This window comes from Pleurodeles waltl, chromosome 2_2 (genome assembly GCF_031143425.1).
Source record: "Pleurodeles waltl isolate 20211129_DDA chromosome 2_2, aPleWal1.hap1.20221129, whole genome shotgun sequence".
Lineage (NCBI taxonomy): Eukaryota > Metazoa > Chordata > Amphibia > Caudata > Salamandridae > Pleurodeles > Pleurodeles waltl.
The window spans coordinates 1031002796-1031074884 of NC_090439.1; positions in this window are offsets into that span (position 1 = coordinate 1031002796).

Here is a 72089-nt window from a genome sequence, read left to right on the forward strand (position 1 = left end):
CCCACGTACAATGGCTGATACCCAATTTGGACAAGACAATTTACATATGTATATATAGTTATAGTTGTTTGTTATATTTTTTTACTTAGCCGTTCAATATACTTCACAATTCATGAACATTTTATTTTGTCTTTGCATTCTTCCGGGGGGTTTGGGGGGTGTCACTCTGAGTTGTTGCTCTGCATTGATGTGTATGTAGTTGTGGGTGAGGGTGAGGGTGGGTGTGTCGCGTATGTGTGTGCCCGTAATCTTTTCTCCTTCCCCCTCCCCTGTGTCGTAGGTGCAGTACTCACCGTTGTCTCCTGCGGCGACGTTCGTGCTCCTGGTAGAGGAGCAGGTAGACAATAGCTGGTAGGATGTGTAATTCGGGTTCCATGCTGTCCAGATTCCTCGTGGAGTGGGTAGAGGTGAGCGTTTTCCGTTCGTACTGTCTGTTTCCGCCGTGTTTTTATCGGCGGGGCTCCCGCCCCGGAAAAGGTGGCGGATTGGTGGGTTGTGATAGGGTGGGCGGTACATTGTCTCCCGCCTGCCTGTTGGCGGTGACCGCCGCGCTGTTTGTTTGTCCCGCCGTGGCGGTCGGAGTGTTAAAGTGGCGGTCTCTGTTGGCGGTTCCTGCCAGGGTCAGAATTCCATTTTTTTATCCGCCTGCCTGTTGGCGGGTTGGCCGCCGCTTTAACACCGACCGCTAGGGTTGGAATGACCCCCATAGTCTTGGGCATAGGTTGGGGTGATGCTTTTGATGCAGGAGTGCTGCTCCCACATTTCTCCCCGATGGCTGGTGTGGCAGGCACATGCCTCATGAAAATTGTTGCAGTTGTCGCGACACTGGTGGAAAGCTGCTTCTTCTCACGGACCATTTTCTTGGGAGCAACTTTCTTTGGGGTCATCTTAAAGCTCTCAGTTGGCAGTGGCAGTCAGCTGCAGAAGTGAAATGATTGGAGGAGAAACTGTACAGGCCTTCTCTTTGGCAGTACTGCAGTGATGTGATGAATTTTCTCTAATGCACCTAAAAATAACCAAGCAAGAAAAACATGTAGTTAGTGAAACTTGGCATTTTTGCAGGTTGAAACAGTACAGACAAATATAATATTAGTGTGGTTGGTTACCTATGTGATACATACCAATTTAATCAAACATTGTAAAGTTAAACCACCCCAACACACCATAAACATTAATTTCAAATCAGGCAACACAACATGCAGATATACCTCTTTGCTTTATTTCCATTTGTAAAGGAGACACCTGTGGTAGTCAGACAGAGGTGCATGGGTAAATGGAATAATCCATAAAAAACCTATGAATACAAGGTGGGCCAAAGAAAATGGAATAATCATTAAAAAATTATTTATGCTGCTGATGTGTCTGTGGTGCACTGCAGCCAGGGTGTCAAGGAGGAAATGGAATTACTATACACCTAAAGAAATCAAATGCTGTAGTGTGGCTCTGCGCCTTTGGTGGATGGATGGATGGAGGAATGGATGGAGAAATGGATGGACGGAGCAAGGCGAAATGCAGAATTAAATAAAATGAAATAAAAAAATTTAAAAAAACGAAAATAAAATTTTCAATAAAACAAGAAATTGGAAAATATTTGAATAAAAAATTAAAAACAGAATAAAATAAAATTAAAGTAGAAAATAAAATAAAAAATAAAAAAGTAAAATAAATACATAAAATAAAATTAAGTATATATTTAAAATAGAACATTAAAATAAAAATAAAAATATAATCTTAAAATACCAAATGTTCAATTATTGCCAATGTTTGTATACAAGCCTAAGGCAAAGGTACACTGGCCAATGGTGACTCCATAGAAATGATTCTAAGGTGGTACAGTGTGCCACTAGGGGTCGATAAAATGTGCATTGATGTGTGGGTCAGTACCATGTCACTAAGCCACCAGTAGCAAGTAAATGATGACTCATGTCAACTGCCATCACAGTCCAATATTGACCTTCCATTACCCCATTTCAGAGGATGAAGTCCTACCTCCAGTGGAGCTGCCTGTTCTGGATTTTTCTGATGATCTGGATGACCAGCTGCCGACCATCAATGCTGACATTCTCCAGGATGTCCTGGGTTCCTTCCAGACACCATCTCTACTCACTGGCAGGACACACAAGGTTGCAGGTTCTCCATATGAACCACCCAACAACCAACACACTGCACGGACCAGTCCAGGCACAGCCCTGGACTCTGAGGACCCAGACATTACCTTTCAGAAGACAGAGGTAGGAGTCCAGCAGGAGCTGGCATAGAAGGTGCGGGTGGGGATGGAGACCATGGCGGACAGCCTAGAGAGAGTGAAGAGGTGCCTCAGTCCAAATAAGGACAGCTCTGCTGCAATCACAGGCACCCACTCTCTGCTACTTGGACTCCAGTAGTCTCTGGCTGACATAGCTGCTGTCCTGAGGCAGAGGCTGTAACAATTGCCCTCCCAAAGTGGCAGCAGCATGATTGACAACAGGCTTGGGGCTATCCAAAATGTCCTGGAGTCCATACAGCGGGATCTGGCCTCCCTCGTTGAAAACATGGCTACCTAACACCGTGATATAGCTGATGTGTTGCGAAATACGATGTTCCTCCTTGCTGCAGTGATGCCTTTCACTTTTCCACAGATGGCAGCTGCTGGGACCTTTGCTTCTATATCACTGTCCCATGATGTGTGTGCTCCTCTCAGCTTCAACAACAACACCCATGGCACAGGAGTTAACACAATCATCGGAGAATAAAGATGTGGAAGGAACAAAATTCACTAGAAAAATCACCCAGTAGCTAAACTCTGTGCCACATGGACAGTATCTCTTTAGTTCTGTGCTTAAGATCATGCCAGTGTAGTGACAGCTACCATCGTGCCCTCTTCACTCTACCACAGTTGATTCATTATGCCTGGACTGACATAGTCTCAATTCCTACCTATTGTCAATTTGGACACCTCCTCACTGATGCTCACCACTCCTACACATGTCTCATGACATGTCCCTCATCCTTGGACTCTGACTGGACATTCTATGGTTTGGTATCTCTCATGGGGGTCAGTGAACTGTACATTGTACATCATCTGAGGAAAAACTTGCACATATAAATAAATTACCATAATCACATATGTACAGTTTTTTTCTGTGATCCATTCACGTTTTCAAATGTTTGCTAGGACAATGACAACAGAACAAAAGGACATGTGTGGCTTTCTGTCGGACACAAAGTCACACACATACACTCAAACATGATTAAGGTGACTGATAGCACTGTGGACTACAATAATATTTCTGAGTCTTCCCAGCATGTGATAAGCAGGTAGCATTCAAGTTTACATATGGCATGTATGGGCCAGAAAACAAGTGTCTGGAAGTATCCCTGATGATTGTACCAGTACAACATTGATGCGACCAATAAAATAGGCATATGTAAGACTGTGAGGGGCAACCGTTTGTTTGCCAATATCCATTCCCCAAATGAGGTGGAGTGCAATGTGCTAGACTTTTCAAGAATGAACGTCACAGAACGGAGCACAAACAAAAGATGTTGCATGATTATCTGCCTTAGAATTTGTATCCATACACATTCAGAGTGTCAGGAACTATGCTGAAAAGTGTATTGAGTAGCTGATGTCATACCTCTGCCAATCAAATAGGTCTTTGGTCATACGGATACACATAGTCACACATGTAAATCAATACTGAATGCACACCCAAAGGCATTTGTCTAACGTGGCAAGTGCAGACACTCAATCATCATGGATACCATATTGTAGAAAACTAACAATTTATTTATACTAAAAAGACACTACCTATCAAAAACCGAAACTACACACTAACCTCCACTAATCTAACCTATACTAACTTATCTTAACTTATCCGTACTGCTATTTATCCTAGTCTAAACTTATCTTATACATGTAATACCACACAATATACATTGTCCCCCATCCTCCTTAAGAGACAATAGACAAGAAGGACAACATGAACTAAAGCTAAACATAGACTAACTAAACCAATTGCCTAAACAAATATATGTGTTTTTGTATTTTTTTGCATTTTCTTTTAATGTATACCCCTATACATACCCCTCAAACACCTCCCAAAACTAAACAAAACAAATCCAAACTCCCACCCCCCAACTATACTATGTTCTAAAACTAACCTACTTTGTGCTACCTAACATATGCCTACCCACCTAAAACCCACTAAAACTATTAACAATTAAACCTAAGGGACGGGAAGGTAATTGGAAGAGTAAACTGTTCAAAGTTAGAGCTTCTTCAGCTTCTTCTTTATGAATTTCAACAGTTTGTAGTTGAGTTCATCCGCCTCTTCAAGTTTGGCCAACCTTGATTTTATCTCCACCATGTCCTTGCACATATTGCCCTCAAATTTTGAGCCAGTGGCATCTGGTGGTGGCTGTAGCTGGGATGCTGTTGTGGTAGGTGCTGTGGAAGTTGAGGGGGTGGAACCTGCAGACCTACCCCTGACCCTCTGCGTTGAGGTTACACTCTTGTTGATGCTTTTTGCAGGCTGTTTGGCTGCTCTTCCATGCAGAAATGCCTGCAACGACCCCAGTGTTTTCTCCCGTCTGTACCGTTTAGCCATGCTGCTGTACCATCTCTGGACCTCACAGATGTGCCTGTATCTCTCAGCCCTCTTTATAAAATGCACGCTTCTGTGCTGGAGTCATTGATGCTGCTAAAACATGAGGGGAACATGCCATCAAAAACTGGGTTGGCTAGAGGAAGAACAGCATGCAATTGAAACAGCATCTGCAGATGACACATGTTGTTCACCAGACATCCAACAATGCCAAGCCCCAAGTCTATACCAATCTGCCTTTCAAGCATCGACAATATATTGTTCATGTTGTAGGGGTAACGGCTATCTGTGTACAAGCGTGAAACATCTCCTAAGTACAAGGTAAACACTCAGCATGCACGTATCATACACACATGATGTGACCATGTTCGCTCACACTCATCATGATGGGTAGTTCGTGTAGGTTCATCTGCACACATCTTGTTCGCTACAATCTGTAGACATGTCCCACATCCATCTGGAGAAGAGCTGAAATCTCTATGTGTACTCAACTGACTGCTAAGTAAAATTAGGCACATTTAAAACAATGGGAGTGTCATGTAACCAACTTGCCTTAGGCACGCATTCAAGTCAATTCCAAAAATGACACAGTGGAACCTAGTAGATTTAACTGCTCAGGTGTTGTGTGCCTCTTGCCGCATGAATAGACCCCTTGCATTCATCATGCCTGGTGCAGGCACTATGTTGCACCAGGGTAGAAAAGTGTCACAATGCTTGCATTGCACAACTTTTGACATATGGAGTGGCAATACTTTCCACCATCAGCCACATTATCTTAAAAAACTATAACATTAATGTTGCAGTCGGAGCCACTAAGTCCTTCTTACACTTGAGTCCTTGCTGTGTCGCTCTACACATACATGACTCAAGGAACACACACATCTATGACTACCAATACTCCAGCGTCATGTTTTTCATCACTTAAACATTACTTTGCAAATTTCCACAGTTGCCAAGCCCATGATGGACATGAACATTTGTGCCTGGGAAACATGAACCCTAGCACCATTGAACATGTGTGTTTTATTTTCGGCACTTCATTTTGTATATGTTATACACAAGGTACAAAGAGAGGAATGAGCTAATTGTCTGGAACCGATGTATTGCTGACCTATTTTGAATCCAGGTTGGCTGAGACGCAAAACCTGCTGTCCTCAGCTTTGTCATTCCATGCTGAAGTAATCCTTATGTCCTAGTGTCATGTACATGCAAATAAGGATGTTGCAATGTATAAGGTATACTTACCAACAGTTCAGCCGACCCGAATGACCAGGTGATCGAGGAGATCCCTTTCATGACTGATGAGGTGTGCCCACTGGTGCTTGAACTGGTGGTCGGTGCGCTCCACCGAGAAGATGCATTGAAGCTGGAATAGCACCTTGCCCCAGCACAGCTTCTGTGCTTCTCTTGGGTAGACCATGATCACATGGCCACCCATAGCCACCATGTTGGGGAGGTAGTGGCACACTAACCAGATGAACTCTCCCAGTTCATCCACAGTCATCCTCAACACCCCTTCCCTGACATGTTGCAGTTTCCCTCCTCTGCAACCTAAGTACCCCACTAAAAATTAAAAAAATCTATTTCACAACTACCCTCAACTACCTCAACAAACTTAACTACCCCAAGACAGACACCTGACAATGCTTACTCAATAACAGGACACTAATGTACAATATTATGACAAGAATTCTAACATGGACAAGGCACAGAAAGGAGACTGCACAAAAGATTCACAATCCAATACTCCTCACACCAGCACAAACACCACACAACCTCTCACAAGCATAGACTACAAGACTGTAACGTGCAAGTGAAAATAAGTTAACTTTTCCATGTGTGCAGCACGGAAGTCCTAGTACATTACTTCCTGGGCCTATGCGTCATGTTTTCTGATATGCGTCGTATTTGCGATTTTCGAAGGACTACCTTATGCGTTTTTTTTTGTTTTTTTTTGATGCACGACAGACATGCATTGATTTTTGTATGAAGGCTTGACAAGGCATAACCATTTCATTTTTTTACGCATGACAGGCATGTGTGGATTTTACAGGGAAGGCTAACAGGGCACTTAGATTCCCATTCCTAGTTACAGGTACTATGCATCTTTGTTGTTTGTATGGTAGGGCAACATGTGTATGCATGAGTATTTCATTGTGTACCTGCAACATAGGAATGTGTTTCCATATGTTTCTAGGTATGTGTGATGCATGGGATGGCTCATACTGTTTGGAAATGTGCATGGGTATGAAGACTCTTTTCCACACACAGGTTTCTACATGTGTATAATGTGTGTACTGTGAGTGTACTTATGTGATGGAACTCATATTGTAGGTCTACCACATTATGTCAGAATTCCTACTGTTTGTTTCACAACACAGCATAAGATAGGATGGGCCATATGCAAAATATGGTCATGAATATGATACCCTTGACCAAGCTTTAGCAAATGATGCTGTTGACGAATGCAGGGGTAAGATATGGTACCCCATGACAATGTAAGTCAAGTATGTCTCATACTCTGGTGTGTTCTAAGTGCCAGACTTCATGATGCAAAGCAACACGTGTGACATATAGTTACCATGCATGCAAATTGTTGGAGATTGTGTGCTGACATGTGTCATTCTTGATATGTATGTGACATGTTTGTGTGTGAAAAGATATGTTTTATGTATGAAAAGTAATACATACTACTGCAGTTTGTTTAGGGATGGGACAAATACCAAATCCCCATCCCAGCATGGATATATGTAGGCCATTGTCTCAAGGCTGTGTACTCATATCTGTGCTAACTATGTTTCCCTATGTGCAAACATATGTACTCTTCATATAGGTTTGTAGGTACACATTTTCATATATATGAAGTCTGATTGGGAGCACACTGCCTAACATTCCAGTCAAGTTCGCCCCTTGCATCCTGGTACATGCAGTTTGAACACTTAACGCTTGCTTGAAAAAATCTGTAGTATTTCACTCGTTAGTGCAGACAGTACTGTTCATCTCTAGACATGTGTTTCTGGGTTAGTGCCCTTTATCAGTAGAGACCAAAGAACAACAAAAATATTTGGGGTTGCTTGAAATGCCACCAATATCATCTCAGGTTTAGTACCACTCCCCGGCTCACAGGTGCGTCTCCAGAGCTCGTCAGCTCAATGGCTCGAGGGAGCCTTTTAAACATGAAGTCCGATTGGGAGCACACTGCCTAACATTCCAGTCCAGTTCGCCCCTTGCATCCTGGTACATGCAGTTTGAACAATTAACGCTTGCTTGAAAGAATCTGTATTATTTCACTAAAGTTACTGCAGACAGTACTGTTCATCTCTAGACACGTGTTTCTGGGTTAGTGCTCTTCATCAGTAGAGACCAAAGAACAACAGTGTGCTCCCAATCGGACTTCACATTTTCATATATAAATTGTACCCTTTTGTCTATGCGCAAATAGACGGCACCAAGCCTGGTCCACCTAGGTGGGACATGTGTGCGAAGATTTAGGAATTAAGGCCCTCATTACAACCCTGGTGGTATATCCCGCTTTCCACCGCGCTGAAGACCGCCAACATACCGTTGTGGCAGCGGAATTCCGCTACAGGTATTACGACCCACATCTCGGAATCCACCACAATACAGATATCCACACAAGTCCGCCACACCAAAGGTCAGTGATAAAATGGCGATACCAAAACCTACACCGTGACGGCAACAAGAATACGCCCACACTATCACGACCCACGAATCAACGCAGCGGTCTTATAACCGCGGTAATCCATTGGCGATACACACCGCAGCGCTCAAAATACACACACATTTACAAAACACATCTACATTGGACAATTCAAAATACACACATCTGATACACATACACACACCACACCCACAACACTATAAAACACACACCCACATTACCCCCAAACCCTTCCAATGAATATTTTGGAAGAAGCACAGAGAGAGGGATTAGCAAATACAACACCAGCATCCACAGGCACACAACACCATCACACATAGAACATCCATGCACCTCAAACAACACACACCAACACATCCCCCCACACATCACAACAGACAGCACCTCACACATCACCCACACAACATCATGGCACCTCAAAGACACCCCAGGCTTTCAGAGGAGGAGCTCAGGGTCATGGTGGAGGGAATAATCTGGGTAGAGCCACAGCTTTTCGGATCACAGGTGCAGCACACCTCCATTGCTAGGAAGATGGAGCTATGGCGGAGAATCGTCGACAGGGTCAACGCAGTGGGACAGCATCCAAGAACACGGGATGACATCAGGAAGAGGTGGAATGACCTACGGGGAAGGTGAGTTCCGTTGTTTCAAGACAACAGATTGCTGTACAGAGGACTGTAGGTGGGCCCCTACCTCCTCCCCCACAACTAACAACATGGGAGGAGCAAGTCTTGACAATACTGCATCCTGAGGGCCTTGCAGGAGTAGCAGGAGGACTGGACTGTGGTAAGTCATATCTTTATTACCATATCCCTCACACCCCACCTGCATGCCATCACATATCCCCACCCTTACCCTCACTCCGATCACTCCATCATCTCACATATGTCCCACTATCACAACCCACACATCTCAACACCAAGACCCTGCATGCAACACCTATGCATGGACCACCGTCACCAAAGCATGTCCAGTACAGATACCCACACAGACCCCAAACCAACTATCACAAAAGGGCAAACACAATTATGCAAGCACAGGAGTAGAAGGTACCTCACCCAAAGCACAAGATGGCACACACAGATACTAAAACTATGCATTTACACCCCAACAGGACCCATACCCAACGTCACCGGACAGAAGGTGCCAGACATATCCAGTCCCCCCACAGAAGAGGCCCACAGTGATGACAGCAGCTCTGCACGCCTGCATCCGCAAGAACCACAGCACGGAAACCGCCCTCATTGCATGCACTGACTACATCAGGACCAAAGTCGACAAAGGCAAGACTGTCACACTCATCCTACTAGACCTCTCCGCAGGCTTTGACACTGTCTGCCACCACACACTCCGCACACGCCTACACAACATAGGAATTTGCCACAAAACCTTAGACTGGCTCACCTCCTTCCTCACCGACCAGACCCAGAGAGTCCGCCTTTCACCTTTCCACTTCACCGCTACCAAGATTATCTGCGGAGTCCCCCAAGGGTCCTCCCTCAGCCACACACTCTTCAACATTTACATGATCCCCCTAGCCAACATCCTCCGACCACACAGAATCACCATCCTCTCCTACGAAGATGACACCCAACTCACCCTCTCCCTCACCCGCAACCCCACCACCGCCAAAACCAACCTACACGCTGCTCTCCTTGACACCGCCAACTGGATGACAACTAACCACCTCAAGCTTAACTCCAACAAAACCGAGATTATCATCTTCGGCCCCAACAAAACGATATGAGACGACTCCTGGTGGCCCACCGCCCTAGGCCCCGCACCCACCTCCGCAAACCAAGCACGCAACCTCAGCATCATCCTGGACCCCTCCCTCTCCGTGACACAACAAATCAATGCACTAACCTCCTCCTGCTTCCACACACTCCAACAGACCAGGAAGACAGTCACCCATGCACTCATCAGCAGCAGACTTGACTACGGTAACGTCCTCTAAGCTGGCACCACACTCAAACTCAAATGCAAACTCCAGAGAATCCAGAACACAGCCGCACACCTCGTCCTTAGCCTCCCCTGCCACAAACGAATCTCACCACACCTTAAATCTCTTCACTGGCTCCCCATAGACAAGAGAATCACTTTCAAGATCCTCATCCACACACACAAATCCCTCCACAACACCGGCCCGACCTACATCAACAAAAGAGTGAACTTCCACACTTCCACCCGCAACCTCTGATCAGCTGACCTTGCACTAGCTATAGTCCCCCGCATCCATCGAACCACCACAGGAGGCAGGGCCTTCTCCTACCTCGCCCCCACAACCTGGAACTCCCTCCCCACCAACCTCCGCAAAACCAAAGACCTCCTACTCTTCAGAAAAAACCTCAAGATGTGGCTGTTCGAACAGTAACCCCCCGGGTGAGTAGCGCGCCCTATAAATTTTTTTGATTGATTGATCAAGATGACCAGCCTGGCCCATCAGGGACCTCTGGACAGTCGGTTCCCCTGCCACTGTCACTAGTCACCACAGACCCTCCCCCCTCAGGAAACACCACCACAGCCCCCACCCAGTGGGCCCATCCCTCTGTCCCCAGGACACGTTAATCAGCAGTGTTTCCACCACTACTGGGAACCCAGGCAAACCCACCAACCCAAGACAATCAGGGACCTGGGGTGAGTGGAAGTGGGCACACGGTTCAGAGATCAGAGGCACAGGATAGCAGGGAAGCTGGGAGGACTGCTGTGAGACAGGGGGAGGACAGGCCCAGGGAACCCAGCCTCCACGAGGCACTCTCCAACATCATGGAAGCATACCACCATTCCAAGGAGACCATGGGCACGGTACTGGCCATGTTTCAGGAGACCCAGCGGCTGCAGGAAGAGCACTACCTGGGGATTAGGGAGGACTTGAAGTCCATTAACACCACCCTGGTCACCGTTGCAGGGGTGCTGGCAGACCTTGTCAACACCATGCGGAACACAGTGGAACATAAGTGGGCCCCTGACACTAGCCTGGATGATGAACAGCCCTCCACCTCCACCGGCGCTAGTGGACAGGAGACACCGCCACAGGACTAACAGGCCACCAGCACCCCACCTCCTGCAGAAGGAGAACCACCCGCAAACGGTCCCTGAGATCCAGGAACAAGACAGAGAACATTGCCAAGACCCCCACCAGGAAATAAGACCCTCCTGAATGTCACCCTTCTGTCCCACTTTATCACCCTGTCCACCTTAAACTGTCATTGCTCCCCTTCCTATGCCTCATTGGAAAATGCACCTGTGAGACCAAGAGACTGGACTCTACCATGGACATTCCTCCACCATCACCCCAGCCCATTGCACACCCCCCTCCACCTATTAGCACTGAAATAAACACCCTTGAATCAACAAACAATCTGGAGTCAGTCTGTGCTTTCACAAATGTGTAATTGCAACATCTCTGAAATATAGCAATGTCAATGTACTTGTTCACATACCAATGTTACACAGCTGTAGGCCAGGAGTAAACATAGCAGATGGCAAAATTGGGACCCAGATCTGTGAAATGGAAAAACAAAGTTACAAGTCAGGGTCCATACACAGAGTGAAAAAGGCAGACTAATGCTAGGTCCTACAATAGTATGAGATGTGGGAAGCAGTTCCATCCTCTTACCTGTGTCTCACTGGAAGTATTGCATGATGATGTTGTTTCAGTTGTCTACATCTTCTTCTTCTGCCTCCTCTTCTTCACTGTCCACAGGCTCCACAGCTGCCACAAGACCACCATCAGACCCATCCTCCTGCAGAAAAGGCACCTGGTGTCGCAAAGTCAGGCTGTGCAATATACAGCAGGCCACGATGATCTGGCACACCTTCTTCGGTGAGTAGTATAGGGAACCACCTGTCAGATGGAGGCACCGGAATCTGGCCTTCAGGAGGCCAACGGTGCGCTCGATTATCCTCCTAGTTCGCCCATGTGCCTCATTGTAGCGTTCCTCTGCCCTTGTCCTTGGATTCCTCACTGGGGTCAATAGCCATGACAGATTGCGGTAACCAGAGTCACCTGCAAATATTGAAGGACAACAGTTAGACATCCTCCAAACATTAGGGAATCTCCCATACCCAGACAGCAAATTAAACTGTGTGGGGACTTTAGGCTCACCTATTAGCCACACACTGTGCCTCTGGAGTTGCCCCATCACATAAGGGATGCTGCTATTCCTCAAAATGTAAGTGTCATGCACTGAGCCAGGATACTTGGCATTCACATGGGAGATGGACTGGGCTGCCAAACACACCATCTGCAAATTCATCGAATGGTAGCTTTTCCGGTTTCTGTACACCTATTTATTCCTGCAGGGGGGGACAAATGCCACATGTGTCCCATCAAAGGCACCAATGATGTTGGGGATATGTCCCATGACATAGAAGTCACCTTTCACTCTGGGCAAATCCTCCACCTGAGGGAAAACGATGTAGCTGCGCATGTGTTTCAAAAGGCCAGATAACACTCTGGACAACACTTTAGAGAACATCGGCTGGGACATCCCTGATGCCATGGCTACTGTTGTTTGAAAAGACCCACTGGCCAGGAAATGGAGTACTTACAGGAGCTGCACTAGAGGGGGGGATTCCTGTAGGATGGGTGATAGCTGACATCAGGTCAGGCTCCAACTAGGCACACAGTTTCTGGATTGTTGCACGATCGAGTCTGTAAGTGATAATGATGTGTTTGTCTTCCATTGTCAACAGGTCCACCAGCGGTCTGTACACCGGAGAATGCAGCCATCTCATCACCTGCCCCAGCGGACGTGCCCTATGGAGGAGAACGGTGAGCAGAGGGTCATACAACACATTGGTTTCACAAGGCTGTTTAGCACTAACGTTAGAATTTCTCTATGTGCCTTTGTCTGTCCGTATTCCTGGCCTAAATAGCTGTGAAGCAGTTATTTGGCCTGCCATGTGCCCCCCTGAAATGGCAGCTGCCTGACCTGTAAGGTGGGACAAGGGGAAATTATGTAACTGCCCTGGCGTTGTACACCGTCACGGTAGGCGGTCAAAGACCACGGCGCAATCCAGCATTGGTTATCATTGGGCCCTATGGGCTCCAGGAGCCAATGACGATATATGCCGGCCGTGACGGTACGCAATGCCGCGGACGTGACCACCATTTTCTATCTGTTCCCTCACTTGATACCTGACCTTCAACAGGAGAGGGCCTACACTGCAAGTGCTTCTGTGACCTGTGTCTGGAAGCGACAATGGCTACAGTGTCTGGGGAAAGGGCCCCTGCCTTCGCTGTGGAGAAGTTGGAGAAACTGGTGCATGGGGTCCTCCCCCAGTACATGCAACTGTACGGTCCTCCAGACAAACAGGTGTGTAAACTGTGTGCATGGTGGATGACACATGATTGTATGGAGTGTTGTGGATGGAGGAGATGGGGGGACAGGCCAGCATGTGAAGATGGTGTGTGTATGTATGTCTGGGCCAGGGTGGGAGGTTTGTGGGCAATGTGTGAGAAGAACTGTACGGGAGAGTAACATCCATTATAACTTCACTTTTCCTCTAGGTCAGCGCCCACTAGAAGAATGGGATTTGGCGTGCCAAGGAAGTGCAGACCCTGGGGGCCTACCATAGACGGAGCACCCACTGCCAGAAAAGATGGGAGGGCCTGCACTGCTGGACCAAGAAGATGGAGGAGGCCCAGCTGGGGATGGCCTCCCAATGAGGAAGGGGTGCCCGTCGCACCATGACCCCCCTGATGTACCGGATCCTGGCGGTGGCATATCCGGAGTCGGATGGGCACTTGAGGGCATCACAGCAGCCACAAGGGGGTCAGTACACTCTCATTCACCTGACTCTGCACGCATTGCAAGGTGTCTGGGTAAGGGAGGTGGGCTGTGGGTTCCCCTAGGCCAGGGCAGACGCAAAGGTAGATCCATTGATTTGCAGCCTCATTCCCTGTCCAACCCCAAAGGTGGTATTTGCCCTCTACACCTAGTCAGGCTCCTATGGCTTCCAGCTGTGCACCAAATGGGTCTAGGCAGAGTCCCCCATTGGCATGTGCTTTTCCCCTGCCCTGTCAGTGCATGGCTTAGTGCATATGGCTGTTTCCTGTGTGTTGTGTCCCCCAACGGTAGTGGTGTTGCAGGCATTGACCATGTGTCTCCTCTGTCTCCCCCCCTTTTGGTTTGTCACCCTGTCATTACGTGCATTAGCATCATCTGGCGGAGGAGCAGTGGCACCGGAGCAGGAGGGAGCTGCATCCCACATGGCCCTGGAAGGGGCAGTAACGGAGTCAGAAAGCACCAGTTGGACGGAGGGTGAGGGGAGCTCCACGACAGGGACAGGAGCAGACACCAGCAACAGCGACTCCTTCTCTGATGGGAGCTCCCTTGCGGTGGCGGGCACCTCTGTGCCCACCGCATCAACAGGTACAGCTGCCACCCCCCTACCAGCACCGCCCTCCCAGCAGCCCCTCATCGAGTTTCCCGGGCCCGCTCACGCAGGAGGGTGGGCATCTCCTTCGCCGTAGTCACCTCAGCCCCTGCCAGCCCTGCTGCCGTCACTGTTGGGCAAACTACCATTTTGAATGCCATCCAGGGTGTTGAGAGGCATTTGCAGCAAACAAATGCATACCTGGAGGGCATTTATTCTGGCCAGGTGGCCCAACAGAGAGCATTTCAGGCTCTGGCCTCAGCACTGATGGCAGCCATTGTCCCTGTGTCCAGCCTCCCCCATCCAACTTCCTCCACCCAGACCCAATCCCCTGTACCTCAGCCTATCCCAAGCACACCATCTGACCAGCATGCACACTCATCAACACACAAGAGTGGACATGGCAAACATAAGCACCACACATCCCACCGGCACTCACACAAGCACCATCCCCATGCAGACACACCAACATCCACTGCCTCCACTGTGTCCCCCTCCTCCACATCTTCCTCCTCCCTCCCTGTCTCGTCTCCACTCACACCTGCATGTACCATATCCTTATCCACTACCTCCATCACCACCACTCACCACCCCACTACCATTCACACATCCCCTGTGTCCTCTCCCAGTGTGTCTGTGAGCCCTTCTCCCAAAGTACACAAACGCAGGCACACACCCACCCAACAGCCATCCTCCTCCGGCCCATGCACCTTCACCCAAATTCAGCAAAACGTACACCTCCTGCAACCACTACCTCTTCCTTCACTCCCAAACCCCCTCCATCTTCCTGTCACATTGTGTCTAAGAAACTTTTCCTGGCTAACATTCACCTCTTCCCTTCACCTCCCCCCGTCCTTCCCCTAGGGCCAGGCTGTCCAGGTCACAGCCCAGCACCTCAGCGACCAAATCCTCCAGCACAGTGGTCTCAGCAAGTCCGGTCACATCGCAGGCGCCACCCATCAGGGCTGCCAGTGTGCCACCTAGCGAGGCCAAGGAGCAGACCATTGCCCCACCTTTCAAGGTGAAGAGGGTGCCCATAGCCGGAGGGAGAAGCCGCACCTACCAGCAAGCAAGGGCTCCTCCAAGCCAAAAGGGGACAGTGGCAAGACACCAGCAGCGACTTCAAAAGTGGGGAAGAGACACAAGCCGAAGAGCAGGTCAGGACAGGGCACGGAGCCTCCGGCTGAGGGACCAGAGTCACCACTTCTGTCAACCACAACACCAACCTGTACAGCGGTGGACACCGCCACCTGCACCGCCACCAGCACCGTCACCTGCACGTCTGCTGCCTCACCAACAGTCCCCAGCATCATCCCCAGTGGGCAGCCATCAGAGGCTGCAGGAGACGTCCTGCTGTGTCCCTCAACAGGTGCAGACACATGCGCCACCCCCAGCACCTCCACCACAGACACCGCCGCAAACACCGCCACCAGCCCCGCAACTTGCTCAAACAGTGCCACCACAGCTGACATGGCAATCATCCTCAGTGGGCAGCCGTCAGAGGCTGCAGGAGACGTCCTAGACCCTGCCCAGCGTTCATTAGGCATGACTCCCAGCACTGTTTGTACCAGAAGGTGGCAGGCGAAGTCGCAGCAGGGTGGAGTGTGTCTCAGCCTCCGTGGAGTATCAGGCTACCTGTTCCCAGGCTTTCTCGTGGCACACATACACAGGTGAGGGAATGGGACCTGTCAAACTGCATGTGAAGCACTCTGGGCACCAAGCCCCATCCAGAACCAGTAGAGATTCACATCCAGTACCTCAGTCCTTGGCAGGATGAAGCACTCTGGGCAAAAAGCCCCCTCCAGAACCAGTGGAGAAAGGCATCCACTACCTCAGTCCTTGGTAGGATGAAGCACTCTGGGCACAAACCCCCCTCCAGAACCAGTGGAGATTCACATCCACTACCTCAGTCCTGGCAGGATGAAGCACTCTGGGTACCAATCCCCCTCCAGAACCAGTGGAGATTCACATCCACTACCTCTGTCCTTGGCAGGATGAAGCATTCTGGGCACCAAGCCCTCTCCAGAACCAGTGGAGATTCACATCCACTACCTCAGTCCTTGGCAGGATGAAGCACTCTGGGCACCAAGCCCCCTCCAGAACCAGTGGAGATTCACATTCACTACCTCAGTCCTTGGCCGGATGAATCAATCTGGGCACAAAGCCCCCTCCAGAACCAGTGGAGAAAGGCATCCACTACCTCAGTCCTTGGCAGGATGAAGCACTCTGGGCACAAAGCCCCCTCCAGAACCAGTGGAGAAAGGCATCCACTTGAGAGACTGTGGCTTTGCACTACCTAGGATAAATCTGTGGGCAAACCACCCACTGGAGAGACTTGAGAGACTGTGGCTTTGCACTCCCCAGGACCATTCAGTGGGCATGGAGCCCCCTAGTGGAGCAGTGGTGTCGTCTGTTCATCCGGCTGAGGTGTCCCCCTCCCCCTCCTCCTGTGCCTGTTTATTTTCCATCTGATGCCCCTGCAGGGTTCTCTCCATCTCGAGTCAGGTATCTTGTGTCAGCTTCGCCCATGCATTTTGGACACTGATCCACGGACAATGATTTAATGAATATCCGGACTGGTGTAGTTGGTGTACGTATTTGTATATACTGATTTTTGATTTTGGCCTATCTGATATTTAATTGATTACACTTGTTACAATCATTTCCTTTTCTCCTTCCGTTCTTCCAATGGGTGACGGGTGTATATGTAATGTTGCTGCATGTATTTGTGTGTATGGTGTTGTGGGTGAGGGTGTTGCGTGTTGCGTGTGTGTGTTACTCTTTTTTCCCTCCCCCCTCCCCTGTTTGCTAGGTGCAGTACTCACCGTGGTTGTCGCCGGCGTCTTTGCTGCTCCTGATACAAGAGAAGGTAGACCAGCATGGGCAGCACCTGTAGTTCGTGCTCCATGTTGTCCTGGTTGTTCGTAAAGTGTCAAAAGGTGAGTGGTTTCCCTTCCAAGTCCTGCTTCCGTCGTGCTTTTGATGTCGTTGGTACCACCCCGGAAAAAGTGGTGGATAGGTGTGTTGTAATACAGTGGGTGGAACCTTGTGTTCTGCCTGTCTGTTGCTGGTGACCGCCGCGGTGTTTGTTTTTACCGTCGTGGCGGTAAGAGTGTTAAAGTGGCTGTCTATCTATGCGGTTTCCGTGATGGTCGTGATTCAATTTTTTTTTCCGCCGGCCTAAAGCAGCAGTATTACCGCTGCTTTAACACCGACCGCAACGGTTGTAATGAGAGCCTATATGTTTAGCACATACACTTGGAATGTATGATGTTTTTGTTTCATTGCCAGATTTCTCTATTAGCTAACAATCTGTATGGCAGGGGTGCTTTCAGGCAGTGATGGCGCTCTAATCCAGTGGAACTTTGTATGCTTACACAGGCCCATTGTTGCATGTATTGACACAGGTTGACTGTGGTAAGCTCAGCTCAGCTCAGTTCACTGCGCACTGGCAGCAGGCCCCTGACTGTGTCAAGAGTCAATGTGGCCTCAGCTGTGGATTGGGGTTGGGGCTGCCATCCTGAAGATCAATCATCAGCACTGCAATGCACAGTCACCTGCAGACATAGCACCTGCACATTTGTAGTCCCATGGCCAAGGATGTTTTGTTAACTTTGAGGTTGTTGATGTCACTCTTTCCCTATTATATACTAGGGACTTATAGCTTGTTTTTGTTGGACATGTCTCATCATTTGCTATGGTTTGACATGACTTGGCATACATAGGTAAGAATATTCCTATAATGCTTGGTTAGGTCATTGATAGATTGTGGAACTGAGGCATATATGCAGATCCAGGGTACAGATACTGTAATTTGTCACTTGCTTCTGTCACACTAGTTTGTGCTGTCCAAGCATGTAGTTGTAATCGCTAACAATATGACTGGAATATGTACAGACCTACACTTTCTCTGTGAAGACGTGTCTGCTGTTACATGGAAACATTGTTGTGTTTACGTTTAGTTTTAGTCTATGTATGTTCCTTCACACACATGGATGGCATATTTTGTCAGATATTGTTCTAGTTCAATATTGCTGGCATAATTTCTGCTGATTACCCTTAATACCATCTTTGTCATCAACATTGTCCCTTCATTCATGCACAGCATACTAAGTCAGACTTGTGAACTTTGTGGATGGCACAGCATCTTCTACAGGCTAAGCAATATTTGCCCTCGCATTTCCAGGCTTTGCTAGATCATATGACTGACCCCGCACATTACAGAACACCAGCCACAGCACTTGTGTAGTGTCTGAGTGACCTCCCTATATTGGATCTCAAATGTGACATAAGGGAGTCTGTCAGCTGTCCTTCCACCTCATTTATTCAACTTGGGCACGTACTCACATCCGCATTCTACAACCTATGTCATATTAACCATGAATGTATTTAATATGTGTGATTACTAATGGCAGCTATGAGTAGAGAAGATGCAGCATTCAACCTATTTGTCTCCTTAATACACACATACAATTTGGCAAGGTTCTGTGACTTGCACATTCCAAACTGGATTGAGTGAGAGACATAGACATTTAGGAGTTTTGGTCCCTGTATAAAATTCTCTCTTGGTCAAACATGTGAGTACCAATGAGGAGTATGTTTTCAGTAATCATGTGTGATAGTGTCATTCAGACTTTGCTTGGTTACCACGCAGACACAAACCTACCATTGTAGGCAATTGCTACCTTTTTCCTACCTAGGTATACACCTATAGTGTAGTCTTCACATGTATTTCCAGGATTGCCTCAGGCATATATCAAGCCAACACTTTTGCGATATGTGTGTGACAATGTAAAATTGTTATTGCTACAGACTATGCCTACATTTCACCCAAACATTCATGTGATGATAGTGCATTCTATTTATATGTTTTTAGTTCCTGACTTTGGCCCTCATTATGAACTTGAGCGCCACATAATGAAGGCAGTGGGGACTGCCACAGGCGGCACTCCACCACGGCCAGGCTACCGCCAACATGCATCCTAATGATGGCGGAATTCTTCATCCGATATGGCAGCGCTGCAAGCAGCGCTGCCCTGCGGATAAAGAACCCTTGTTCTGCATCCATTCCCTGGTGAGTTCACCCGTCATGGACAGGCTGGCAGAAGGGGTGCTCCGGGGTATCCCATGCACAGCACCGTTGCGCAGGTCACTGCCTGATTTACAGCCAGTGATCTGCACGACGGGTGCTGCTGCACCTGCCGCACATCGGCATGGAGCATCAACATTGAGCCGTCTGCAATGTCCCGGCCCAGCATTCTGCTGGGCCAGCGGGCAGAAGCACTGAGGCGGGGTATCAAGGCTGATGCTGTGATAAGACCGCCAGCATGAAAACAGCGGGGATTCCCGCCGTGTTCATAATGACCCCCTATGTTCCTAAGTTACTTACATGTGTTGTGGTATAGTCATGCTCTCTGAGATATGGGCAAATTAAAAATGGTACGTGATGGTGACTATGAATACACCATGAGAGATCAGATGTAAAATGATTTTATTGCAATATTTTAAGGATTGAATCTTGGAGTTAAGTGTCTAAGAGAAAACGTTTTGCACAATTTAGTCTCTTCTGTGTGCTCTAGCAGCACAGTTTGGTTGTTCCCTATCCTCCTGTTGTGCATCATTGTCCTCATCCTCTTCAATGGGGACATCTACTGTTTCCTGCCAGGGCACACTGCCAGGGGATACTGGTGCATACATAGATGTTGTGCAAAATAGCACACACAAGTATCATTTTGCACACAAGGGGTGGTGCATATAATAGGCTTCCTCCTGTTAGGGCTTGGCACTTGAACCTGGATTTGAGGAGGCTAAATCTCCTATCCACCTCATTCCTGGTCTTGCTGTGACCTTCATTGTAAGCCTGCTCAGCATCAGTTGTTGGATTTCCAAATGGAGTCATGACCCATGGCTGGATGCCGTAAACTTGGTCCGCTACAAAGGAATGTGAGAAAATGTCTCAGACATGTATATTTGTTATTTGCTATGTGCCATGGTACATATTTGTTTTCAGTGGAGTGGTGATTCAGACTTTCATCTAGTATTGGGTGTGTTCCTGTTTGAATGGATGGTTGTATTGGTGTGTGGTGGTGCACCTATCAATCATGGGTTGTTCCTCAGGAACATGGTGATTGTTAATTAATTTCTGGTTTGACAGTTCACCCATGCAGAATGTATGTGGTGTTGTCGATATTTGACCCTGAGGCCCAATTTTAAGAGGGCCTTGTGCCTCCGTACTCCACATTAGCGTGATTTGTTTAGACACTAATGTGGCCCAATGAGGGCAAAATCACTGCACCATATTTACAAAGTGGCACAATGCATGCCTGTGCCAGAAATCATGTATGCAGGGGGGGCATTTCCCCATTAGGGGGACTGCTAAAATGGTGCAGTGGCATCTCAGAGATTCCACTGCGTCATTTTTAGCAGCTACTTTTAAAGCCTGCACAAAGCCGGCATCATAAGGGGGCACACTATTGCTTTCAATGGGGCCCTATTTACTGTGCAGGATTGGCACCCAAAATTTTGCACTAACCCTTCACAGTCCATCAATAGTGTAAAATATCATGACACCATTGCCCCTACTCTGCACCATGGTGCTCTATATATTAAATGCGGTGCACACATAGTGCAGTAAGGGGTGCAAGCATAAGTAGCACTTCTTTGGACGCTGCAACACTTTTCTTGTATTTTGCCCTTAGTCCATTAACATTAGACCTGTGAAGATTGATGTTTGAGAACTTTGTACCTATTTTGTGTGCTATGTGCCATGTGACAGGTGTTGCACCCTTTGTGTTGCATGTGAATCCCACCCCTTTGCCCTTGAAATACTGCCCTTGCACAAAGTGTTGTTGTTGCCAATTGCTGGCTAGAATGTGCATGTGAATGTGGTTCATATGCACAGTTGTATGGGGTGTATTGTGAGGTATGCAAGCATTTTCAAACACCTGTGGGACAAGACAGGGCATGAGGTGCTTTTCTGCAGTGCCCTGCATCACTTGTCCAACCCTGCAAAGTCCCATGTCTTCTCAATATTATGCACTTCTGACCTCTACCAGTGCATTGGCAGTAGTTCAGCTGCCACAGTCTACTGTTTGGCACCCTTGAATCATGGTAAGGAGATGTGGGATTTACGTGTATGATTGTTGGTGTGTTGTGAGGTGTCCATTCCTACACACGAATAATGACGATGTTGTATATCAATGTGTGCTGCACTATGCACCACACAAGGGAGGTGAACACAATGAGTATATAAGGGACATTTTGGTGATATGTAATTGGTGATGGCACCACCAGGGTAGTATTAATTATCGTGCGGCCTCAGGTTTCTACAACATGGTAATTGTGAGGCAGTGCCAATATGTGAGTTGTTTGATGATAGATGGCCATTGTAATATACATAGCTGAGCTATTCCATGCTCGGGGTTATGTGTGATGGATCTGTATTTTGTAATATACCTGTTGGCGCATGTAGTGGTTTGACCCCAGCTTTTGTATGCAAAGGGGACATTGCTCCACCAGTCCATCATGTGAAGTGTCAGTCAAGTGGTGCTATGTACTTGTATATATGGGTGTATGTGAGGGTGATGTGCATTGAGTGCGGTGTAGTGAGGCATGTGGCATATGTGTTCTTGTATAAACACCTGTGTTTCCCTGTCCATGTATGTTTAGTGTGGTGCATGTATTGTTTGTCCCACAAGTTTAGTGTGTTGTCTGTGTTATGAATTGTAAGCTGGCTTACCGACAAGTAGGCCATTGCCAAATTGTCCATCCTGGAATCGTTGATTGTTGAGTGTCTGAAGATGTAGACATCATGGACACTGCCAGGATATCTTGCAAGGATATTGTTGAATATGCCACAATGGTCCACAGTGGCTTGCAGGGATTGAGTGTGTATGTTTCAAGTTCCTGTAAAAGTATTCTGTTGCAGCAGGAGGAACAAGGTGTACATGAGTGCAGTCCATTGCTCCCGGCACATGTGGGAACCCAGCAATTTGACAGAATCCTAGGTGGTCTTCTACTGCAGTTACTGAGGGTTAGAAACCAGATGTGGTGGGGTGTGAGGCGGATGATGGCATCCAGGACCATAGGAAGAAGGGCAAAAAGGGATGGTTGTGTGCTATCCCACCCACTTGTGCTGCAGTGATCTGGAATGATCCAGAGGCAACCATGTAGAGGACACCCAGGAAACTGGTCATGCGTGGTATGGTTGTGTGGCTTTCTACTCTTGCTGTGATGTCAGGAGCAATGTAGTGGAGCAGCCATACAATGGACTCCCGCTTCAGACGGTAGAGTCTGATGACCTTTTCTTCCCTCAGGCCAAGGATGGACGTGTGCTGGCGAAATATCCTCTCCTTCCTTCTGCGCAGCCTTTGTAGCTTCAGTGGTGGTGGTTGAGGCTTCTGCAGTGGTGCTGGTGGCACTTGGCGTAGTCGCTGTCATCTTCTCCAGGTGCCAAGCTGGAGCAGTAACAGGTCCATGTTGTCAAGTTGCTTGCCAGGTTCCTTCTGTGTGTTTTCCTTATATAATTGTGGCTGGACCTCATTTTAATGCCTGGTCTGACCAGGTGTTAAAATGTTTATACTAATCAGAATTAGCATCATTTTTTGGACCCAGTCCTATGCGTGTGTTTGTTTTCCGTAGGCTTACAGATATGGCGTTAGCGGGCTGGAATCATTTTTTGGTAGGGAATGCCTACCTGGCACATCATTGTCGTTAAACGACCCAAGTCTGGAAATGTGTTGCTAGACTGCTCTAGCGACAGTATCTAAATAAAGTGCTAAATTAGCGTGCATTTGCGAAAAGAAATGGTGCAAAGACGGCGATAAAGTTTCTTACATCTGGGCCACAGTTCACACTCCTTTCCCCATAGGCCCTCATTAGGAGTTTTAAGATTTCTGATGCAGTGATATCGTGACTAGGAATTCTAATATTGTTGGTTGTAGTAACTGGCAATGTGGTATTGGTTGCTACAAGCTTTCCGTTTATAAATAAGGACTAACCACAGGAATCTTTTTTCACACTTATGTTTTCTGAATTTTATTCAATTCTGATAGTTTTCCGTGGACATATTACATAAGGCTGTCCCTAGCAAAAATTAGTGATGGCTCCTCCACGATTTGAGACTCACAGAGGCAAAGTCTTAAACCTATGCATTCTGAAAGTTGCATCAGTCTGATGACCCAAAGAATCTCGCCATTTGTGCACGGCTACTACTAAGAGTTTAGAAGGGCCTGGTACTGAGCATGCTCAGACAATAGTCTGAAGTTCGCTTTAAAATTACAAACCACACTAATGGTTACGAAATAAAATCTAAAGCCTCATCTAATTGGTGAGTTATCCCACCAGGTCAAAGTGGCTGAAGGTACAGGTCTCGAGGCAACGTCCTCTTCCAGGGCATTCTAGGCAGAGAAACTAAAAAAGGAAGCAGTATGCTAAGATTTACTGTCTTGCTAACTTTTTCCTCCTTTGTTTTTTTCTGATATGCATTTGTTTGCACCCAGCTTTCTCTCTTACTGAATATTTATTATTTTCTCTCTTCCTTTTTCGGTCACCTTACATTTGTAGAATGGCTTTACAGTACTTCTTACTTTGTTGTTCTTTTGCGGGATCACTGGGATGCTCTGTGTAATCAATCCCCATGCCTTCCTCCAGACCAGCAAGTCACTTTTTCGGGTTGAGCTACCTGCATTTTCAGCATTTTAAAACAATAATTATTTAAACTTTTGTGTATGTATTGATGATAACCAATTCACCTATTTGCTAGGATTGGTGTGTTTAACTGTGGGGGTATTCCACGGTTCCTTATGCGCCCTTGCATTGTTTGCCTTTGTTGCCAAAACGATTCCCCTGGAGCATTGGTAACTAATAGTACTCTTAAGGTTTCGGCCTAACCACCCACTGTGAATGGCTAGACATACTTTAACATTAAAAATAACATATGTTTGTCTGGGTTTTAACCAAGAAAAGTGGCTCCAAAAACTATCTTTTAGGCGAGATTTTAAAACATTTTTTAAATGTTTCTAGAGTTTTTCATTTTTGTGTGTGGGGAGATGGGTCCAAGTAAAAAAATAAAACATGCCATCTGATATTGTACCCAAAAATACTTCTTGCAGTTTGGTTGGTGAGCAGCCACCAGTTTGTTGCAAGCTCCAGATAGAAATCATTTACAGCTTTTGGTTTAGTACAACCCCAAGAGTTGATATCCCATTGCGTTGACAGGAGTTGTGGAATCACAGGGTAGGACAGATGGGCCTGCAGCTGAAGATTATGCTTCCCCCAGTCTCCTTTTGGCAGCATTCAATTGACAGCTGTGCTACACATTCACATGATTCATCATATCTGAAGTGCCAAAAGAGTAATTCTTGCCAGTAAACCTACTAAATTTGTTATGACACAGATTGTATATGACCACTTTAGAAAACACTTTCTTATATCCAGTCAGAATTGAAAACATTTCCAGGCAATGGATTCTGGTCTGATCCTCGGCTGGTCCTTCTGCTCTTGAGGCTCTTGCTGTGGTGTCCCATCTCCTCCATATACCATGTTTTTTTATAAATACATCAGAAACGGGAAAACTGCCAGAAACATAGCTAAGGGTACAGCACAGAATGTTGACACACCACACTAAAAATTCCTAATGAGGGTAATAGCACAGGAACTTGTTCAAAATGTGTCAATACAATTATTTCAACAAATCAGATATACTTTTACTGTAAGTCACAGGTGCTGCAGTAACATCTTCACGTACGGAGGTACTTCTAATCTTAAAATGCAGAATAAAAATACGAATAAAAACGACATAGCGTTTCTTAGTTGCTTGTAACTGTGCAGAACTCCTATGCTTACAAGCCCTTTATAGCAAACGCAGATTTTAAAAAATATATTTGGGCTTTGTGGTACAATTGTTGCACCCAACACAGAAGTAAAGGCTCTGCTGGAGTGGAGTGACGTGGCACTCTAGCACTGGCTGTATGGGTACCGCAGCAGTACCAAGTGACCAAGTGGAGCCCAAATAATATAAACATGAGAGTAGCCATCTGATTTGCCACTCAAGTAATACTACTAAAAAATAAGCTCACAGTCTTTAGAAAAAAGCTCCAATAATTTTCTTCAATCTCATAACCACATTGATTTTTTTTTTCGAGTTACATTTTGGTGTGAAATCAATCACGATCAATCATAGCATAAAAGACGAACGCACAGTCTGGGACATAGGCGATACCATTGCTATTGTGATGCCCGAAAAAAGAGGGGTGTGGTCCGGTTTTAAAACTTCCACCTGGGCAAAACATAATGAGTGCAGAAGAAATCATGTGCACTTTGTACAAGCAGATGCTCCATAGAGGTGATCTGGACAGTACTCAATTGCAACGAGCGAGATGTGGAAGCACCTGTGAGCTACGTATCCCAACAGCATAGCTCACGCTGGGAGGCAGAGGAGTCAAGCGGTAGAGGTGACGACCGCATCAAAGAAAGTGATGCTTCAGCAGCAAGAAGAGGAGGAAGAGAAAATGGAGCATTTCATTACATTTTGCTGGCACTGCCTAATACTTGTGACCTCTTGAGAAACTAATACAATATTTTTTTCCAAGGCCATGAAAGATCACTTTAGGAAAAAAAAGAACATTACATAAAAATATTTTAAATATTGAAAAAGTATAATCTTAAAAAAGGTATCTCAGAGTGTAATAGAAGATTAAAAAATACTTTAATTTTTTTTTAAAATTATGCAGATGTCCTGCTCCCCGAAAACAAAATATATTAAGAGGCAAATCTTTGCATCCTACCTCCTGTGCACACGACCATAGGTTGAGTAATGAGGGTGTCATATTGGATTCATGCATAGAATTCAACACAGCATCTGGCTAGAAACCAACATTGCTTCCAACCCCCTACGTGCGGTGGGCCTCCCCACCCAAAGAAATTGCACATGCTTCACATCGGATATGATCACAATCTCTGCAAATTCAATGGACAGACAAAGGTTATATTGACATTATAGTTGGGTATCAAAAAATTATTTTACATTATAGGAAAAAAAACGTTGTGAAATTCTCTGAAACTAAACAAAGATTAAAGAGACATTTTAGTTAGATGATGGAATGAGACAAGAACTAATGTGTAAAACTGAAACATCCCTGAAATTCTCTGTTTACAGTTTGTGAGCTAACCACACTTCCACCCCTCTAATGCTTTGCTTATGACCTCACATCACTAATTACAGGTCAAATGACATCATTGATGACATAACTGATGACATCATCCATAATATTGCTATTCTCAATAGACATTTACATATTTTTAACACAATTAAGTTAGTGATAGAGGATCCTTATTCATACACAACATGGAATCACTGTGTGTGTAGTGAACAGGTTTCTCCAGCCTTTTCTGAAAAGAGAGCTACTTCTGGTCATTGAAAATCATGCTGAGCTACCACCTGCTGTATGGGTGTTACATAAGGGTACAGAAAGTCCAAGTAACTTAAACTCCACTCCTAGAGTACCCTAGTCCTGTGCCACTAAGTGTACAGCATTAATGCCACACGAGCCACATGAGGGACCCCAAGGATCAGTTCTCTCCCTTTGTTCTCGTTTATGAATCACCTTTGAGAGGTGAGAGGACCATTTAGACCTGTGTTTTTATTGGCATGAAAGACATAAGATGACACAGCTCTCAGTTTGATAGTTAGTCATGAAAGACCATAAGAGTTACTTTTTATGGGCCCAGGGAGACCTCATAGGGTTCTACAAGTAAACATATCTCTCCAGTGACAGCCACACTGTACAGAAATCAAACAATAGTGATACACAACTGAATGTATGAAGAGATTGCCTTACGAAGCTAAACACTCGTTAAGAAGGGAAAGAAAAAGAAGAGAGACAGAAACAAAGCAATACATGAAAATCGAAGAGAAAGCAACGACAGTAAGAAATAAAATATTAGATGGGGAAGAAAGAAAAGGAAAACTGGGGGAGGAACAAAGGAGGAGAGGCAAGAGAAAAAGAAGCAAAGAAAAAAGAAGGAACTTACTAAACAAAAATGGAAAGAAAAACAGAAAGGAGAAAATAAAACAAAGAAGTAGCAAAAGAAAAGGACACTAAAGAGAATGAAAAGAAGCAGAAAAGAGGGTCGGTTGTATGGTCTAGCTTTTTCAGCTTCTGAAACCTCACTGAAAGTGGTGCACTGTGTTTTGAAGTGCTGCCCTAACATTTTGGAAATATGCATATTTCCAAACCAGTTAATAATTATCTTGTGTGAGCTACTCAGATGCAGCCTGAGAGATACTGGTAGCTCGCAGTATATCTGTTGGAGACCCCTAATTCTAAATAATGGTATGTCCCCTTTTAACGCTCATTAGGGGGAACGCCCTCCTTGCATACATTATTCCTGGCGCAGGCATAATCTGGCAAAAGGGTTTACAAAGTGGCGTAATGCAAGCATTGCAGCACTTTGTAAATGTGGCGCGTGGGAAATGCCACCTTATTGCCACATTTGCATCCAAATAAATGCCACAAATGTGGCACAAGGTGACAATAGGGGCTTATAAATATGCCCATTAAGAGAGCAGTAGAGCAGTTATATTTGCTTAATCAGCATTGAAACCTACTCTAGTACCAAGGCACATATGGCGTTAGAATAGTACTCTGTTATCTATCTATCTATCTATCTATCTATCTATCTATCTATCTATCTATCTATCTATCTATCTATCTATCTATCTATCTATCTATCTATCTATCTATCTATCTATCTAACATGCAGTGGTGTAGGCATTAAAAAACCTTTATTCCCTCTAGTTTTGTGTTCAGAGAACTTCTAGCGGCACCTTTATGACTGTACAGAATGTCCTTTGCCGATTAGTGTAACCTGAGCTCAGAAAAGCACACCTGTTTAACAAATACTAGTGGTTGGGGCCTGCGACAGCTATTCTCTTTCACCTCAAAGGGCACACAGGTGTACAAGTGGCATTGTTTTGGAACAAGACAAAAACAGTATGTACAGTGCTAATGAACTTTCTCATGGGACTCTGTGTTTTTGTTTGGAGCCAACAGATGTGTATAGCCAATACATGACTATTTCCATTCTAGACGCCGTGTGGTTTTAACTTGTAATAACAGTCCCAGGCCCCATAGAGTGATATATAAACTGCAAGATACCCTTATTTAAAAAGTACATGTTTAGAGGACTGAAAGCTAAAAGGAATGTTGCTGATTTTCAATAGCGGTCCCGCACGAGTAAACGAACACACTGAATAAACAGAATATAACTACTACACTCATATAGCACACTATACTATTTTGCTGGCTTCTAGGAGCTGATCGTAGGTGTTAATTGCTCCCTGACTCAATATTACTTACTTTATTGATCACAGAAAGATAAAAGACTGAATGGACGTGCCAGAATTTATTGACACAGCCTTGTACAACCACTGTGAGAGAGAGTGAGGCTATTGCGGATACAGCACCTGCCTCAAATAACCTATCACTTCACAGTATAACGCAGTAACCGACAGACCAGGTACTCCTGGATTCTTTTGTACCAGAAGTGAAATGCCAGTCCACCTAAACTACTCTCCTAATCCAATTCCAGGAAAATGCAAGAATTGGATGAGTTGGGCTCACTCATGTATTGGGACATTCTTCATCATCGACCATCTTATCTCACTCTGGTAACATAATACCACCAGGGCAGACTCAATCTCAAGTGTGACTCTCTTGAAGGAGATCTTAGAAAGGATTAATCTGGATATTTATTTGGGATACAGTTGTTGTAGTTAAAAATACCTAAACATCGTCTCTCAGGAAAAAACATTCTCTCACATAGCACAGTCAAGTGCTTATCAGATTTGCTAATAGGTAGAAGGTGGGGGGGAAAGGAACTCAGTTGCTCGAAAGACAAACAGATACCCCATTTGGACTGCTGCTCACAGACTCCAATGCTGTCAACAAAGAAGGCCTGACCATGACCATCCTAAGGCAGGACCAAGCATGTCCCAGCTGACAGCCCCTATCAACAACCCTGAAAGGAATCAAGCATATGATCAGTGTGGACCCAGTCAGAAGTCGCTACTAAACACCTCCTCGAGCCCCTTGGCCACCTAGAACACCACCGGCCTTAGTGCTGATCAAAGTATCATTGTGAGACATCTGCTGCTGAACTGCTAAGGCAGCATGAGCCTAGTTGCCTTCCTCAGAGTGGAATGGAAGAAGACTGCCACAACATTGCTCATCACCACTGCCTCTGCCTGCACAACAACCTGGGGGGAGACAATGTAAAGTGAAGCCAGGAAGAGGAGGGCTTACTTCATGTCAGCTAGGAGTGTCCACCTACCGACTCCGGCTCTATACTCTAGGCCACTGGCAGGAGAAAGCCCCGTCCATACTACATCATGCCAACGCTTGCACTTACACGCTGCTCCTGATAGATAAGGGAATACAAATGACAAAGTGACAGAGTGGATGGATGCTGCAGCACCATATTTTGTCCTCCTCCTGACACCACACTAGTCCCACTCTAGCACTAAGCAGCACAGCAGTCCTTAAACGGCCTTCATTTAGCACTAAATAGAAGAAGAGAATAGTGTGCTTGACTGATTACCCTTACACAACTGACCCTGCAGTGCATTCCCTCCTAGAGAAGTTGGAGGCCCGTGTGCAGAAGATGGTGGCCCTGCCAGACTGCCTTTACATCCATGTTCTCCAACAGGAAACAAGGTGGCAAAGTGCAGTACAGCATGAGAAACAAACAGAAAACGAGGGACAATTGAGTACAAGCTCAGTCCCGCTTTTCCTGCCTTGGAACCCTGCCTGAAGATGGCAAGACAGCTCTGCGGCCCCCTCGATCTGACTATGAGCTGACTGCTTTGAGAGGTATGTTGAGCCTGCTTCAGCAGGGTAGCTCAGAAAAAGGAGAATGAAGGCCTCTGGCAGCATGTACATGCATCTCCAGCTCTTATAGATCACCCTCTTTGTCCCCAAGAGCAGCATCACCCATGGAAGACCATTCAATGACAGTGCAGTGCAACTAGGTTCAAGCCAGCCTCTGACCACAGCTGCACACCAAAGTGAGATCAAGCCAGCCTAGAGCCACATCTGTTCTTCACAGACATAGCACTACAAGGCACTTAGAACTTCCTAGCCACTGCAAGTGAAGAACACACAGGGAGCTAGAGCAAGGAAAGAAACAGAACAGTCATACAGATAACAGACAGGTCCAGAAGAAAAGCAAGAGGTGCCTGGCCCTGCATCGGTCCTAAACAAAGGATAATTAATAACAACAACAACAAAATAATAATAATAATAATAATGTTAATAATACCTATGTATGCCCACTTGTTTTTTATTTTATTTTTTATTCTTTTTATTACACACCGCGTGACTACACTATACACTTCGGAGACATGAAATCACATCTGGTGAACAGGTGCGACTGAGTATCAAGTCTTCGCAGGAGCTTTGACAGCAGGATCCGCTCTACCCCATTTCCTATCACCACCCTCCCCCCAAGCTAAATGTTCCTGTCTCGCTATCACTTTCAGCCTCTCTTCTTCCTCTTGCCCCCCCCCCCTTCTCTTTACAAGCCCTGAGTGGCGTTCCACTGCCTCATACCTTTTCTTCATGGGACAACCCCTACATTGGTAAACTAACCACTCTGACCTACAGCATCAGTCCATATCTGCCGTCCCAGTCCTCTACTCCCAGTTGAAGAGAGGCCCACATGCCCTGGCCACATTCGTCTTGGCCACCCCTCCTGCTAACATTAACCATATGTGTTGATATTTTGTCCATGCATTATCCCCAGGAATCAACAGGAGCAGCCACCTAGGGTCCATCTGGACCGTACCTCCTATAACCCATGCCATTTTATTCACCACTTCCCTCCAGATCAACTGTACCCAGGAACAGGTCCATAGAATGTGTGTATGCCCTTCTATATGCATTATGGACTCTACAAGTCACTGGGGAGCTCTTTGGCCATGTGACACCACAGGTCAAGTGCGACTGAAAGGTCATGGAACTCTAAGGTGACTCAGTATGGCCATTAAGTAAACATAGAGATAAAACAATGGCTCTGTAGACGTGAGGGAGGCATACAGTAGCAGAAGTACAAGTAAAAGTGACATCCTGAAAGAGGGCGCTCTCTTCCTGTGGCAGTAATACGTGGGGTGCAGGTAGATCACATTTGTTCCTAGAAGTAGTGAACCTTCAGCTGTTTCATGTCTGAGAGTTAAGTGAAGGATACAGATGTCCAATAGGAATGGTGAGCTGTGAGTACGCAATGCGGGGCCAAACACATACACACATACATTTGATTGTTTTATGAGGTCAATCATGTTACTGCATAGGCTCTGAAAGGTCCTTTTTTCAGCTAATATATGTTTTCAGGTGACCTTTGTCAATCAAAATTAAATGGCTAGAGGGACTTCGGTATAGATGGTGTTTTTCCACACGAGGATCATTTGGTACCTTCTAGACAGAGGAATATGTTTAAGGTGCCACGCTTTTGAGGTTGATGATGGTTGGTGGTGCCTGGTTCGCCTCGGGACTGAGCTAGAGAGTGATGCTGTCTGGGCTAGATGCTAGGACCTGAAAATCAAAGTGTTCAGTTAAGTTCTAAACAAGTAGCGCTCAGGCTGAGTAAAGAGCCATAAGTCTGTGATGCATTTCCATTGGGGTCCCAGGAGTTAGTCGATACAAAGTATAACCTTGTGTGGTTGCTCTTATTTAACCCCTGCTGCCCCAATGTCAAACACTATAGTGCTCCAATTGCATATACACTTTACTTCATTTGGGCACTCAACTCTCTCTATTATTAAAACTGAAATCACGTTTATTTTTCACAGTCAATTTAAAACATTACAAAAATATTAAAAATCAAAGTTAAAACCAGAGTTTACATTACAAATTAAAAATCAAATAATTTTAACAGATCTCCAACTCAATACAGCATTGGCCCTTAAGTATCTACTAAAAGTAAAATATGGCAGTCACATTATATAATATTGAGTGTACATTCAAAAGTTAAAATACTTAGGGGCATATTAAAAGAGCTCCCAGTGCTTTCTTGTGCCACATTAATGTCATTTTTTACGCTATTGTGGCCAAACGAGGCCTAAATGACCATGCCACATTTACAAAGTGGCGCAATGCATGTATTGTGTCACTTTGTATCCCTTTGCGCCAGGTATAATGTATGCAGTGTGGGCATTCCCCCGTGCTGGGGGTTGAAGAAATGGTGCAAAGAAATCCAAAAGATTTATTTGTGTCATTCATTGACACTTTTAATGCCTGCTTAGAGTAGGTATTAAAAGGAGGCTCCATTGTTTACGATGGGCCTCTGGGTGCTTTGCAGGATTAGCGTCACACAGTTTCCTTCCTATCGTGTTGAAAACAAACCCTAAACAATTTGCCTTTGATTTTAGAGATTAAATGTCCTGCTAAAACGTGCTTCTTCGTTAAAAAGTATACCCAGCATGTACAAGATTTTCAAGCTTGCTGCCCTAAAAACTAGCACTTTCAGATTCACTTAAGTGAACGCTGACTTACAGTCAACAAAACAAGTAGAAATCAGAGTCTTAGAGGTTATAGAGTTGTCTGCATTGATGGATAAAACCAAGATTTTTTCTAAAGTTCCCACGGCCAGACCTCTTGGATGTTTCTTAAATTTTCTTTGTGTGCTGTCTGAAACTGTGAGAGAGGTAAGCTTGGTTATGCGTGTGATCAATAGTAGCAACAACACCCCTTGTACGTGTAGTGTCTAATTTTGACAGTATGAAAGGTGTTTCTCCACCTCCTCCCTTTTTAGTGGTTCTATGTACTCTGGAGCATAATTACAAGGAACTTGTGCTGCCGTTGTGTCATTTTTTTGATGCTTCAGCAGCTCTGTCAGTAAACCGTAGCCACTTTGTGGAGGCCTCAGTTGACATTTTCTTGTACCTGAACTGACTGTGTCATCCTAGTATAGTTGTACCTTTGTAAAATCCAACATAAACCCAACGCATTAATATGTATTAGTTTAGGGAAAAATGACACATTGTGGGCAAGCGGCAATCGTAGCTTGAAATAGGGGTCAAAATTCCTGTGCATGAGCAACCCATGTGTAAAAAATGACGCATTGACACAGGTATGTAAACAGAACATACCAAAAGAACTTTGGCAAGCTCAACTACTCCATGGAGGTGCGAATACTTCAGCTAGGAGCAGCAAAAAGTGAAAAGATCACCACTTCCACCTCCTCCACCACCGCCATGTAGGCAGCACAGGAAAAGGGAGTGTATATACTGCCAAAGGTCTGTCCTCATTGACCTCAGGAAGAAGGAGGTCATCACCTACTACAGGCTCAGGAAGGAGTCCATCATACAGCTCCTCAATCAGATTGCACCAAGGCTGCAGCCAGCATCACAGAGATGCACCGACCTCCCTCTGCAGGTCAAACTGATGTCAATCCTCCATATGCTGGCATCCAGGTTATTCCTGACCACCACTGCCAGAATAGCAGGACTCTCACACAACCATCTTTTTCGGAATTTCTACCCTCTGTCCTGGGTGCCATTATCAGCTTGACATCCTAGTACCTTATGTTCCCCAAGACACAGCAGCAACAACTGGAGACCAAACAAGGCTTGTATGCCATAACTGGCTTCCCACATGTCTTAGGGGCAATGGATTGCACACATGTGCAATTGGTGCCTCCTGCTGCAATATCCCACCTGAACTACATTAGGAAGCACACCTACTCAATAAACGTACATGGAATAGTCGACCATCTGGGGATGGTCATCAAAGTCCTGGAAAAGTACCATGGTAGTGCTCATGATGCCTGCATCTTCAGCCACTCCATCAAGTACACAACATACCTAAGAAGAGTAAAAATGTATGAAAAAATAGCCATCTCTGTGTTTCCTACCTGAGACAGTACATATGTTGGATGGGTGAGCTTCATACTGGAACCATACATCATGGCACATGTGCAATCTGCAGCACACACAGAATAAGCAGAATGCCTCTCTGGGTTGATTTTGTACAGGTAGTTGTTCCTACCAACAACGCTGACACCTTTGCACCATGGTGCAAGGGTGCCTGCATTGACGCTGGGCAGCAATTTGTGCCCCAGCAAGGTGGGAAAGACAGAAGTGCACTGTATCTTTTGAATATGGTGCATTTCTGCTCTTTAAAATTGGCGTAGGGCAGCAGAGCAGAAAGACAATCCATGGCAGTAGCTACTGAACATCAATGACTACTACTGTCAGATTTCAATCTCTGTGAATGAATAGGACCAAATCATCTACACTGGGGAACGGATGTAAAATAAGACATGTTGTAGGACAGAAAAGAGAATTGTGAGATAGGTGTCTCCTCATTGGTGTACCTACTCTGTCTGTCAGTCAAGACTCATCATTTTCTGGGTAGTGTGAATAACGTATTTTTGTAAATCAGTAAGTGTGTCACACATGCCAGTATACAAGTATGTTTTTCAAAGTGTCAGGAATGATATAGAAAGGAAATGTGTGCCATCCAATGTCAGTGTAGGCCCCAGACATAAGTAAATGCCTATACATGTTCACTAAGTGAACATCAACAGTCCAAAAACAACATATCTCTCAGCCACACTGACAGTACATGTAGAGAAATAAACTCAGGTAAATGTCCACCATGACAGATACTAACAATGTGCTGGTACACCTGTGCTGATGGTAATATGACCAAAGGAAAACCATAATCACAAACACGAAAACAACCTATCCAAATATAGCATTCAACAATCATCAACCTAGATTGTAATGCAACCTAGACAAGGTACCACAGTGTGCTCTGGATACCAATCTCAACATTACTTTGATACAGCAATGATGGTAGAACCATTGCAAAAAAGGACATAAGCCACATCAAGTTACAGTACAACACATACGTGTGAAGACCAGTGTATTGAGTGCAGGTCTGTGGTAGCCAAATATATGTTGAAACATCAGTGTCTCCTACCTAAAGATGCCCCGACATTGCATACCCATGTGTCAATCACAGTGCACCATGACATAATGACTGATAAAAAGCAGCAGCTGAATGCTGATAATAAATCATACAACTATCAAGGGAACCCGTGTTGAATGCACCACACATACTAATCAGATGTCAATCATTAAAGGAACTGAGCAACTCAAAGACTCCGACATTAGCAGGTAGTGCAGCAACAAACATCAGTGGTTCCGCAGGGACACACTTATGTGTGAGTTTGAAACTGGTTGGTACTGATACAGCCTACCTTGTGATGAAAAAAATCTCTATATACTGTCACTTACAGTGGTAATGGACCTACAAAACACCTATCACACTAAGCTACAGACCAATTGTGATTGACGGATTTTGGCACTGTCAAAAGTAGCAGGCCATGCACATGCTTCGATATGACACAGAGAACGTGAATAGACTTGCGGAATTCAAAGTGTTAATCTAAATGAAACCAATAGTGTCCAAAACTGGTAGAAATGTGTACAAGACATTCAGTACACATAACTGGTGTACTTGAATGTGAGTTGATCAGTCACTATGATCATTGTGTGACTTCTTTCTTTGTCTTTTTACCTGACCAAGGGTATGGTCTGACTGAGACAGAGCACACATACAACAATGCACTTGGCAAGTCCAGGGATATTGTGGAGTTGACCTTTGGGGTACTGAAGTCTCCCTTCCACCGCTTGGACATGTCTGCGGGAAGGTTGCTATACTCCCTCATATGGTTGGCAAAATTATCCTTGTATGCTGTATATTGCATAACATATGTGGCCAGACAAATGACCTATAGTACGTGGGCCATGAGGACCAGGGAGCACCAGATGAAAATAAGGATAAAGAAGAGGACGTAGGCCAAAAGAAACAACACTGTCTAAACCTTTTTCAGTGACACCTGAAGTAGCTTGATGACACAAATATATTTCTTTTTTTTAAAAGAATGTTAAAAAATTTAAATAAATGAATGAACACTATCTTTGTGAACGTAATCTTAGTTCACAGCCACTGTAAACATCAGGACATGCACAACTCATCTAATAGTTTTTTGCCCATCACAAACGCATGTAGCTTTGTGTGGCACTCACTCCATGACAACATCATAAGGACCAAAATATGTGTGCATGTCAACAACCTGTGCCAAATGCATGTGCTTGGGGAAGACATACATCAAACAAAGGTAACATTGTTGAACAGTGTGAATATGTTGTGAGTATGTGTGCTGCTAAAGGTAACTGACTGTCAGACCCCCTAACACAATCCAAAGGGAGTGTAAATATAAAGTTTGCAATGACTGCATGTGTGTGTTGTACATTTAGCCATTTTTACTGCCTTGTACTCATAGAGGCCAGTGTAGTGAACTCATAGTCCTATGACTGTCATCAGAGGCCCATATGATGTGCATGGGCACACAGTGCAACCCAGATAGTCACCATATGCTACACTAACATTTGCAAGCACGTAGCAAACTAAGGGGGTCATTCTGACCCTGGCGGCCGGTGACCGCCAGGGTCACCGACCACGGGAGCACCGCCAACAGGCTGACGGTGCTCCCTCGAGCATTCTGACCGCGGCGGTTCAGCTGCGGTCAGAAACGGAAAGTCGGCGGTCTCCCGCCGACTTTCCGCTGCTCGGGGGAATCCTCCATGGCGACGGAGCGCGCTCCGCCGCCATGGGGATTCTGACACCCCCTACCGCCATCCTGTTCCTGGCGGGTCTCCCGCCAGGAACAGGATGCCGGTAGGGGGTGCCGCGGGGCCCCTGGGGGCCCCTGCAGTGCCCATGCCAATGGCATGGGCACTGCAGGGGCCCCCGTAAGAGGGCCCCGCAAAGTATTTCAGTGTCTGCAAAGCAGACACTGAAATACGCGACAGGTGCAACTGCACCCGTCGCACCTTCCCACTCCCCCGGCTCAATTCTGAGCCGGCATCCTAGTGGGAAGGTTGATTTGCCCTGGGCTGGCGGGCGGCCTTTTGGCGGCCGCCCGCCAGCCCAGGGCAAATCCCAAAATACCCTCAGCGGTCTTGTGACCGCAGAGCGGTATTTTGGAGGGGGAACATTGGCGGGCGGCCTCCGCCGCCCGCCAATGTTAGAATGACCCCCTAAGTGTGGTATCTCACATAGCACATATAAATGTTGAGTCCTTAATTGTGCCAGTACTGGATTGGCTATCTAGGCCCAATGTTTCACACTTGCCCTACTTGGCAAGGATGCCCCTGTTACCTGCAGGAATGGATGTGACCGTGTTGGTGTATTTCACGCTGATAAAATGCTGTCACTCCTACTGCTCCATCTGTGTGTGCAAGTAAAAGCAGGACACATAGAAAATAAAAAACTAAATAGATGTGAAAGTATAACTATGTGCAATATCACTTCAGCTAAGGTAGCATGCGCTGATGCATTCCGGATTAGAGTGGTGTAATGTGTTAGTAAATGCACATATGATCATCTGGTGTGAATACCTACCAACACCCGAAGTTTACAAAAGCTCTCTCTGTTGCCAAATAATGTGATGCAGGGTAATGATAAACATATTCCTACTTGGAAGTCATCACACTTGTTGTGACTACGAAAGTTGGCCTTGTGATGATCAAAATATAGGCTAGCAATTTAGGCAAACCCTTTTCTGCAGGGGTAATGTGCATGTGCCGTACATATTGTTCCACACACAAAGCCCAGACAGCAGATGTGTGTGTCCCACAACATTATATGGTGGTTGTTGGGTATTTCCATCTGGTAAATGTTGTCTCACACATATTAACAGGTGTCATATAGAACTAGCCACATACCTTACATATATAGACAGTCAATCTGTGACCTGGATCTCACATACACTGTGGGCTGACTGAGGCAGCCAGTGTATGTCTTTCTCTGAGTGTGTACTGCATACATAACACATCTTATGTCAGGCATACAGACACCTACTATGTTCCTCAAGTTTTGGCATAAACATATATTGCAATGTGTATTACATTTGAATAGGGTTGCAATATCTGTGTAATTAAAAAAAACTACCATGCAGCTGTCTACGTCCAGCCAAGCATGATGCAAAGTGCAAGACATTTAAATAATGTCAAGGTCTCAAAAATTCACAATATGTCAGTGTTTTTCACAGCAGTATGTTGTGTGTTGCAGTGTCCTCACCAATAATGCAATGTGTCACACATATTTGTAACAATAACGTCCACACGCAACACATCCCAAGTTGTCAAGAATGCCAGTTAAGAAAATATGACCAAGACAACTGATCCCTGGGAGTGGTTACCTGCATTTCACAATACACTACACTGTACCACACACAATAGGCTATTTGGATCAATAAAACACAATCATTAGCCTTTTGCATGATGCATTGCACCTGGTGCATCACTCAGAAGCCACACATCCACACCAGTGCATCAAAACGAATGCACTGTGCATCTGCAGGCATTGTGTGTAAATCACGCATTATGCAATTATTCAGCAATGCGTCAAAAAAATATATGCATTTGTAGAAAACGTGAGGCATCCACCCAGGAAATTATGAAATGGCTCTGACATTCTGCAAACCATGAAGTGTGAAGTTACTTTCACTTACAGTCTTTTTGTCTGTGCTGGCTGGTGGAGGTGTTTGGTGTGTAGTTGGTTCATTGGTGTAGTTTTTTTGGTCTTTTTGATGTCTGTGCTCTCCCTGTTGTGTTACAAATGTGTTATTTGTGTATTGTTATTGTATTTTGTTTTGTTTTGTGCACTTTATTGTTGGGTGTTCATCTATTTAGGGGTTTGTAGTTTAGGTTTTAAAATTAGTTGTAGTTAAGTGTATTTCGTTTGCCTAGTGATATGTCGGGGAGGGGCATGTCAAAGAATTTGTCAGAGGAGGAGGAATTTGGGTGCCTCCTGTGGCACCTAGTCCACTAACGACCAGAAATGTTCACCACTGGTGTTAGGTTAAGCCATGGTTTCTATACCCGAGAGACAAAGGAACGGTGGGAGCAGGTACACTTCCACAGGAGCTGAGTCTTCGGCGTACAACGGACTGTCCACCAACTGAAGCACAGATTGGTAGATGTGCTTAGCCAGAAAGCTGATCTTACTCAGAATGGAAGTTGGTGAACCTGTGGGTAAGCACCTATATTCCATGAGCTTGTAGTTGTGTGCCTTTAGCAAAAATCTGTAACTGCTTTCTCCACTGGAAGGGTCATATATGTATTTGGGGTAGTGTACCATGATACAGGCTAATTCTGTTGAGAAAAAGAATCATGCAATAGAGGCATGTTCACAATGGCCTAGCACTAGCCCAAACAGACAATGCAGTGCAGGGAGGCCCAGAGGTGCTTGAGGACCCACCCAACACGGTGCAGGGAGTGTTGTCACCTGGCCTGTTAGATCATCACTGATTCCAAACTGTGGGGGCCACCTGCCATAGCACACTCACATGCCATCACTCCACAGGTTGGCCGGGCTGTTTATTGCACCCCTAACAATTTAACATATTTCACTTGGAAAATGATCACAATTCATTCATGAGCCTGTATAGGGCATGGATGGACAATGTTTATTTACCTTCAGTAGTAACATGAAAGGAGCTGAGTGAAGGTAAAAAACAAGCATGGCAACTGTCTGATGTGTATAGCATTGGTCAGAACATGTAATGATTTGAGAAAGTACCAGCAAAATTAATACTTTGTAGGTTGTGGTCTGTCAATTTATTCTGTTTATGTAACCATTAAAGCCAGGCACCCTTGCACCATGTAGCTTGGAAGAATGGTTTGGTACTTTGCACTCTGTGCACCTGAAACATTATTTCTCTGATATTATCTGTGAACACTGCAACATGGCATACATGTGTTTATTGTTAGACCTGACAGCCTTAGGATGGTCTTCCCCCATCATTTTGCCTCCCTTCCTCCATTTTTCTGATCTCGTTTTTGCTAGTTTTAGGAATCTGTGCACTTTACCACTGCTAATCAGTGCTAAAGCGCTTGTGCTCTCTCCCCTAAACATGATAACATTGGCTCATACCCAAATGGCATATTTAATTTATCTTTAAGCACCTAGTAAAGTAAGTTCAGTAGATGGGCCCGGGGCCTAGAAATGTAATGCTACTAGTGGGTCTGCAGCATTGATTGTGCCACCCACATAAGTAGCCCTTTAACCACGTCTCAGGTCTACCATTGCAAGACCTGTGGGTGCAGCAGTTTCACTGTCATTTCGACTTGGCATTTAAAACTACTTGCTAAGCTTTAAATTCCCCTTCTATTACATACAAGTCACCCCTAAATTAGGCCGTAGGTAACCCATAGGGCAGTGTGCTATGTAAGTAAAAGGCAGGACATGTACTTCTGAGTTTTATATGTCCTGTTCTTGAAATAACTCTCAAAGTTGTTTTTCACCACTCGGAAGCCTGCTCCTTTCATTGGCCAGCAATGGAAATTCCCTTATATACTTGTAAGTGGTAATTTCTGATCTGAGAGGAATAGCCGTGACTTGTTTAGTATGGTTGGAATGGTAGTGAGAAATCCTACTTACTGGCGAAGCTGGATTTTACATTACTATTTTAGAAATGCAACTTTTAGAAAGTAGACTTTTCTCTGCCTTACTGCTTTCTCTGCCTTACAGCCTGTCCCCAAACCACGTCTGGTCTGTGCTGCTTGACAGCTCCCCTTGTGCATTCCACCCAGACAGCCAAAAAAACAGGACACTCAGCTGCATCTGAATTCATCTGCATACTGATGGGTCTTCTTGGGCAGAAAGGCTGCAGGGGCTCTCACGTACACTTCAAAGGCTAGTGGCCTAACCTCGCACAAAGTACTGATCACCCCCCACAGATCTCCTGGCCGACAGGGCTGTGTTGAAAGGGGAACTTATACACTTGAAAACCACTCTTTGAAGTTTCCTCGACTTCAAAGGCACATTTGGGTATATATACTGGGTCTGTGATCCCACCAAATCAGACACTTCTGGACCTACAACTGGACTCTGTCAGAGGGACCTCTGTGCTGCCCAAAAGACTCATCTCGACTGCTTTTCTGGAAGGACTGCTCTCCTGCTTGTTGCCCTGCTGACCCCTGACTCTGCTACATGGACTTTGTCTTCCCCCACAAGTGCTCTCCAAGGCCTTGGACTGAGCTTTTCTCCTGTTCTGAAATCGCAGGGCCATCAAAGACTTCACCAAAGATAGAAAATCCAGTACTTTGGAAAATCAACTCAACGCCTGCAATAATCAATGCAGCAACTGCCTTGCAGCTGAAAAATCACTGTATTGCCTACCAGATCGATGCAGCGGCTGCTCCATCCTACCAGTGCATACTGGATTTTCCACACATCGTCCCTGGGCATCAAAAGATCCCCGCAACAAGGTGAGTAACCAAGGCTGCGGGTCCAGAAATTGACGCATCACCTGGCTGCGTGGAAATAAACAATGCATCATCTTTGCCGCGCCAGTAAAAGCAACATATCTCTTTTCTTTCCAACACATCTCCTCCTCTGCGGCCCTCTGTGTCACTATTTTTTATGCATTCCCAGGTACTGTGTGTTAAAAGGATATAACCACTGATTCTTGTGGATTAAGACTCTTTTAAACTTTTGAAAAGTGATATTTTGACTTGTGCATATTGGATTTGTGTTGTTTTGGTCTTATTTAATTCAGATAAATATTATCTACATTCCTAAACTTGTGTGCAATACGTTTTGTGATGTTTTTACTGTGTTACTGTATAAGTTATTGTAAAAATACTTTGCACACTGCCTTCTAAATTAAGCCTGCCTGCTCTGTGCCAAGCTACAGGAGGGTGAACACAGGATCATTTAGGTTGTGTTGTGACTTACTCTGATTGTGGTCCCTACTTGGACAGAGTGCATACTTCTACCAACCAGAGACCCAATTTGTAACATTCAGCATTAAGCCATGTCAAATTAGCCATATTCTACATGGCCCACAGGCAGACAATAATAGATATTTGTGAAGTCAATGTACTATGCTTCATATGTACACAATGTACATGCTCTAAAGTCACAGAGCAATGCAGCATGTGTTTTGTCTTGTAGGTGGACCTTCACCATACATCACTACTGAGCTATACACCTTCAGGGATCCCAAATGCTACCAGTGAGTGACATTTAAATGTTTATTGTGCTCTGTAAGGATTTTGTGTGATCTCTGATAGTCATTGCATTGAGATGTGAAGGTGTTTCATCATAAACCTGAAAAAAATGTTCATTACATGCTGCATCACTAAGGAAGTTTGAAAACATTGTGTGTGCAATCGATAGAAACGTCAACTTGCATGTATTGCCAATGTATGGAGCCACATATAATGGGTGGCTCAGAATCTGCTGTGGTAATGTTTGGCCAGCTATCGTGTTGATGTGTATGGCACATGTACCATCACCAGACCCAAGGCAAACTAATGGTCATCATTTCAAAAGCCTCTCACCCACACCAAGTACAGAATGTGAAAACAATTTTCACATATCATGTGACAGAATAATTGCAGGATGTAGGCTGAGATTTTCATGACACAGGGGTGGTTGGGGGGGTTACACATATCTCACACAATACTTCTAACAGTCAACAATACATGTTTATGGGAAACAATACACACTGAGCATTCTTTATAAAATAATAGCCCTCCTATTGTGTGTTTTACAGTTTATACAGTGTGAAAGATTGAAGGCATATTCAGACATTCATGCCAAAAAAATAGCAAAATGTACATATACCAGCAGCTAGGCTTCTTGCCAAAGATTGAAATCCATTGAACTTGTGTGACCCTGTGAGCAGGCTAGGCATCAGAAAACAAGGTTCCTTCCTAGTTTAGATGCTGCAAATATATTTGTGATGTGGCAAAGTTAATATGTATTAGTATTTGTATATTAGTATTAGTATTAGTATTAGTATAGTATTTGTATTAGTCATTATAACAAATTATAACAAATCCTTTGGGCAAATGGCATATCCCCAAGTGTTGCTGTGAGTGTATAAGTACATTGTCCATAGCAATCATGTAGTTGGGTTCACCACTTAGACCACATTTATCATGATATGTGGAAACTGTCCTCCAGCATCATGGGTACCTGAGCATCCGTCAGAGTGCTGCATATCAGTGACATGTGAGATGGGGTGGCAGAGGAGCAATTTCCAAAATGCAATGCCATGTTAGATTTAGGGATGTTGGAGAGAAAGTGAAAATGCCTTTGAACAGTTTATTGCCAATCTGCCTGTCTGTATTGCTAGTGAAGTTGTACTGATTGCAATGTATGGACATTTTGCCTCACATTTATGAAAAAGTGGGGCTTCAGGTCTGACATGCCATTTTTTAGCGCCCCCCCACTGGCACTTAAGGACACCATGGTTGTGCCGTATTTAACATACGGAGCACCATGGCGGCAGCTGGGACAATAGCGTCAAAAAGTTTGACACTATTCTGGCATTTTGCTACACTAGCATCAAAAAAAATTACGATAGTGTAGCAAAGTGGAAGGAGGCCCATTGAGCAGGCATTAAAAATGACTCCAAAAATGTCACAGTGAAATCTTGTAGATTTCACGCACCATATTTGCGGACCTCTTAATGCTGGAACGCCCCCCCTTGCACACATTATGCCTGATGCAGAAAGTGGCACAATGCATGCATTGCGCCACTTTGTAAATATGGTGTTGCGAAACTTGCCCTGCTTGAGCCACATTAGTGTGAAAAAAATGACACTAATGCAGTGCAAGAAGGTGCTAGGCCTTCATAATTCTGGCCCTTTGTGCTGCAGGTCCAAACAAATTGTGAGGATTCCTACCTCAGTGCAGACAGAATAGATATGACTAGATGTGGCACATCTCACCAGTGCACACATGGTAATGCCGTTAAAGGCCTGACTCATGCCCTTATATAATTAATGTCCTATAATCGACAAGTGATCATACCTTTGCAGTATTGTGTAAAGTGAAAGTCTAATGTGTAAAGTGGCACTTGCATGTCTGCACTGTGTTTTTAGCATACAACCCATTACACATTCCACCTACTGGTGGAGTTACCCATACTGGCTCCCCGAAAAAACTGTCACCCTTGATTCATTTTTGTCAAATACCTGCAAGGTACAGCACAAGATACTTATACATATGAGAACTACAACATTCATGCACACACTCATCACATGGATGTGGTTTGAGTTTATGTGCCTCAAGGTAACATTCCGAACTGACATGCATGGACATACAATAGGATATGTAAAGGGCCACATGGTATTGTTTGGATTTCATTACATGAACTATGTAATAGGGTTCCAGGTATTTCCATGAGTCAATATTGGACAAATGGCAGACAGGCCACTTTAATTGGAGGATAGCTATCCTCCTTCCATCTATGTTTCAACTACCCGGTACAGAGTTAGTCTATGCTGCAATGTGTGTGGCCTTGTGTATTTGCTATGTCAGTTTCGCAATGCTGAGGCACAATACATGTACTAGCTAGACATTGCTCATTGCACATAGGTTATTGGCCATAGAATATACCCTCTTGCATGCTGCATGACAGACCCTGGGAAGTAGCTAGGTGGACCATGTGTACCATTCCATGTGTACACAACATCACAGTTCCTAATCAGTTTTAATACTATTTTGGGTATATGTTTATTCGGGCATGCACTGCCATTTCATATACCTACAATGTAGACACATTAGTACCTTTGCATTGGTACCTTAGGAGAAGTATGTGTTTTCTAATGAGAGTTTGTCATTTTTAGTTTTAGATTTTATTGGCAGGACATGCTGCATGCAATGTTTTTTGGTAACTTAAGCCTATTATTGATTACAACATGTATATGTTCAGCATTGTCTAATACATATTTCCTTCCTCTCCAACAGACAACATGACACTTGCCCAGGAAAAAGCATATGGTATCGGTCTTGAAAGATACCACTACCTCAGGCATGTTGCCCTGACCTACCGATGGATGGGCCATATGAACATTGATGGGAATTCTGGACCTCAGGTGCATCAAGAACCAGAAAAGGCAGGCACCAGCAAGAGAGTCGATGTGCCCCATGGTGGTGGAGCTGATGTGGTTCCTGGAACATGAACAGCATGGACACACATGCACCACAGCCCAAGACCACAACCCCAGGACATCCCTCTGCAGTCGAACAACAGCTCCTTAAAGACCTCTCTGAACTGAAAATATGTGTGGCTCGCATGGAACTCTAGAATGCCACTCTTATGAAGATGGGGAACTCTTTGCAGCAGTTGGTGAACTAGATTGCTAATCAGATGTAGGCCTCCCTTGGACTATATGCCCTTCCCTTGTGTGTTATATATTGTTTTATAGATTAGTATTTTAGCATAGCTTAGGATAGGTTGTAGTGTAGGGATAGGTTAGTTTAGTAATAGTAATTGTTTAAACATTTTAATAGTAATATGATGCTAGCTGGGGATATAAGTGGGTAGGTTGTTAAGTGGTGGGGGTTGATATTTATTTAGGATATGTGTAATCAAAAATATATATTTAAAAAAATAAAAAAAATATATCTCTGTTAGGTTTCAATGTTTAGGTAGTTTGTGTACAGCAGTGATTTATATTGGTATTGTGTGTACATGAGTATTAAGGGGAGCAGGGTTGATGTTGAACATGTTTGTTGTGGTATATGTGTTGAGTAGTATATGTAAAGGTTAGGTAGGATAAGGTAGATTTTAGTGAAGTTAGTGTACATTAGTTAGCATTCTTAAGTTTAGTCATAGTTTAGATAGGATAAGTAAGGTAGTGTAGTGCAGTTAGTTTTAGATTTTATAGGTTTTATATAGATAATAATAAACAATGTTTTCTACTTTCATGACTGCTTCATGATTTACGCCTTAGGAGCTGTCATGTATTTTTTAGGTTGTGTAAGCACATGCTGTGGGGTTTCCAGGCAGTGTTTGTATACATGGGTAACTAGGTGAAACATCTACAGAGAACACCCTGTCAAGTTTGCAATTTGAGTCGCCCAAAGGATCTTCAAACACGATTATACAATGTAAGTGGCACTCTTGCTGTGAATGGGCACACAGCCAAAAACATGTATTGTATGAATGATTATGTCAAATAATTAACAGTAATCAAGGAGGTTTTGGGTCATACACTGATTTCAGCCACTTACACACTCACCCTTGTACCATTTTATTGTCACAGAAGTGTTGTTTGCTGGCTAGTATTCATGGAGGTTGCCCCCCACCTGTGCTGTAACTTCGTTTACCCTTACCATTGACTGATTGCTAATTGTTGCACTTCATGCTTATGACCATGGGTAAAAACGTGCTAGTTTAGGTGCACACAGGGTTCACATAAACTATTCCCATTGTCTTGTGTAGATTTGTCCATGGCTCTATGAAACACAACTTCCTTTAGATAGTAGGTAGTTTCTTTAGGGTCAGCACATCCACCATGGTCTACTTAGTACAATCATTAACAGAAATACAACACGCAGTTTGAAGACAGTGCATACATTTACATTTGGGTAAATATGAAGGATCACAGCAACAACTCCAACATTGTTTTGGAGCTAAAGAATGTCCAGATAGAGTCCGTGGGGGATACATGTCATGTGAAATGTGGTGGAGAGGAAGAGCTCCATATTGCCATTAGAGAAGAGAGACCACATTGACAGTCCACAAATGGATAACAGCAACAGGTGGACAAACACAAAGTAGACAGTGCTAGATGACAAGGGAGATGTCATGTTACTGAACACAGTGGAAAACTGGCCAAGGGACACAGACAAAGGTTACTGGGAAGGTCTCCACCTAAAAGTGGGAAATCAATTTCTTCCTCCAATGATGAGAGGTATCCATCCCCTAGGGGTGGTGGTGTTCGTGCATGAGGCATCTGAAACACATACACAACAGGGGCTGAAGATGTGGCTTCGCTGTCCCCAGCAGCATTTGCCTGTGCCAATAAGGAAGGCATCACAGCGCTGAGAAAGGCCTGCTGGCTTGTCAGAACAACAACAGAGTCAAAGTAGAAGGCACCCATTGTTGTAATATAGGAGTCCTGCTTCCACTCCATAGATTGAAGGATGGTGTGTATAGCCCCGAGCTGGTCGGCAACCTCACTGGTGTCACATTGATAGGGCTGTTGCTGTTGCCTCTGCCGCATGACACCAGTGATATCAGCCTGGGACTGTTCCAATCTCTGGAGAAGAGTGCCTCTAATTGCATCAAAGGTGTCCTTATTCGGACTGAGGCACCCAGGGACTGCCTCTAGGGTGCCCGCAATGGTCTCCATCCCTGCCCACGCTTCATCCAATAACTGCCCGTTGGACTTCTACCACTTGGCATTGAATTACAACTTGTGGGTCCACGGAGTCCAGAGCTGGCCTGGGAGTTGCTGATGGCGTAGGTTGAGCTGTAGGTGGTTCCTCTGGAGACACAATGATCCTGTCAGCCCCTCCCACTTCAGGAGAAAGTGAGACAATCTAGTCCAGAATTTGCTGAAGTGTGTCTTCATCCATGTGGGAGCAGTATGTCACTGGCAGCAGATTTGTCATCCTAGACAGGCAGCTGGTCGGAAGGAGTTGTATCTCCTGCAATCAAATGGATATATGTCAATGTTGATAAATGCTAGATTCTGGCAGTAGGTATCTGGATGACATACAATATTTATACTCAGTATTTTTATCTCAACATTGATGCATGATACCTATGTGACTTGTATGTATGGCGGGAAAGTGGCACTATAGCTATCTTTCAGATGGCAGTATCTGTGCATTGTTCACATGCCACTGTGTGACAAGCGTGTTTGTTTGTGTCATACCAAACTTTGCAACACAGTTACACAGCTTGCTTGTCTGCCCTGCCAGGGCAGATAGGTTGAGGTAGGGTACACATCAAGCTTGGTGACTGCCACTTCTTTTCATGATGGCTATGCACATTGAACCAACATTGTCCTAAGTCACTAGTGTACCAAGCATTCCCTGTGGCCATTACTCAGGCCACAGCTCCTGTGAAAGTGAACAGGATTTGTTGATATATTCAATTTTGTCCGGCTGTCAGCCTTACATACCCTACATCATGGCAATGTGCCTTGTTGTGCTGTCTGTCATGTACATTGTGCAGTCATGTGGCCAAGGTTCATGTTGGTCATGCATCCACACTATTCTACACAGCTAGCAACCTACTACACTGCAGTAATGTGTAAGTGCATGTACCTACCATAGTTGTGATATCTGTGTAAACAGTGACCAGTGTGTGCTAACTCTGAGAGGTTGTACACAGTAAAACTAGGTAGGTAGCTATCACTGATGCTCACACCATTTCATTATTTCCAGAGTTGGCTATCTGCTGAGTATTGATCATTGTTAGACTCATACTCACTCACTTGAACATGTACATGACTTCTCATGCACTCCTCATTTAGGCTCAGTGACTCCAATTACTGTCACATGCAGAGGGAAGCCTGATAATATGTTGACTCACATGTGATGCCAAAGCCTACATTTACATTCACCACTTCCAATTACCTAACATGGCTGTGTGTATTTGTGAGCTATGTTCAAGCTGGGCCCACAAATGCTAGTAGGTTTGTTAATGCATGACATGTACCTGACCTGGTTTGCCACACAACTTTACCCATACTTGTCAGTGTCAAACCATCACAGATTCCTGCCCATAGTTATGACAAAGTAACATATCCTGCCACTTCTGAATTCCCTGTTTGTCATAGTCCTTGTAGGAAAGTGCCCCTTTATGTATGGTCACCCCCTAACGTTTTGTCCCCAATGCTGATGTATATTACTCATTTAGTGCACTGGCAGCCTGCTAACCAGGCCTTAGTGCCTGTACTGTCTCCCTACATTTATTTATCAACATGGTGATTTTCTGATTGGCATGGCCTGACCCCTTACAAGCCCCTAATAAATGGTAAAGAGAGTACCCAGGGCATAGGTGATAAAGGGGTCCCCAGGGCTGCAGCATGAGTTTGTGCCACCCTAGAGGGCCCACTCAAATTGCTGATGGCAGGCCTGCCACTGCCGAGTGCCAGAGCAGGTCAAACAGATCGGGTTCAACTGTGCCCTCACCATGAGTGGCACAGTCCCATGCACTGCCTTACTAATATGTCAGACACCCCTAAGGTAGGCCTCTCCAACGCAGGAGGCAGGGTGCATTATATTTAAGGTGCAGGAATATAAGCACATGCTTATATGTCTCTATAACATCCTTTCATTAAGGTAAACTATGCAGACCAGACCATGGGATAAAATGGGACTTAAGCCCAGGCACACCCTGGCTGCTAGCTCCATTATGGTACTGCCTAGATATGTTGAGTTTGGTGTCAAACAACTTGCTTTTTCTCCCCAACATGAATCTGGTGTTGAGGGATAGCTGGCATGCACCTGGCAGACTAGAGGTTGCTCACCTGCCTCCCACCATTCTATATGCTCTAGACGGTCAGCCTGCATTTTTTCCCACGTTTGCTGCTGCCAAGACAGGTTTCTGACCTCCTGCCAGGCAGTGTGGTCACTGCCAGGAATCAGAAACATAAAATGAGGCGGAAAGGAGATCACACCTCCTGTACCTAGCTGGGGTTTGCTGCCTCTGATAGCCGTTTCCGCTGGCCCCCAGTGGAGGAAACATCCCTTCCCCACCCCAGGCACATTTGCATGTGGACAGGTGCAGGACTGTGTACACTCCCAACAGGCTGATCACACCTCTAAGGTGAGCAGCCTGGTCCGTGCACTAAATTCTGATTTCACCATCTTAAGAGTGACAGAATAAAGGGTTTGTGGTTGCTAAATGTGACCTGTCCCATCTGATGTGATCACCTCAGGGGCTGTAGGAGCTAGCTGCCCATAGGCCACTAGCCTCCACTCCCCTAACTCCCCGAAATCCAGGATTTAAGGGGCAGCCCTGACATCAGAACCTCAGTTCTGATGGACCAACTTCAAAGAAGGATCAGGAGGCGCTCTGCATCACCGACAACCAGATTTTGGCCACCAAGGCAAAAGAGGGCTACACTTTCCCTGAGGCAACAGACGGAACTGCATGAGTGACCCTCGTCCTTGGTTGAAACTCCTCACTCCCAACCAGAGGGACCCTTGTGGATGCTAGAAGCACCCTCAGGTTCCCCTTGACAAGTGGAACTAGCCCCTTCAAATCACTCACGGGCCAGCTGGCCTGCGGTGGGATCGATGAAAGTCATGTGGTTGTCTTCTGGGAGTTTTAGTCCCATCTACCTCTAAGTTTCAGGCCATTACATTGATTCCCCAGACCCCATGAAGTTCCGAAAGGAATTCAGCACCTTTACTGCTGCCAAGGCTGCCAGACTAGTAACTAACCCCAACACTCAATGCTGCAGGTGCAGGGCACAGTGTGCAGCCTGCATCTGACATCTGCAACCCAGCCCCAGCTGAGACTTTGTATCTCTCTGTCAGCACCTTCATGTAAGTGCTAAAAATAGCACCAGCGTGAGTCCCATTCAGCACCATAGACAGCCAGGAAAACTTTGCACTCGGGCCCCACGAACCAAGTAGAGGTGAACTGACTGCTGCAGCCTAGTCCCAGGACCCAGACAACCTTAACCCTGCAAGAGTTCCCCACAGCTCAACCTCTAAGTAGTTATTTGGCATCAGTGGCTCCCTGCCTCTGACTTCAACTTAAGTCCTGTTCAGCACCGTGGACAGCCAGGACCTGCTCCTGTTCAACACCACTGTGCACCGGGACACCACAAGCCAGGTAAAACTGAACTGACTGTTATGATCTGGTCCTAAGGACCGCACAACCTTGACACCAAAAGGATTCCATACAACTCACTTTCTAAGTACTTTTTTGCAACTAGTGATTTTTCACCATAGTCTTCAAAGTGACGTTTAAATGCCAGTTCAGAGGTAATTTAATTTTGATTTTAAAATCTATAACTCCAGATATACTGACTCAATTCAGTTTGCGTGGCATATTTACAGGCTCCATGCTCTGCCAGAACGACACTTGTATTGACACACCAGCAGCGGAGGTGGCTATCCCATATGTATTAGGCCACTCATAGGCAATTTGCATGCCTTTGATTGGCCTCATAGATATAGAGTAACGCAATGGCTGCGTTCCATCATTCTGCATCAGGGGGTCATTCCATGGACATTGTAGTGGGTTTTCCAATGCAACCTCCATGACTTTTGACTCATTCCCAGAATTACAAGGATGGGCAAACCTGGAAATATGTAAAAACCATATGCCTCCCCAGGGCCGGCATACCAAGGAGAAATACCTTTATTTCTCCTCCTTTTCGCCTCTTTCAATGTGTGCTGCATTCTGCTGCACGCGTGGGAAGAGGTAAATGCCTCCATGGAGTTTTATTAGGCAGGAAAGTGTGCCTTCCTGTGCAAACACAATTCTGCATGCAAGCAGGCTCCCTTGCAGCATGTTGCAAGTGTGCATGCATTGATGCTAGGCAGCCATGAGGGTGCCAATGCTGGCGTGAGGCACATGACTGCACCCTTTTTTGAAAATATGTAGCATTTCTGCCCTTTCCCTATGGTGCAGGCAGCACAGCATGCTCAATTTGAGTGCTGCCCTGGGCCACTATTGTTGTACTTATGCCCCTCTGGAAGTGGCTCTGCACATGGTGCTATGTGGTAGTACTTCACATGCCCAACACCTGACTCCCCTCTCAGGTGAGGAATTGATCTTATGACACTCACATTCCATTCCATTGCTTTGCTGTCTGGATTTACCACATGGCCCTACAAGAAACCAACTAGCCTCATTGTGCAAGGAGGCATACATTATCCAAGTCAGGGTGATCAGGGTTCCTGTGTTCTGCCATGTTGTGATCTTTTGTGCAAATCCAGATCTTTTGCTTGGTATTGTAGGACTTGCAGTACTTGAGGCTGATGTTATACATTGCCCAAAAAGCCCAAAGATCCAACAGTGAAGCTGAACTGGTGCAGCACATCACACATGGACTGAACACACAAAATGGATGTGGACTGGGCTATGCAACATGTGAGTGTTTTCTTAAGTTACATTTCTATGATGTGTGACTGGACATGTCACCATTTCCATCCCTTTCCCTTACACATTTGGGGATATTATCCATGGCTGCCACTCACCCTGTGTGTCTTGTTGGTCCTCAGATGCTGCACTGTCATGTCCGTCCACTCCTCTCATCAACTTGGCTGGGATGACTGATGCCACCTGCTCCTCCAGGGTGTCAGCTCCTCCTGAACAACAGGTCCTCCTCTTCCATTCCGTATGGCTGCCTTCAAGCTGCTGGCCAGTTTCTCCTTGGTTCTGTGCTTGTAGAAGTGCTAGTGCTTCTTGAACTCAGTCTACAATGGACTTAGATACTGCCTCTTTGTTCCCTAATGGCAATTTTGCGATGATAAAGAGTTGATCTTCATTCTTTGTCAACTCTGTTATGAGTATATGATCGTTATCACTAAAAATTACTCTTCTTCTTCCCCTGAGACTCGGTCTGGACATCCTGGCTGGTGCTGGGGTTGTTGGGATTTTTACCCTGGATGCTGCTGCTTGCTCTCTGCTCCATATTTTCCTTTCTATGAATGGCAATTTCGTTTTTAAATGCATCACTTTTTGAAGGATTTCTGAAGCATTATTCATTCAAACGTGATGCAAGGCAAATCTTCCTTGCTTTACGTACCTCAGATCAGACATGCATGGCTTTTGCAGCACGTGTCAGTTTTCCTGATGACATCCCTCCGACGGATGCATTCTTTCTTTTGATGCACCATGGGACCTTACGCCATGGTTGTACCGTAGCTGCTGCAACACATCAATGTTGGGGACTGGAACAAAATTATGGTGGATTCCAGCTTGCTATTCAACTTGATTGAAGGTTCAGAAATAAAAACTTTCTGTCAAGTAAAATTGAGTAATGCAGCATTTTATTTTTAGCATGGGGGAAGAGAGTTGAGGTCTAGGAGAGTTTAATAACTTTAATTCAAAACCTCTAGTGCTCTTGGTGTGGTTCATGTGGTGAAAAAGGGATCACATTTATTGGATGGGATAAGAAGGTAGAGCTTGCCATGGTCCTAGATCCCAATCATTCTGATCAAGTGGTTTCAAGGGAGAAACTACTTGAAAGGTGTTGGAAATTGGGTTGTTGGTTGACTGAGTTGTGAACCTTGGTCAAACAGCAACCACAATCCTAGTCAGGGTAACTGTCAGGCAAACCCTAAACTAACCTCTGCTCACCCTTTGGTAGCTTGGCACAGAGTAGTCAGGCTTAACTTAGAGGCAAATATTTGTGCAACACTTCAAACAGTATGACAGTAAAAAACACAACACAAAAATATTCATACCATGTTAGAAAAATAAGTCTGATTTTATTAAATAAAACAGGATCAAAATGACATAAATTCAATAAGTGGAATGTGAGTTATGAATTTTTAAATAATAAACTGTAAAATAGCATTGAGAAGCAAAAAGTGACAACTGGGGATATCTAGTTGCGTCGAAATGGGACAAAGTCAAAAGTTCAGGCTGACCGCGTTGTAGTGCAGGCTGGCTACAGGGACCCCATTGGGCACACTGAACAAAAGCACCTGAAATCCTGGTTGCACTGGTTCCGAACCATGCAATATAGGTTATGCGTGGATTTACTCCATGCAACAGTGGTGATGCATTGGTTCCGAGATGTGGCTGTGTTAGGGTAGGAGTTCCTGCTCTATCAACATCGAGGATCCAGGGGCCATGGCTTGCAGTGGAAAGACCAGTGGCGAGGATGTATTGTGCAGTCAAGGTGATGTGTCTGTTCTGATGAACGCAGAGACTGTGATGTGGAGATTTATCATCATCGTCGAGGCTGCCATCGACAGGGATATGAGGACCTTACACTGGGAAAAACACTGTATTGGTGGATTCGAAGGCAGTGCGACTCTTCTGTACCACGCAAGAGCTGCGATTCGTCAATTCTGCTCCCATAGAAAAGGATGTTTCTGTTCTGCTGGAGCAAGCACCTTAGGCCCACCTCCAAAAGGTCCAGGACTGGGACAGCACCACTTGGCAGGGTACACTCACAGATGGGAGAAACCAGGCGCAGGAACAGGGTGGTTGGAAGTCTTTTGAGTCCCTAAGACTTCAGAGTAGGAGGTCAGCCAGTTAGCCCTTGGAGCCACTCTGGTTTCAAGTGATGCATGTCCAGTCCTTCTCACCCGGGCAGGGGAACAGCAGGCAGCAGGGCAGCTCAGCAATGCAGGAGTCCAACAAAGCAGCAGTCCAGCAGAATGGCAGTCCTTCTTCCTGGCAGAGTAGTCAACTGAGTTGTTGTTGTCAGAGGTCCAGTTGGGCCTTTTGAAGTGGGGAAGACTTTAAAGATAGGCATTTGAAGTACAGAGAGGTCCCACCCTTCCTGTCCTGGATCTATATGCACTAAAGGGGGGTATGCATTCCTTTGTGTGGGGACAGGACAAGGCCTAAGTAATGCTGAGTCCAGCTTCTCCCTCCCACCCTCCCAGGATGGCCCAAGAAAACACAGCTAAGCTCCCATTGTGTGTGGCTGTCTAGAGGGAATACACAAAGCCAAGCTGTCAACCTCCCCAGACAAGAGATCAGAGAGGCAGCAGGCACCAAATGGCTAAGGTCAGGAAATGCCAAGTTTCTAAAAGTGGCATTTTCAGAATTGCAATTTAAAATCTGACTTCACCTTAAGTTGTGATTTTAAATTGTGATTCAAAAGACACCAAATTTGAAAGTTTTTCTCTTCCAGATTGTGAATTTCACTTATAAAATGTAATAATGCCAATGTTATCCTATGGGAGAGATATACTTTGCTGTAGTGAAAAACGTCTGGGGGTTTTCACTACCAGGGCAGATAAAACTTAAATGCACATTTCCTGCCTTAAAAATACACAGCACCCTGCCCTTTGGGTTGTCCGTGGCCTACCTTAGGGATAACTTACATGTATAAAAAGGGAAGGTTTTGTCCTGGCAAATGGGTGATTCGGCCAGGTCAACGTGGCAGTGCGAAACTGCATGCACATGCTCTGCAATAGCAGACTTGAGACATGTTTATAGGGCTTCATCGGTGCGTTGCACAATTAGTGCTGAGGGCCACAAGCTGCATTTAATTTACTGGCCCTGGGCAAATGTAGTGCACATTACGAGGGACATATAATTCTATAAAATATACCAATTGGGGAGAAGCCAATGTTACCATTATGTAGGGTGGAGAGCACAAGAATCTTAGCACCGGTTGGCAGTGGCAAAGTGCAAAGAGTCCTAAAGCCAGCAAAAACAAGGCTAGAAAAGGGAAGGAGGTTGGCAAAAAGTAGGGGAGGAGACAACCGTAAAGCTGTCAGTTCTAACAAAAGTAGTTTGTGTGTTTTTGTAAGATTGAGTGAGAGATGAAGATAAATAGCTAGAAATCTTATCTGACAGTTTGGGAAAGCTTCTTCAAGATACTGCAGCACTCAAAATTGGTTTGTAATCAAAACGTCATTCAGATGAGTTTGGTTGTAGTAGGTTCCTTTTATTCGTAGAAATGGGCATCATAGTGGTAAGATGAGTGTTGTATCACAATCCCAGCCAACACGTTTCGTCACAACAGGTGACTTTTTCAAGGCTGCAAGCTTTACAGGGATATTTTTTCCAAATCTAATGCAAAGACATTGGGGATGATAGCAAAGATATCAGGATGATATGTCTGGTGGTTAGATATATGTCCATTCAAGCCAAGAGGCAGATGGTGAGACACCCCTATGTCCAAAAAATAAGGAGCCATGTGGCTGTGAAGCACATGAGACAGATGGTGATAGAACAGGTAAACCAGTGATGAGTGCGCAAGCAAAGAACCAGAGTTGTATGTGCCCACCACATAAGAGGTTCTAGAGAACCAAAGACGTAGGTTTGAATTGCCCAGGCCAAATGTTAATGAAGTGTGATGAACTGTCATTGATTACACTCTTATAACGCTTGGGAGGTGTCCCACTCTATACCGCCACTACCCGTACCTTTCTCTGTATATCGTTTGTGGTGAGGTGCACTTCTATTATTTGTATACCGTGTTAATAATATGACCTTTACGCTATAATTCTTCTCTAGTTTACATGGCTTCATTTGAGGATGATAGGGATAAGTTAGCAGCAGAACTCTTCTCCAATAAAACAATAGTGGTCCGAGAAACTAAATCTATAAAAGAAGGTTTCAAGCAAATATTCGTGAGATTGGAACCTCTTAAGAAATAAGAACTCCCTAACTGGTGGGATGCCACCACATTAAAGAGATACCTAGAACTTAAACAGATTCCCCATTTTTTTGGGTTATCATTTTCCGATCATTTGACGATCTTGACAGCGACCTTTTAGAGGAATGGGAGGAACTGATTCTCTCATCATCGTTTGGGATGATCAATATATTAATTAAACATGCTGAGAGAAGGAGAGAGACATTACTAGCTGACAAGTCCAAACTTGAACAAGAAATCAAGGGCCTAAACCTACCAGAGGCTACTGAGAAGAACTATAAAATTCTCAAAGACATCCTTACTGCACATCAGTTATATATAAAAAAAAAGAAACTTAAGAAACTGAGAAGGGCCGAGATTGACTAACGCAATAGCAGGGTATTCACATTTGCACGATAATATGACAATATTAAAGTACTAGGACATTCACAGACAGACTCTAGGGGAGGGCTTTCCAACACCACCTCAACTAGCATGACTGATATTTCCAGTATATCCAGTGGTGATAGCGAAGCACTGGACAACAGGTCAGGGATACATGACGTAACCACAGCGGATACACCTGCATCTTTTTTGAGGAGTTAGCCCGGTTCAGATGGGGAAAGAGACCGAACTACAACAAAGCAGGAGGAAACAACAAAAGACAAGACGGGGCAGGAAGGGGAGGAACAGCAAACTCAGGGGAAAGGATGGCAACAAGATCAGTAACCCGCAACCAGAGGAACTAAGGACAGCTTTGAATACCTTGTGTAATACACCTAACAATGTTAATGATGATGATGTGCAAATTATCAACTTGTCTGATCAGCAACTTACGGTTGAACAGATAAAGGCGGTCATTCTGACCGCGGCGGTCGCCGCCCGCCAAGCGGTTCCCGCCGAAAGACCACTCCGCGGTCAAAAGACCGCGGCGGCCATTCCGGCTTTCCCGCTGGGCCGGCGGGCGACCGCCAGAAGACTGCCGGCCGGCCCAGCGGAACAGCCCCTTCAACAATGAAGCCGGCTCGGAATGGAGCCGGTGGAGTTGAAGGGGTGCGACGGGTGCAGTGGCACCCGTCGCGATTTTCACTGTCTGCACAGCAGACAGTGGAAATCTTTGTGGGGCCCTGTTCGGGGGCCCCTGCACTGCCCAAGCCAGTGGCGTGGGCAGTGCAGGGGCCCCCAGGGGCCCCACGGCACACGTTCCCGCCATCCTGGTTCTGGCGGTGGACACCGCCAAAAACAGGCTGGCGGGAAGGGGGTCGGAATCCCCATGGCGGTGCTGCAAGCAGCGCCGCCATGGCGGGTTCCCTGGGCCAGCGGGAAACCAGCGGGAAACCGGCGGGAAACCGCCGGCTCCCCTTTTCCGACTGCGACTTTACCGCCGCGGTCAGAATCACCCAGTAAGCACCGCCAGCCTGTTGGCGGTGCTTCCGCCGCACTCCGCCATGGCGGTCATGGACCGCCAAGGTCAGAATGACCCCCAAAGTCTCTATGCATGGGACTAGGTTTCTGTCCTAATTCATTCCCCAATTTTGCCTCTGTACATGTGGATTTATTCAAATTTGTTAGACTGTGGATACTTAAAAAGCATTTTGAATAACAACCAACATACACTATTCCCCTTATACCCTCTGTGCCCACCAGCAATAGAACCATCAGAGACGTTCAGGTCATACACTTACTGATATCCCTAGAACAGGTAGACCCACCTTCTATGGAGGAACTTTTAACACATCTCAATATCACTTCTAACTTAGGCCTAGAGACTGGTCTTAGACCTAAATCCACCTTTGCACCTTCAATTTCTATGGATAACTCTATTGAAGTGTTTTATAGGGTGCTCACAATTGACCTTTACAAACTTGAGGATAAGCACAATCCTAGAAGCAAAAATACAGTGACCAACCTAAATAGCAGCGATTTCAGAGCCCTCAATGAACTTTGCAATGACACTAACATAATTATCCGAGAGGCTGACAAGGGAGGCAATGTGTTTGTCATGAACTGCAGTGATTACATCGGGGAGATCAATAGACAGCTCACTAATTGTCAAGCATGTGCCAAGTTCAATGGTAACTCCCTTAGCTCTGTAACCAACACCATAAGTGAAAAACTGACACGTGGGCAAGATCTCTGCATCATCACGGACCTAGAGTTCAAATACATGCTCAACATGACACCACGCGCACCATATATTTACATTTTACCTAAGCTATACAAACAAGGTCCATTTCCACCAGGACAGCCCATCATCCCAGGCATTGACTCTCCCACTGAATGCTTTTCAGAATTTATTGATGTTTACCTCCAGCCACTGGCACAAAATTTGCCGACTCAAAGCACTCATAATGTCAATTGGAGCATACTGATTGGACACCAGAATGTTGTTTTGCCACACTTGACGTTGCCTCCCTATATACTTTTATTCCACTAGAAAAAGGCATTTCTGCTCTCACCTCATCCCTCTCTGGAAGGGATGCCACCCTGTTCGAGCACACAGATATGTTAATTGAGCTTACCAAATTGGTCCTGGAACATAACGTCGTTCTACATGATGGTAAATAGTACAAGCAGATCCAAGGGGTAGCGATGGGGGCTAAAGTTTCAAGCTCATATGCCAATCTCTATATGGGGCATTTTGAAAAACACCATTTATGGGCATCCTGCCCTCATGACCTAACCAACTACATATTATATTGGGGAAGGTACATAGATGATATTATCGTCATCTGGACAGGAGGTATCAAAAACTTTGAAAGGCTTTGTGACCAATTAAATAGTAATGAGTACAATATACAATTCACCAAACACATCAGTAATGAGCATATAAAGTTTCTTGATCTCACCCTATACAGTGAAAGGAATAGGATTATGTCCATACTATACAGAAACTCCAATGCTTGTAATTCGGTCCTGCATGCTCGTAGTGCACATACGTCCAATCAAATTAGCGCTATCCCATTGGGAGAAATTATCAGAGTACGACGCAGCTGCAGGAGTGACCACATATTCATGCAGGAATTGGCACAGGTGGAACAATGCTTCCTACAAAGGGGGTACCTGGGTCATGTTTTATCCAAAGCCAAGACCAGAATCTTGAACACTCTACGGGAATCCCTCCTGACACAAGGGACTGGCAAATGGTCCAAAGATGAATACATGAACATGATCACTAGATATAATGCACAGAGCTATGCAATACACCGCATTTCCAAACATATCTGGCACTTACTGTTACTTGACAAGACCCTACATAAATTCATCAACGGCAGACCTCAGATCACATAAAGCTATGGCACCACACTAAGAAATAAACTTTGTCCAAGCTACATTGGGACTAACACACAAAACCAATCTATTAATTGGTTACCCCCCAACCTTGTGGTTTCTACAGATGCACACGCTGCAGTGTTTGCCAATAAGCTATGGATAAACTGGTGAGTTTCAAATACAACTCTGTGCATGTACATCGCATACAACAGTTTATTAACTGTAATAGTAAATTTACAGTGTATTGCATTGTTTGCCCATGTGGTTTGATTTATGTGGGTAGCACTATCCGCCCTCTGAAAAAACGGATTCAGGAACCCATCAGCTATTAGGAACAACCTCCCACCTACCCCCTGGCAGGCCACTCTAATTCTGTGCATGTGGGTTCAGAAGTCATGTGTATCAGATTCCATGGTATCACACACATTAATAATGATGTAAGAGGTGGTGACATGGTCACTAAACTAAGAAGATGCGAAGCCAAATGGATCATTAAACTACATGCGGTTGAGCTGGGTCTTAACGTAGATAGAGAACTGCATGTGTTTGAGTGAATACTTTACACACTAACAGTGCCTGGTATGTCAATTACCTGCTGAATATCTGAACTTCAGTGTGCTATTGTCAATGCGTTGGATAGAATGATACATTTGTTTTAGCTTTATTTCTGCCGATTGGCTTTATGTTGTCTGAATAATCAATGGCCTTGTGAGGATCGATGTGTTTCTATACCTTGTTATTAATATGTTTTCTTTTCACCTCTCTTATGTACCCTTAAAATCTATGTTTTGAACTCACATCACCGCACTTGGCATATCAGTTGCTCTCTGCTCAGACCACCTTCTTTTTCTGAACAGCATGTCCATCACAAGAACTCTTTTCCCACACCTTCATTGTGCTCTCATGTATACGTTTTGTAAATCTCCTTCTCCTATTTCATTTTATTATAGTTTTTTGGTTTCTTCTAGCCAATATTACCTTTTGATATGCGGCCAGTTTTTATGTTACAAGTTGTTTTGGGCCCATACTTTTCAACAATTCGACTCGCTACCGGTCTTCTCATGTGTGTTTTTTCAACATATTCAAGCAGCAAATACTTTTTGTTGCTGTTTGTTTGTTTGTTTAAGTATTGGACTCTATCAAGGTTTTTACAACTGCCTGCTTATGCTAGAGCGACTATTTTAAATATTTGTATCCCCCTCGCAACGTTGGACACTGGGCTTTCCATGTTTATTTGTTAACAAGCTTACTGCTTTGCCCTGTAGCCTTTTTCATTCTATCTTCAGTGGGCTGATGAGTGTCCCATACATTGTAGTTACCATCTCCTTGTGAGTATGACTCCAATTACCTTGTGGCTTTTGAGTAACTGTTTTTATACTTGTTTATTCTACTCAGCTAGGACTGTAATTTCTGCACTTCATTTGTGGTTTGTTACATTATAATATGGCAGCCACGTCTCTTAATCATTCTGCGCCCCTTTTGTGTGTCCGTATTTTATCTCTACGGGGTTTATCAAGCGCTTGGTATTTCCTTTTCTTTGGCATGGAATTCAATTCTGGCACTGTTGCTGCTGAAACCTGAGGTAAGAGGTTAGGGTTTCCACACACCGCATAAGCTGAGCTTTTCTCTACTGATGGTTTCATGTTTAATTTCAGTTAGTATTCCGACTGTGTTAGCAATGCGGTTATGACCTAGGTGCTGTGCCATCCCTGTTTTTGCTTACAGATATATTTGCTTACATGACATACGTTTAGCTCTTTTTCAGTCAACTATGCGTACTTTAATCCATTATGTTGGTTTCCCTTTGTTCGCTGAGCAGTTTCTATCCCTGCTGGTTTTAACGTTTATACTTGCTTATACTGTCCACGTTAGGCCATTTTTCAGTCAGTAATTGTTAGAAATGGGGTCTTTGGTTGACAGTCAGGTTACCCCCTGTTCAAGCAAGGACCCTCACTCTAATTAGGGTAAAAGAGAATCTCCCACTGAGCTAACCTCTGCTTACCCCCTTGGTAGCTTGACACGAGCAGTAGGCTTAACTTCAGAGTGCTAGGTGTAAAGTATTTGTACCAACACACACAGTAACTTAATGAAATCACTAAAAAATGACACAGCACAGGTTTAGAACAATAGGTAATATTTATCTAAACGAAACAAGACCAAAATGACAAAGATCCACCATACACAAGTCAAGTTATCAATTAAAATGCAAAAAGAGTCTTCATGTAGTTTTAAACACAAACTAACACTGTTAGCGTGACAATGTACCCTGGGTGCATCAAAAATAACCCCGCACGGGCGAGTGTGCATCAAAAAGGGCTTGCGATGCGTCGATTGCACTCTCGAGCGAGACCTTGCGTTGTTTCTCCTTTTGTTGGGTCGGGCGCGTTGTTTCTTCTCTCCGCAGGAAAGCGATGCATCAATCCGGTCAGCACTCTCGGGTCTGGACAGGCCTTGCGTTGTTTTTACACGCTCAGCGGTACTTGCATCGGAAATCCAGCCGCACGATGATCCGAAAACCACACAGCGTGGGTTGTGATCTCCCAGCCTCCATTAGCAAAGCTGCACATCATTTCTCCAGCTCCGTGTGTCGATTCTTCGGTCGCGTTTCCGCTGAGCGTTGATTTTAAGCCGCTGAGCCGGCAGCGCATCATTTCTTCAGCCGAAGATCGGAGTTGTGTCGATCTTTTCCCAGCACAACGCTCTGTGCGTGGATTTCCTCCTCTTAGGCTGCCAGCTTTTCCTTTTAGGGTCCCAGGAACTGGATGGGCACCACAGGGCAGAGTAGGAGTCTCTCTAGAGACTCCAGGTGCTGGCAGAGAGAAGTCTTTGCTGTCCCTGAGACTTCAAACAACAGGAGGCAAGCTCTAACTCAAGCCCTTGGAGATCTTCACAAGATGGAAGGAACACAAAGTCCAGTCTTTGCCCTCTTAAACTGGCAGAAGCAGCAACTGCAGGATAGCTCCACAGAGCACAGTCACAGGCAGGGCAGCTCTTCTTCCTCAGCTCTTCTACAGGCAGAGGTTCTTCTTGGTTTCCAGAAGTGTTCTAAAGTCTGTGGTTTTGGGTGCCCTCCTTATACCCAATTTCTCCTTTGAAGAAGGCCTACTTCAAAGTAAAGTCTCTGTTGAATGTGAAATCCTGCATTGCCCAGTCCAGGCCCCAGGCACTCACCAGGGGGTTGGAGACTGCATGTGTAAGTGACCACTCCTCCCCTCCCTCCTAGCACAGATGGCTCATCAGGAAATGTAGACTACACCGCAGCTCCCTTTGTGTCACAGTGTTAGGTGCAATCAGCCCAACTGTCAAACTAACCCAGACAGGGAATCCACATACAGGCAGAGTCACAGAAATGGTATAAGCAAGAAAATGCTCACTTTCTAAAAGTGACATTTTCAAACACACAATCTTAAAATCAACTGTATTAAAAGATGTATTTTTAAATTGTGAGCTCAGAGACCCCAAACTCCATATGTCCTACTGCCCCCAAAGGGAATCTACCCTTTAATCAGATTTAAAGGTAGCCCCCATGTTAACCTATGAGAAGGACATGCCTTGCAACAGTGAAAAACAAATGCAGCAATATTTCACTTTCAGGACATATAAAACACATTACTATTATGGGCCTCATTCTGACCCTGGCGGTCGGCGGAGAGGCGGCGGTCGGACCGCGAACAGACCGGCGGTATTAAAAATGGCATTCTGACCCTGGCGGGACCCGCCAACACAGCCCGCCAACTTAACACTCCGACCGCCACAGCGGTACAAACAAACAGCGCGGCGGTTCCCGCCAACAGCCCGGCGGCAGACAAAGTACCGCCCACCCTATTACGACCCACCAATCTGCCACCTTTTCCGGGGCGGGAGCACCGCCGATAAGAACACGGCGGAAACAGACTACGAACGGGAAAACGCTCACCTCTACGCACTCCACGGGAGATTCCGGCAGTATGGAGCCAGAGTTGCAGGTCATCCCCGCACTCCTATTCCTCCTCATATACCAGGAGCACGCCCGGCGGCGCGGAAGACATCGGTGAGTACGGCACCTACGACACAGGGGAGGGAAAAGATTACCGGCACACACCCACCCACCCACACCCACTACAACACACACATCAATGCATTCCCACAGATCACTGTCACAACCCACAAACCACCCCCCTCCGAAATAATGCAAAGACCAAAAGAAGAGATCATAAACGGCCAGATATATTGAAAAAAACTATGTACAAAATATATACAGCTACTAAATGTAGTCCAACCACTGTCCGTGGATCACAGGGGTCCTGTGCAAAGGGGCAAGGCCCAGTCCCACGACAAGAACTCCACGGAGAGAACACTGCAGGGGCATCAGAAAGAAAATAGGACAGGCACCTCAGGGGGAAGGGAAGGGGGGGCACCTCAGCCACTTGAGTACACGACGCCAGATCCACGAGGGGACTCCATCACCACTGGCCCATCCTGGGGAGAGCAAAGCCACAGTCCATACAGTCCATACAGTGGGTGGCCTGCCCACTGGGCCATCCTGGGGAGAGCCAAGCCACAGTCCATACAGTCCATACAGTGGGTGGCCTGCCCACTGGGCCATCCTGGGGAGAGCAAAGCCACAGTCCATACAGTCCATACAGTGGGTGGCCTGCCCACTGGGCCATCCTGGGGAGAGCAAAGCCACAGTCCATACAGTGGGTGGCCTGCCCACTGGGCCATCCTGGGGAGAGCAAAGCCACAGTCCAAACAGTCCATACAGTGGGTGGCCTGCCCACTGGGCCATCCTGGGGAGAGCAAAGCCACAGTCCATACAGTCCATACAGTGGGTGGCCTGCCCACTGGGCCATCCTGGGGAGAGCAAAGCCACAGTCCATACAGTCCATACAGTGGGTGGCCTGCCCACTGGGCCATCCTGGGGAGAGCCAAGCCACAGTCCATACAGTCCATACAGTGGGTGGCCTGCCCACTGGGCCATCCTGGGGAGAGCAAAGCCACAGTCCATACAGTCCATACAGTGGGTGGCCTGCCCACTGGGCCATCCTGGGGAGAGCAAAGCCACAGTCCATACAGTGGGTGGCCTGCCCACTGGGCCATCCTGGGGAGAGCAAAGCCACAGTCCAAACAGTCCATACAGTGGGTGGCCTGCCCACTGGGCCATCCTGGGGAGAGCAAAGCCACAGTCCATACAGTCCATACAGTGGGTGGCCTGCCCACTGGGCCATCCTGGGGAGAGCAAAGCCACAGTCCATACAGTCCATACAGTGGGTGGCCTGCCCACTGGGCCATCCTGGGGAGAGCAAAGCCACAGTCCATACAGTGGGTGGCCTGCCCACTGGGCCATCCTGGGGAGAGCAAAGCCACAGTCCAAACAGTCCATACAGTGGGTGGCCTGCCCACTGGGCCATCCTGGGGAGAGCAAAGCCACAGTCCATACAGTCCATACAGTGGGTGGCCTGCCCACTGGGCCATCCTGGGGAGAGCAAAGCCACAGTCCATACAGTCCATACAGTGGGTGGGCCGCCCACTGGGCCATCCTGGGGAGAGCAAAGCCACAGTCCAAACAGTCCATAACAGACCCCACTGCCACTGGAGGAGGCAAGTTGGCCAGAGGACATCCTGCAGCCCTGCGCGAGATAGATCCTGCCCTGCCACGTCTGCCAAAGGGCCAGCGGTTCTTGCCTTGAAGGGCCCAGTCCAGCGGTTCTTGAGACGGCGGGGCCCAGTTCAGCGGTTCTTGCCTTGAAGGGCCCAGTTCAGCGGTTCTTGAGACGGCGGGGCCCAGTTCAGCGGTTCTTGAGACGGCGGAGCCCAGTTCAGCGGTTCTTGAGACGGCGGGGCCCAGTTCAGCGGTTCTTGCCTTGAAGGGCCCAGTTCAGCGGTTCTTGAGACGGCGGGGCCCAGTTCAGCGGTTCTTGAGACGGCGGGGCCCAGTTCAGCGGTTCTTGAGACGGCGGGGCCCAGTTCTGCGGTTCTTGAGACGGCGGGGCCCAGTTCAGCGGTTCTTGAGACGGCGGGGCCCAGTTCAGCGGTTCTTGAGACGGCGGTGCCCAGTTCAGCGGTGCTTGAGACGGCGGGGCCCAGTTCAGCGGTTCTTGCCTTGAAGGGCCCAGGTCAGCGGTTCTTGAGACGGCGGGGCCCAGTTCAGCGGTGCTTGAGACGGCGGGGCCCAGTTCAGCGGTTCTTGAGACGGCGGGGCCCAGTTCAGCGGTTCTTGCCTTGAAGGGCCCAGGTCAGCGGTTCTTGAGACGGCGGGGCCCAGTTCAGCGGTTCTTGAGACGGCGGGGCCCAGTTCAGCGGTTCTTGAGACGGCGGGGCCCAGTTCAGCGGTTCTTGAGACGGCGGGGCCCAGTTCAGCGGTTCTTGAGACGGCGGGGCCCAGTTCAGCGGTTCTTGAGACGGCGGGGCCCAGTTCAGCGGTTCTTGAGACGGCGGACGGTCTATGGCCAACTGGTAATTGCATGGTGGTGCCCTCCTGGGCAGCGGGGATGGTGCTCCTTCACTGCCCACCTGGGCTGTGGGTGGTGGGGCCCTCCTGGCCAGCTGGGCTGGGTCCTCCCTGGGCAGCGGCTATGGGGGTGGTGGGCTCTCCCGGGGCAGCGGCTATGGGGGTTGTGGGCTCCTCCTGGGCAGCAGGCCTGCTGCCTGACCTCTCCAACTTGCTGCCCTTGCCCTCCTTAGTCGTCGGCCTGTGGCCCTTGCCTCCCTTTGGAGCTGTGGCTGGTGACTGTCTCTGGGTGGTGTCCGGGGGGGATGTAGAAGGCGGGCTCCTGCGGCGCCCCTTCCGCCTTCTGCTCCTCTTCCCAGGGGGTGGGCTGGCTGTCCCCTTGCTGCTGGGTGAAGATCCAGACATGCGGGCTGGCGGGCTCCAATACCCCTGCACCCTTGTCAAGGGGGCTGCAGGGCTGGTGGTGGCTGAGGTGCTCTTCTTACCCCGACGAGAAGGAGGGGGGGGCTCAGGGTCAGGAAAGAAGTTAGTAGTGGCGAGGAAGAGCTTCTTGGGACAATGGAGAGTGGTAGGTACAGTGGGAATGGGAGTGGAGGGAGAGGATGTGGTTGTAGGTGAGTGACGTTTGCTGTCTTTGGGTGCTGGTGCAGGAGGGATAGGCTGTCGTGAGGTGGATGGCTGTTGGGTGGGTGGGTGGCTGCGTTTGTGTGGTGTGGAAGAGGGGGTGACAGACACAGTGGGAGAGGACACAGGGGACGTGTAAATGGCAGTGGGGGTGGTGACTGCACGTGTGCGGACTGGAGTGGAGGGTGTGCTGGTGATGGAAACACTGGCTGATGGTGAGGTGAATGGAGGTGTGAGTGTAGACGTCACAGGGAGGGAGGAGGGAGACGAGGAGGTGGGGGTCACAGAGGTGGTAGTGACTGTTGGCATGTCTGCATCGGAATGTTGCGTGTGTGAATGTCTGCGTGATCTGTGGTGCTTATGTTTGGATGAGCTTCTCTTGGGTGTTGAGGTGTGTGCAGGCTGGTCTGATGGTGTGGGTGGGACAGGCAGAGGGACAGGAGACTGGGAGGAGGGAGTTAGTAGAGGCAGGCAGGAGACAGGGACAATGGCTGCCGTCAGTGCTGAGGCCAGAGCCTGGAACGATCGCTGATGGGCAGCCTGACCCGAATGAATGCCCTCCAGGTACGCATTGCTGCGATGAACCTCCCTCTCCACCCCCTGGATGGCATTCAAAAGGGTAGTCTGCCCAACAATGAGCGTTCGGAGGAGGTCAATGACCTCCTCACTGAGGGCAGCGGGGGTAACAGGGGCAGGGCCTGAGGTGCCTGGGGCGAAGGAGATGCCCGGCTTCCTGGCAGAGCGGGCACGGGGCGAACGCGGAGGGGCTGCTGGGAGGGCGGAGATGGTGCGCTGGGTGGCGGCTGTACCTGTAATGGCGGGGGGCACGGATGGTGCCACCCCCGCAAGGGAGCCCCCTTCCGAGGACGTGTCCGTGTCGCTGCAGGCTCCAGTCGTCCCCGTCGTGGAGCTCCCCTCGCCCTCCGTCTCACTGGTCCAGTCTGACTCTGTGGCATGGCCCTCCTGGGCCATGTGAGATGCAGCTCCCTCCTGCCCCGATGCCACTTCTCCTCCGCCTGATGATGCTGATGCACACAAGCACAGAAAGACAAACAAAAAGGGGGGGGGAGAGAGAAATAAAGGGATATTGAGTACATGGATCTCCGGTACAGTTAGCGGACATGACAGACACAGATGCCCCCTGCACTAAGTTGCGCACTTGGGGTCCGCTACGCATTCCGTGGAACATGCTCTACACGCCTAGAGTTGTCAACTGCACCCATGGATGACACGGCCCAGGGATGGCTGTACTGACACACTACTGAGGGTGGTGGCTGGGGACACAGGGGCTTACGGGGGTGCCCAGCCTACAGATATCGCCCTGGCCTAGGGGGACCCCCAGCCCTCCTCCCCCACCCAGACACCTCCACTGCACGACAACAGAGTAGATGATGCCCTTGTGTCTGCTGTGCTGCCCTCACGCGCCCATCCAAATCAGGGTAGGCCACCGCCAGGATCCGGAACATCAGGGGGCTCAGTTGACGGCAGGCACCCCGCCTACGTTGGGAGGCCATCCCCAGCAGAGACTCGGCGGTCTTCTTGGTCCCGCGGCGGATGTCCTCCCACCTCTTGCGGCAGTGGGTGCCCCGTCGATGGTGGACCCCCAGGCCCCGGACTTCCTTGGCGATGGCACGCCAAATCCCAATCTTCTCATGGGCGCGGACCTATGTGACACGTACAGGGAGGGTGAAATACCACGTTCAAGTTACTCAGCATTTTCCTTTCCAGTGGCCCAACGCCCCCCATCCCCGCCAGGCCCCCCGCCAGGCCCCCCGCCAGCCCCAACATGCCCCCCATCCCCGCCAGGCCCCCCGCCAGGCCCCCCGCCATGCCCAACATGCCCCCCATCCCCGCCAGGCCCCCCGCCAGCCCCAACATGCCCCCCATCCCCACCAGGCCCCCGCCAGGCCCCCCGCCATGCCCAACATGCACCCCATCCCCGCCAGGCCCCCCGCCAGGCCCCCCGCCAGCCCCAACATGCCCCCCATCCCCGCCAGGCCCCCCGCCAGGCCCCCCGCCATGCCCAACATGCCCCCCATCCCCGCCAGGCCCCCCGCCATGCCCAACATGCACCCCATCCCCGCCAGGCCCCCCGCCAGGCCCCCCGCCATGCCCAACATGCCCCCCATCCCCGCCAGGCCCCCGCCAGGCCCCCCGCCATGCCCAACATGCACCCCATCCCCGCCAGGCCCCCCGCCAGGCCCCCCGCCAGCCCCAACATGCCCCCCATCCCCGCCAGGCCCCCCGCCAGGCCCCCCGCCATGCCCAACATGCCCCCCATCCCCGCCAGGCCCCCCGCCATGCCCAACATGCACCCCATCCCCGCCAGGCCCCCGCCAGGCCCCCGCCAGGCCCCCCGCCATGCCCAACATGCACCCCATCCCCGCCAGGCCCCCCGCCAGGCCCCCCGCCAGCCCCAACATGCCCCCCATCCCCGCCAGGCCCCCCGCCAGGCCCCCGCCATGCCCAACATGCCCCCCATCCCCGCCAGGCCCCCCGCCATGCCCAACATGCACCCCATCCCCGCCAGGCCCCCGCCAGGCCCCCCGCCAGCCCCAACATGCACCCCATCCCCGCCAGGCCCCCCGCCAGCCCCAACATGCCCCCCATCCCCGCCAGGCCCCCGCCAGGCCCCCCGCCATGCCCAACATGCCCCCCATCCCCGCCAGGCCCCCGCCAGGCCCCCCGCCATGCCCAACATGCACCCCATCCCCGCCAGGCCCCCCGCCAGGCCCCCCGCCAGCCCCAACATGCCCCCCATCCCCGCCAGGCCCCCCTCCAGCCCCAACATGCACCCCATCCCCGCCAGGCCCCCCGCCAGCCCCAACATGCACCCCATCCCCGCCAGGCCCCCAAGCCAGCCAGTGGCCCCAAATCTAGATAGAATTAAACTCACTTGTTGGTCTGGAGGACCGTAGAGTTGCGCATACTGGGGGAGGACCCCATCCACAAGTTTCTCCAACTCCTCTCCAGTGAAGGCAGGGGCCCTTTCCCCAGTCGCAGCAGCCATTGTCCCTTCCAGACCGAGGTCACAGCAACACTTGCAGTATAGGTCCTCTCCTGTGAAAGTTCAAGTCGCAAGTGGATAAGTAGATAGAAAATGGCGGTCACGTCCGCGGCGGTGCGTACCGCGGCGGTGCGTCCCGCCACCGCCGGCGCCCTTCGCCATTGGCTCCTGAAACCCATAGGCTTCAATGTTAACCAATGCGGCTTCGCGCCGCGGTCTTGGCCCGCCGCCCGCCGCGGTGTGCCACGCCAGCGCATTGACCTCACATCCCATTGTCACACTTCACAGGTCAGGCAGCCGCCATTTCCAGGGCCCACATGGCTCAATTTCAACTGCGTCACACAGGCCTAGGCCTTGCATAGCCACTCATACACGCCATTCACTGCATAGAGAATCGTATACTGTGCTAGCTGTGAGTACGTACCTGTGGGTTGCCTGACTGTGTGCTCCATGTTGTCCTTCCTAGGCACCGTCCGCTGGGTTGGGCGAGGAGACGGATGAATCCTCCCGTGTACCGACCGCTGGTGGACCTGTCGACAATGGAAGAACGCCACATTATCCTGACCTACCGTCTTAACCGTGCCACTATCCATGAACTGTGTGCCCGGCTGGAGCCCGACCTGATGTCCCCCATCCGCCAACCCACAGGGATTCCCCCTCTGGTGCAGGTCATGTCAGTACTCCATTTCTTGGCAAGTGGGTCATTTCAGACAACAGTGGGAATTGCTTCTGGGATGTCTCAGCCCATGTTTTCAAAGGTGTTATCCAGAGTGTTGTCTGCCCTGATGAAATCCGTGAGGAACTACATCATTTTCCCTGAGGTGGGCGAACTGGCTACAGTGAAGGGTGATTTCTACGCCCTTGGACATATTCCCAACGTAATTGGTGCCATTGATGGGACCCATGTGGCTTTGGTTCCCCCAAGAGACAGGGAGCAGGTGTACAGGAACAGAAAAAGTTACCATTCAATGAACATCCAGGTGGTGTGTTTGGCTGACCAGTACATCTCGCATGTAAATGCCAAATTCCCAGGGTCAGTGCATGACGCCTACATCATGCGGAATAGCAGCATCCCTTACGTGATGGAACAGCTACAGAGACACCGTGTATGGCTAGTGGGGGACTCTGGGTACCCCAACCTGTCGTGGCTACTGACCCCAGTAAGGAATCCCAGGACCAGGGCAGAGGAACGGTACAATGAGGCCCATGGGCGTACTAGGAGGGTGATCGAACGCACCTTTGGCCTCCTAAAGGCCAGGTTTCGCTGCCTGCATATGACCGGGGGATCCCTAATGTACTCACCTAAGAAGGTGTGTCACATCATCGTGGCCTGCTGCATGCTTCACAACCTGGCTTTGCGCCGCCAGGTGCCTTTCCTGCAGGAGGATGGTCGAGACGGTGGTGTTGTGGCAGCGGTGGAACCTGAGGAGAGTGACGAGGAGGAAGACGACGGGGCTGAAACAGACAACAGGGACAGAATCATTGAACAGTACTTCCAATAGGACACAGGTAACATTTCAAAGATAATTTAGTAAAAGTTAACTACTCTGCAGCATCTCTGCTGCCTGTCTATTTGCCCCAGTGTATGATGACTGAGTTTTGGCTTTTCCCTCCCTATTTCAGATCTGGGGTCCCCACTACGAGTCCTGTGCTTCGTTTCCCCATGGACTACAGCTTTGTGGCAGCTGTTTGTTGACTTCACCATGTACAAGGACATATTTGCACTGTCATGTCAATTACAATCTATTGAAATCACAGCCAGACTCCTGATATTTTGGTGCATAATAGGTGTTTATTTAAGTGCTCAAAATGGGATGGGTGGTTTCAAGTGGGTGGGGGCTATGGTGAAGGAATGTCCATGGCAGAGTCCAGAGTAACAGTCACACAGGTGCATTGTCCAGAGGCCTGTGGAGAGATGGAGCATGGGCAGTTCGAGGATGGACAGGGTGACAATGTGGGACAGTGGGATGACATCAGGT